At 51.3% G+C, this 57,372-nt stretch overlaps 1 protein-coding gene across 1 annotated transcript; it reads left to right on the forward strand.

The window, feature by feature from the left end:
• Positions 1-4,063: 4,063 nt before the first annotated feature.
• Positions 4,064-57,083, forward strand: SRL (sarcalumenin). Its single transcript, XM_033235913.1, has 7 exons — positions 4,064-4,157; positions 37,936-39,219; positions 42,627-42,728; positions 43,979-44,074; positions 49,282-49,398; positions 50,656-50,889; positions 53,499-57,083. Exons 1-7 carry the CDS (start codon positions 4,097-4,099, stop codon positions 54,308-54,310), a joined length of 2,706 nt encoding a protein of 901 aa, XP_033091804.1. The 5' UTR covers positions 4,064-4,096; the 3' UTR covers positions 54,311-57,083.
• The last annotated feature ends 289 nt before the right edge of the window (positions 57,084-57,372 follow it).

Here is a 57,372-nt window from a genome sequence, read left to right on the forward strand (position 1 = left end):
CAGCCTGGGCAATATAGGTAGACTGTGTTGCTACAAAAAGAAAAAGAAAAAAATGGCCAGGTGTAGTAGTCCCAGCTGTTTGGAGGCTGAGGTAGGAGGTTTGCTTGAGCCCAGGAGGTTGAGTCTGCAGTGAGCTATGATTGTACCACTGCATTCTAGCCTGGGCGACAGAATGAGGCCCTGTCTCAAAAAAGAAAAAGAAAAAGAAAGAAAAAAAAAAGGTTAAGAAACTCCTCACATATTTCTCCCTGGAACATATGCCCCCAGGCTCAAATCCACAGCAGCCTTGTTACACACACGTCATCCCCTGGCCCCAAGATAGTGCACCACCTTCCCCTTTCTAGCTCTTAACTCCCACGTGAAGCAGCCAGATGTAGGAAAACCCAGATTCATAAAGTGCTGATATGGGTGATCCTTTACCGAACGATTTTCTGCTTTACAAAGTAATTCACCAAATAATTTCCCTCGAGTATGGGCAGAGATCTGCAAACTACAGCTTGGAGCCAGCCTGCTGCCTCTCTTTTAGAGTAAAGTTTTATCAGGATCCATCCACATCCATTCATCTCTGTGGTGCGAACTGCTCTAGCGACACAGGCAGAGTGGAGGAGTTGCAGATGGCCAACAAAACCTCAACTGTTTACTGCCTGGCCCCTTACAGAAGCAGCTGGCCGACCCTGGCTCCAGGGCATCAGAAATGGGACCATTGGAATGGAGTAGCTGGGCTACATGGTTTTTCTCCTGCCCCACCTCTTGTTCTCAAACACACTTCCTCCCCAGTCATCTGAGGAATGTCAGTCTGAGACAGTCAGGAGCAGGTGTGCCTAGGGATTCATGGCTTCTGAAAATGGGGCTGGGGACTTTTAGGCTGAGGCCTCTGGCAGCTTCTGTCTGAAGGCTGAGCTGAGCTGAGCTGGGCATGGTGGCTCACGCCTGTAGTTCCGGCTACTCAGGATGCTGAGGTGGGAGAATCACTTGAGGCGGGAGGTTGAGAGGAGCCTGGGCAACAGAGTGAGACCTCATCTTTATTTTAAAACATTTTTTATTTTTATTTTATTTTTTATTTTTAGGAGCAGAGGGTTAATAGGAAAAAGAAAGAGAAAGAGAGAAAAGCAGCTCTCTCCAGTGAGAGAGAGGGGACTTCTTTTTTTTTTTTTTGAGACGGAGTCTCGCTCTGCCGCCCAGGCTGGAGTGCAGTGGCCGGATCTCAGCTCACTGCAAGCTCCGCCTCCCGGGTTCACGCCATTCTCCTGCCTCAGCCTCCCGAGTAGGTGGGACTACAGGCGCCCGCCATGTCGCCCGGCTAGTTTTTTGTATTTTTTTAGTAGAGACGGGGTTTCACCGTGTTAGCCAGGATGGTCTCGATCTCCTGACCTCGTGATCCCCCTGTCTCGGCCTCCCAAAGTGCTGGGATTACAGGCGAGAGGGGACTTCTGAAAGGAAAAGGCCGCCGGCAGCGGATGCACCGCATTTTATAGTCAGGCTTGAGGAGGTGGTGTCTGATTTACACAGGGCTCACAGATTGGTTCAGTCAGGTATGATGTTTACATATCGTGGGGGTGGCAGGGTGGAGGGAAGGCTGACCTCTCCACTCTAATCTTATTATGCAAATGTACTTTCCCCTTGGCCAGGCCATCTTGTCTGCTCCTTACTGTGTCTGTGGCTGGCAGAGAAGGGAAGATGGAGTCGCCATTTTGAATATGATGGGCACAACTGCTTGCATCTGTGTCTGCAGCTCGATTTTTTTTTTTTTTTTTTTTACAGACTACTCTTTGTTAGAAAGGAAAATGATTTGGGGCTGCTTTTCAGTAAAAGGAAAACCTTTCTGAGGACTTCTATACCCTCACTATCTAAGTAATTTCTTCTTAACTCCTGTATCATTCCCCACTCTGGAGTGGTAACCCTAACTGCTCTTAGGGGTTGTTTGACAATGACTCCTTCTGGCTACTTCATGCTTAAAAGGGACGTTGTGTGGGGAACAGAAGCTAGGGCTCCTCCTGGGGTCGAGCTAAGGGTCCTTGGAAAAAAGGCATGTCCATGGGTGGTTCTGTCTGCGGCACCATTTAGAGTTTGATTACTGTCAGCCATTCTGATGGGCTGTAACACTGGTTTGCCTCTACCAGATGTTGAGATAGTTTCCACATTCCAGAGAAACCAGGCAGAGAGAAACAAACATGCCCCAAATTTTCTTCACAGGAATATACCTTATTCAATTATGAAAGGCCGTACATAGTTCACAGTAAGTTTTCTTGACTTATTTTAATGAGTGTTGTACCTTGGGAACCCAGATGAGGTCCCTGACATGAAGCAGCTACATTGTTTGGGGTAAATACCTAGGGTTCATTGTCTCACACCAAGAAAATTTAGGACACAGGCATACATGAGGAGTTTAGGAACAGAGGTTTAATAGGCAAAAGAAAGAGAAAGGAAAACAGCTTCTTCCTTAGTGAGAGAGAGGGGACTTCTGAGAGGAAAAGGCCCAAGACCTCGTCTTTGAAAAAGCAGTAGCTCATGCCTGTAATCCTAGTGCTTTGGGAGGTCGAGACAGGAACATCGCTTGAGCCCAGGAGTTGGAGACCAGCCTGGGTGACATAGGAAGAACCTGTTTCTACAAAACAAAAAAATTAGCCAGATGTGGTACACACCTGTATTGCCAGCCACTCGGAGGTTGAGGTGAGAGGGTGGCTGGAGCCCAGGAGTTCAAGGCTGCAGTGAGCTGTGATTGTGTCACTGTACTCCAGCTGGGGTGACAGAGACCCTGTCTCTTAAAAAAGATTAAAAAAAAAAAAAGTCAAGCACCTACCAGATGCCTAATTGTTTTGTTTGTTTGTTTGTTTTCTTTGAGACCGAATCTCGCCCTGTTGCCCAGGCTAGAGTCATTGGTGCAATCTTGGGATCAAGTGATTCTCCTGCCTCAGCCTCCTGAGGAGCTGCGACTACAGGCACCCGCCACCACACCCAGTAATTTTGTATTTTTAGTAGAGATGGGGTTTCACCATGTTGGCCAGGCTGGTCTCGATCTCCTGACCTCAGGTGATCCAGCTGCCTCGGCCTCCCAAAGTGCTGGATTACAGGTGTGAGCCAGTGTGTCCGGCCCTGATTTAGTTCCTTTCTCCAAGGCTGGCTTCTACCTCTTCCTCACACAGTGACACCATTCCCCCGACCAGACAAGCAAGTGCCTGCTTTCCCTTGGCTTCTTACAACTGGCCCTCTGGGCCATCTACCAAAAATTTTAAAAAGTTAGTAGAGCCTGGTGGCACTATTGTCCTAGCTACTTGGGAGACTGAATTGGGAGGATTGATGGAGCCTGGGAGGTAGAGTGCAGTGAGCGATGACTGTGCCACTGCACTCCAGCCTGGGTGACGGAGTGAGATCCTCTGTCAAACAGACAAAGAGACAGACAAAAAAGCACTTTGCAGAGGTGACTGAATGTTCTGGAACCCCTGGGCCATTGGAAGTGGTATCTGTTGCTCCATCCTCCAATTTACACCGCAGCCTCAGCTTGTGTCTCAGAGTGCCCCTCTCCCTCTGGTCTGTGCTCTCTCTCTTCCAGAGGCTGGGAAGGTTGTTCCAGGGCTGCAGCCTGGACCTCAGAGGTCACATGTTGCCGGTTTGCCATAGCTGACTACTCTCTAGCATGTGGGTCAGTGGCTGTCAAATAGGATTTCTTTTGCGTTGCCATACAACGTCCTCCTTCCAGTGCAGGCGTGTCAAGGTCCTTAACCTGCCCCAACTTCAGGTCAAGTTATTGCAGGTTCTGGGAAGACTCAGATTCCTAGCTCCATGGCCTGAGCCCAAGGGATGCTCCATTTTATGCCTGTCACCTATGCCCTGTGGCCCATGTCATGTGATCCCAGGGCTGCAGGGGTTCGGGGGAAGAGAATCCAGCTGTGACCCTGCCTTCTGGGGCCCAGCAGCTGGGACAGCAGTGGTGCAGCCTCAGCCCCCGCACAGCCTTCCGGGGTCTGGGCTTCTTCCCTTTCACGCCCTCCTAGTTGCCCTAGTGACTGTGTGACCCCTCTCCCCCCTCCACCGCCTGCTGCCACGGCCGGCCGTATAAATAGAGGCGAGGAGCAGCTGGACTCTCTTGGCAGTCACCATGAGGGCGCTGGTCCTGCTCGGCTGCCTCCTGGCCTCGCTCCTGCTCTCAGGACAAGCAGGTAGGGCCCCTCCCAGCATGACCCAGCCCAGACTGCGCCCCCACACTTCCTCCAAGGTTTTCTGTCTACCATGGATGGGGTACAGGGTCGGGGCTGATGGCAAACCCTGCCTGTTGGCTGCTATCTTCTTACCCTTCTCTTTTCCCCAGGCCTGGGGCCTTGGAGAAAGAGTTGGGTGCTGGAGAGAAGGAGCGCAGTTGTGGGGCTCTCAGGGAGGCCAGAGGAAGTGGGAACAGCAAACAGAACTGAGCTGTGAACCGGGTCAGAGAGGAGTCTGGCCAGTAGATGTGGGAAAGACGGCCCTGAAAGGCAAGACAGGGGAGCCCCTGAGATGGACGAAATAGCACAGTCTGGGAGCTGGAGGTCGTTGAGGTGACGCTCCCACCTAGTGGGAGATAAGGCGGAGGCCCTACTCCAGCAAGAGACCTGGGTTTGTGTGATTGAGGACAGAGGGGGATACACTGGGCAAAGGTGGGGACCGTTTTGGGAGCAGTGAGATAGAATTGGAGTTGGTTTGGGATAAGATCGGAAATAGAGCTGGCGGTTGGGCTGGAAAGAGAATTGGATGCAATTCAGAAGAGGAACGGGGCCCGTTCTGGAGTGGAGCCTCTGCTCAGGGTGGGGGCTTCCGTCAGAAAAGGGGCTTGTCTCTGCGTGCTGACGCTTCCCTTTGGCGTCTCAGCACTTCGGGTAGCAGAGGTGGCTTGGGTTGCACCATGGGGGTTTATCTATAGGCTGTGGAGGAGATGCCAGATTGTTTTGCCACCTCTCTTGTTCCTAAGGTTCCTGAGGCCAGGTTCCCCTGGGGAATGCTTTTAGGGAGGTGCTCTGGGGATCCCCCTAGGATCCAGACTTCCCACCATGTCTTTTCATGACTCGGCAGTCTTCCCCCAGCAGGGCTCTGAGCCTAGGTTCGTACCTGGGACTGGAGAGGCCCAGGGTCCAGCCTTTCAGGTCTTTGAGGTTGAATAGGGGGTTGCAGGGGCACAGGCCCAGTAAGGAGAGCAGGCAGTGAGTGGGAACAAAAGCTGTGTCTTGGGGATTCAAGATGTAAGGTGGGGGGCTCTGGCCGCTGCAAGTGCTGCTGGGCCCTGCCCTTGTCTGTCCTTGAGTTAATTTGGGCTTTGCAGGGCTGCAGCGGCTGAGTGCTGAGTATTCCAGGCGGCTGTCAGGCGGCTAAGTATGGAAACAGCCACGTAATTGGATCCGGAGCCCCAAGCCGCTGCCACCCTCTGCCTTCGTGGCCCCTCCTCTGCTGCAGCCCAGCCCCAGCTGCTGGGCTTCTACACACTGGGCCCCAGGAATTTTTGGCCTTTTAGGGACATCCTTTATCTTTCCTCCCACCGAGGGAACTGGCCATCTGGAATGTTCTGCAGGCCTTGCTGGGGGCTCTTGCCGTGGGGAAAGGAGGCAGGCAGGTGCTTGTGCAAAGGTCTCTTCTCTCTGCTGTCTCTCCTTCCTGGGGCCCACAGCGTGCGTCTGCCCCGCCCCAACCTCCTGCGTAAAGCTTCCCTTTGTCCCTGCTCCTGCTCAGTATTGGGCTATGGGTTTCATCCACAGTGGTGGATTTTATCAGGACTCTGCCCCTCTGTGGACTGTGTACCCCAGAAGAGGCTTCCTCCTGTATCCACCAGCAGGTTCTAACCCACAAGGTGGCTTCCTCACACCCCCATCATGACAGCCTTTCCTGGTGGGCGATTCCCCCTCTAGAATTGGGCCACCCCGGTAAATACCACTCCACCCAAAGGTCACATCTTGGCTCCTGACCTCTTTCCGTCATCTCTCTGCTGTGTGCTAACTTCCCTCGCTATTTTGCTCCTCGGCCGGGTGGCGGCAGATATTCTCGCTCACCACTTCCACCTGCTTCTTAGGCCGGGGACCTCGCAGAGCTTCTCCTCTGGCTTTTCGCCCTTGTTGCTCCTGTGCTGCTCTGGACTGGGGTGGTGGGCTCTGCAGCCCTCCTTCTTGCTTCCCTGTGAGGAGACAAGCGCCCCTCCGTCACCGACCACCCATCGCCCATGCCCATGCCAGGACAGGGAAGGAGCAGCCAGGTGGGGCATTCCTGGCTCCACCTCCCGATGTGCTGCACTCAGGCCCTTGTACCCACGGGGCCCTCCTCTTTGGGAGTCCTGGTTTGGGGCTATTCCTCCCTAAAGCAGTGGGAAAGGCCCCTAGCAATGATTTGATCAGTCTCCCCACCGTCCAGGGGAGGGAAGGAACCCAGAGGAACAGGAAGACTTTTCCGAGGCCAGACAGCGAGTCAGGGACAGGCACACCCGGTCCAGGGCCCTCTCCTTTCCTCAGCCTGTCTCTCTGTGACAGACCCTGCCTGTACTCCCAAGCCCCTCTCTCCCTGTAGGGTGAGTGTGAAAGGAGGAGAAAGGGTGCAGTGGATAAGACCATCCTGGGGGAGCTTCCCTCGTTTGCAGGGTGAAGAGCTATACTTTTGGTTTCCCTGGAGAGTGGGATCTGCCGAGAAAGCATTTCTTTGGGTTTAAGCCATTGGTGTTTATTGCTAAAGGCAGAATTTGGGACTTCTTTGCTTCCTGTTGTCCTTCCTGTTGCTTGATACAGAGATTGGGGATCTGGGGATTCCTGTCCATCCCTCATCCTTCCTCCAGCTCCAGCCATAGTTTCAGACTTGCCCATCTGCCCTGGCCCCACTCGGCCACCCCAGTGGCGAAGGGCTGGTGCATGCTGGGGCTGCCCCTCTGTGAGTGCCCACGGCTCAGCGCCCGCCATGTGAGACAAGGGTGCACAGTGACGATCAGGAAGCCGTTTCCCCACCCCTTTCTCTCCCACCCCTCGCTGGTTATTTCTGGAAAGAGGCCAGCACTCCAGTTTCCTCAACAGGGCAGCCCAGATGCTAGGATCCGCCGTGGGAGGGCTGCTGAGAAAATGCAGCAAGCTCAGGGGTCTTGGGCAGAGAACAGACCCCAGAAGCCTTTTCCCCACAGCTGGTTCCCTGACTCCTCATTTGGTGCTGCTGGGCAAGCCTGTAGGGGACATCTGGTCCCACAGTGAGCCTGGAATGCACTAGACTGGGCCGTGGTAATGAACACATCCCTCAAAAAAGTGACACCTTGGTCGGACACAGTGGCTCACACCTGTAATCCCAGCGCTTTGGGAAGCCAAGATGGGAGCATCACTTGAAGCTAAGAATTTGAGACCAGTCTAGACAACATAGTGACACCCTGTCTCTAAAATAAAACACAAAAAATTAGCTGGGTGTAGGGGTGCACACCTGTGGTCCCAGCTACGGGAGAGGCTGAGATGGGAGGATCACATGAACTCAGGAGGTCAAGGCTACAGTGAGTTGTGATTGCACCACTGCACTCAAGCCTGGGCGACAAAGCGAGACCTTGTCTCAAGAAAAAAAAAAAAAAAAAGTGGCACCTGGCATGGTGGCCTGTGGAACTGCTGTTTAGGAACTGCTGGTTTTGTCCCACATCCGGGTATTACGGTGAAGGTCAAACAGTGAATTCATGGCAGGCCAGAGCTGGAATTCAGTCCTTTCCACTCCTTGGCCTGTGCTTTTACCCACTTATCCCCCAGAGGGAGGTCCAGATGAGGCCGGTAGCATCCAGCTGGCTGTTTGGTGCCTACTTGGGTATGGTGGGCTGGGGATAGTCAGCCTATGGACACAGGAGGAGGACAGCTGCTTCCGTTCTCTGACCTGACCTGCAGGGCTAAGGACAGGGCTAGGCCCTGTACATCCTAACTGGAACAAGGCGGCTGGCGGAGTGGGGAGCCGGGAGGGCCATGGCTGTGGGATGGAGCGCCTGGGCTTAGCTCTGTCTCCTGGGCATATGCCCTGCTCCAAACCCAAATCCAGGCCTCATGGCAGCGCAACCCCTTCCCTATAAACATCACTCGTGTGTGCAACCCTCTCATTCAAACACTTCACCAGGCTTCATCATTCGTGAGCCCATCCCGCGTTTACTGCGTCCCTGTTGTCTTTAAGATATAGTGCTACGGGAATTGAGACAGGCATTTTATGTTCAATGTTTATAGTCCAGTAGGGGAGAGGAGGTGTCTTCTGCCTTGCACGTAGCTGAATCTGGTCACATGGGATACACATCAATGTCATTGGGGAGGCATGAGAAAAGCAAGGTGGGTTGAAGGCAGGGAGGAGACCATCTTGAGCTGAGTGGATCAGATCAGAAAAGGTTTTCCGGATGAGGGAATATTTGAGCTGGGCCTTGAGGAAAGCAGGATTCAGAACAGAAAGATGGCAGGAAGGGAATTCTGAGATGAGGGAACAAGAGGAGCAAACTCAGGTGCCAGAGCAACTGGGCTCTGGTGAGACCCAGGAAAGGGGAACGTTGTTCTGTCTTGCATGAAGGTGGGCAGATGGAAGTGGGGTGGTGTGACGTGTTTGGAAGGCAAGGTTGGGGCTGAAGTGTGAAGGGCCTTGTTAGGCCAAGCAGGGCTTTGCTTGGTGGGTAGTGGGTCACCACCAAGGGCTCAGGGAAGATCTATCTGGCAGTTGTCTGTAGGAAGAGTAGGGCGAGGGGAGACTGATTAGTCAGCCACACCAGAGAGGTAGGTGAGGGAGTGTGGACCCGGGCGAGGGGTTGGGAGTGGAGAGAAGGGGTGGACCCAGTTGATAGCTGGTGTAGAATCCCTGGCCTTCCCAGCTTGGGAGCCAGGCCCAGGGAGGGGGCCCTTATAGGTTCTGTCGAGGTCGCTGGGAGAATGATCTTTCCAGAAAAATAGACTGGGAACATGAGAGAGAGGAATAGATTTTAAGAGTTCAGTTTGGGCCTGGGTGAAGTGGCTCACACCTGTAATCCCAGAACTTTGGGAGGCAGAGGCGGGAGGATACCTGAGCCCAGGGGTTTTAGACCAGCTTGGACAACATAGAAAATTTAAAAAAACAAAAAAATAGAAAAAATGAACTGGGCATGGTGGCAGGTGCCTGTAGTCCCAGCTACTTGGGAGGTTGAGGCAGGAGGATTGCTTGAGCTCGGTAGGCTGAGACTGTAGTGAGCTGTGATTGCACCATTGTACTCCAACCTGGGCAACAGAGTGAGACCCTCCCTCAAAAAAAAAAAAAAAAAGTTCAGGGCTGGATGCGGTGGCTTATACCTGTAATCCCAGCACTTTGGGAGGCTGAGGAGGGCAGACCATGAGGTCAGGAGTTTGAGACCAGCCTGACTAATAGGATGAGACCCCATCTCTACTAAAAATACAAAAAAATTAGCCACGCATAGTGGCATGAGCCTGTAATCCCAGCTACTCGGGAGGCTGACGCAGAAGAATCGCTTGAACCTGGGAGGCAGAGGTTGCTGCGAACTGAGATCACACCACTGCACTCCAGCCTGGGTGACAGAGCAAGACTCTGTCTCAAAAAAAAAAAAAAAAGTTCAGTTTGGGTCATTATGAAGATTGGCTACTCGTGGGGCATCTGGATGGAGGTGGCAGGGGCTAGAAAGGCAGGACTGCAGCTCAGGAGGGATGTCAGGTCAGGGCATTTAGGAGTGAGATTCATTTACATAAAGATGAGAGGGAGGCTCTGAGGTCACCCAGGGAGCTCTACCAGGAAGAGACAAAGATTCAAGGACCGATCCTTGATGAACACTGAGTTTGAGGAGTAGGAAGAGAAAGACGATAAATGAATTTATCAGAAAGATAGGTAGATAGGAAGGGACCCAAGAAGAGACAGTGACCTGCAAGTCCAGGTCTTCTAGAAGAAGGCGGGTGGCCAGCAGGATTAAATATCACAGAGATGCTGAGGGAGAGGAGCTGTCGCTTCTGACAACCAGCAGGTCACTGGCCGATGAGGAGGGTTTGAGGGTATTTAGTGAGGATGAGGAGGCAACATCTTTAGACATAGAAACTTTTAAAAATTAAGTTTGGGAGAAATAAAGTCCAGCAACAGTAACTTAAAAGCAGATGGGTTTACAGAGGAAGAGAAAATTTTTTTCTTTCCCTTTTTATTTATTTTTGTGAGACAGGGACTCACTCTGTTGCGCAGGCTGGAGTGCAGCGGTTGATCAAGGCTCACTGCAGTCTCCACCTCCTGGGCTCAAGCAATCCTCCCACCTCAGCCTCTCGAGTAGCTAGGACTACCCTATGTCCGACTAATTTTGTTTTTTATGGGAGAGGCAGGATTCACTGTGTTGCTCAGGATGGTCTCAGATCCCTGGGCTTAAGTGATCCACCTGCCTTGGTTTCCCGTGGGTGTGAACCAGTGCACCTGGCTGAGAAAAGTTTTTTCTTTTTTTTTTAACTTTTATTTATTTGTTTTGAGATGGAGTTTTGCTCTTGTTGCCCAGGCTGGAGTGCAGTGGCACGATCTTGGCTCACCGCAACCTCCGCCTCCCAGGTTCAAGTGATTCTTCAGCCTCAGCCTCCTGAGTAGCTGGGATTACAGGCATGTACCACCAAGCCTGGCTAATTTTGTATTTTTAGTAGAGATGGGGTTTCTCCATGTTGGTCAGGCTGGTCTCGATCTCCTGACCTCATGATCCGCTCACCTCTGCCTCCCGAGTGCTGGGATTACAGGCGTGAGCCACTGCGCCCGGCCCGTTTAGCATTTTTTTTTTTTTTTTAAGAAGGAGTCTCGCTCTGTCACCCAGGCTGGAGTGCAGTGGCGCGATCTTGGCTCACTGCAAGCTCTGCCTCCTGGGTTCACACCATTCTCCTGCCTCAGCCTCCCAAGTAGCTGGTACTACAGGTGCCTGCCACCATGCCCGGCTAATTTTTTCTTTTGTATTTTTAGTGGAGATGGTGTTTCACCATGTCAGCCAGGATGGTCTTGATCTCCTGACCTCGTGATCCGCCGATATCGACCTCCCAAAGTGCTGAGATTACAGGCATGAGCCACCACACCTAGCTGGGTTAGCTTTTTTAAGTGGAAATTGACGCAGTGGACATGTGGCCTGAGTTACCCAGATGATGACCGTAGTCCTCTCTCTCTTTTTTATTTTTATAAGTGAGATAAGGTCTCACTTAGTCTCCCAGGCTGGAGTGCAGTAGTGCAATCATAGCTCACTGCAGCCTCAACTTCCTGGGTTCAAGTGATCTTCCCATTTCAGCCTTCAGAGTAGCTGGGACTACAGGGACGTGTCACCAAGCCCAGCTAGTTTTACTTTTTGTAGATACATTGTCTCACTATGTCACTATGTTGCTCAGACTGGTCTCAAACGCCTGGGCTCAAGTGATTCTCCTGCCTTGGCCTCCCAAAGTGCTGGGGCTACAGGTGTGAGCCACTGCACGCAGCTGACTTTGGTTTTCATTCTTCCTTGTGGACTGGGGATGGGAGTCCAGCTTCAGGTCCCCTTCATGATGTGTTTTTGGCTGTGAGGCCTGTGCCTTCTCGTGGTGCATTGGTGGGACTCACTTTGGCTCAAGGTGGTGGGCTGGCTTCTGTTCTCTGCCGAGTTTGCTCTGGGAGTCCTGGCTCCTCAGGGACCTCACCCCTGACTTCACCTGTCTTCTTAGAGCTAAAAGTTGATCTTCAGACTCTGCCTTCACCCTATTTGGCTCCTCCATTCCCTCCTGGGTCTCCCTTCCCTACCCACACTGGGCCCCTACTCCGACCCCTGTCCCTGCTACCAAGACCCTGGTCAGGGGAGGAGCTGCAGCTCATTGCAATGGAGACCAGTGACTCGCAGCACAGACGGGCACTTTGCTCAAGTCTGTCTGTGTTTCAGAGCGTTCAGAAGATTTTAGCTCAAGGAAGATGTCTCTAAGACTGAATTTCCCATTTGGCAGGCAAGGTCTTACCCAAAGTTCCTAAATCTCAGCACAGAGGTGGTAAGTAGTTCACCGGTTCTGAGTGCAGAGGGGCTGAGCTACATAGCAGGCATTTCTCTTCCAGGTCCTGAATGGGTGAAATAATGAATGAATGAACTGGAGTCCTGATGAGCACGGCTGCGAAGTAGGATCTGCCCAGTGCTCGAGAGGTCCCAGTCCCCTGTGCTCATCCCCGGCTGGGTATCCTCAGCAGGACGTGGCCAGGGTGGGTGCAGTTTAGCAAATGGGATGGATTTAACTGCATTTCTGGAAACTGATCTGTTTCCTCGATGGTGGCAGCCTGTGCTGTCATCCTTCTCTAAGATCAGAGAAGTCCTGTTCCACCTGATATCAGCCTCCCTCATCCCTCTGCAACCCTGAAGGTGGTTTTACTTGGAGTCAAGGTCCCAGCTGCCTCCCTACTTTGGGGACATGCCTGTTGCCTGTCACTTCCTCATCGTCCCTCACAGAGGGACTCCTGGAGCAGCCAATGTAATTTATTACATTTAATTAATAGGCTAGGCACAGTGGCTCACACCTGTAATCCTGGCACTTTGGGAGGCTAAGGCAGCAGGATTGCTTGAGCCCAGAAGTTCCAGACCAGCTTGGGCAACACAGTGAGATCTTGTCTCTACAAAAAAATTTTAAAAATAACTGGATGTACTGGGTATACCTGTGGTCTCAGCTACTCGGGAGGCTAAGGTGGAAGGATGGCTTGAGCCTGGGAGGTTGAGGTTGCAGTGAGCCAAGATTGTACCACTGTACTTTAGCCTGGGCAACAGAGCAAGACCCCATATTTAAAAAAAGAGAGAGAGAGCACAGAATGAGTGCAGGCTGTGGCCAACTCTGGCAGGAGAGGATAGGTTGGGCGCCAAGTCCTGAAGAAGTGAGAGATGCTTCCTAAAGGTTGTCCCCCTTTAGGTTAGAAAAGCAGGATGGACTCGGGTTAGGGATGAGGGCACAAAAGGATCAAATAGAAGCATGAGGGTATGGCACGATCTCAGACTCAGATGCCTCAGGGACTGCAGGGAGCAGAGAGAGTGGGGCATTTGATGAGAGCAGGGAGAGGTAGAAGGCAGCTGTGAGTCCCTCCCTGCGAGGCCCAGCTCTCAGCCCCCTGTCAGCCCTGTGAGGTCCTGGCCAGCTGCACTGTGCAGGCGGGAACGAGTTGTGTCTCTGCCTTCAGGAGCTGACCTTCTATTTGGGGAGATGACACACACTGAAAAAAAAATGTAACTAACACCCCCAGCCGGCAGCCTCTGCTCACTCTGGTTGAAGTTCAGAAGATGGTTGGGAAGGTTGGCTGTGCAGAGGGACAGGGTTTCAGCCCAACTTCCAGGGAGGGGACGATCGCTGGACGGTCAGCTTGGGGAGGGTGGAAGCTGTGCCTTTGTTTAATTTGCCCGTGTTTCATCACTAACAGTGTAGCACGACGCTTGGCTCATTCAAGGCAGTCAACAATGTCTAATGAATGACAGATGATTTGTGCAGGCAGAGACATCTGAAGATGGTGACAAAAGCCAGGAGGTGAGGAAGCTCAGAGCACCGCACTGTCAGGGACAGGATGACACTAACTCTGGCTAGAATGTGGGGCTCATGTTCAGGGGAGATTAGGCCACCGTCATGAGTTGGGGCCAGTTGGGAAGAGCCTTGAATGCTGAGCCAAGTGGTTCTTTCTCTCAGCTCTCTGAAGATTCTAGCCTGTTTTCTTCCAGATAGCCCCTCCCTGTTCCCCTCTCTCTCAGATATTTTTGGATGCCTCTAGAACAGGGACTGTACTCTGAGCTCAAACAGGTGCAGGCAAAGTCTGGCCTGGAGTTCTGGGCCTGTAGGAAGTGGCTTGTGCTAGAAGCTCAGGGGAGAGTCCCCGGGTTTGGGAGCCCCCGCCGCCCCCCACCACTGGATTGCTGCCAAAACTGCAGCCCCCGGTCCTCCTTCAGGTAGTCATTTGGCTAGGACCTAGGCCAGCTCAGTTTTCCCCCATAGAATTTCCTCTAGGCTGGGCATGGTGGCTCTTGCCTGCAATCACAGCACTTTGGGAGGTTGAAGCGGGTAGATCGCTTGACCCCAGGAGTTCGAGAGTAGCTTGGGCAACATGGAGAAACCCCATATCTACAAAAAATACAACAGTTAGCCAGGCGTAATGGCATATGCGTGTGGTCCCAGCTCCTTGGGAGGCTGGAGCAGGTGGCTCTCTTGCGCCCCGGAGGTCATGGCTGTGGTAAACTGTGATTGTGCCACCGCACTCCAGTCTGGGTGTCAGAGCAAAACTCTGTAGCAAAAAAAAAAAAAAAAAAAAAAAATTCCCCTAGATGACAATAGTTAAAGCCTTGACCAAGCCATTCCTTTGGAAGCCATGCCTCTGATGGGCATCCAGTTTACACAGCATTTAGGGCCTGATGTGACCGCCTGTGCCTGTGTCCACCAGAGAGCCTATAGCCGATTTGTTGGTTACTTAGTGTCAAGTCGTAGATGATTACTTGTCTTTCTTGACCTTACCCAAGGAGATCAAGAGATCAGGAGTGCTCTCTAGGACTTGGGAAGAATCTGGAAAAGAACTGGAGAAGTGTCAAGTACTCGCCTTGTCCTGGGGAGACCACCCTGGCCTCGGGCTCCGAAGACACCAGCCCACCTCCTTTCCTGCCTTTGTTTCCTTTCTGAATTGGGAGTTAAGCCGGTGGGTACCCCACCAAGTCCCTCCTCACCTGGGGCTGCCCACACAGAGGCAGAGCAGCTGGCCTGGGGTGAGGCACAGTGGGAGCACCGGAACCTGGGGGCAGAGCAAATGCTGGTTTTATCACAAATCAGCTGCCAAGTCCCTGACTATCTCTGGGTCTGTTTCTTCACCCATAAAGTGGGGATAATGATCCTTGCCCTATATAGGCTGTTTCGTGACTATAATAAGAAAACGATTATCAGATGCTTAAAATATTTTTTGATACCAGATACTTTTTGAGGTTAAAAGGACTATGACAAGAATGGCAGGTTATCACTCTTGTGAGTGTGCGGCAACTTGATATTTGCCTCCAGTTTCCTGAAATATCATGAAACTTGACCAACCAGGGGAATCCATCAACACGCCGCCCCTGCTCAGGACTGTTAATATCCTTGGGATTCTCTGTCCTCAAAGAGCTTACAGACTAGGAGGGGAGACAGCCCCTGCTCATGACATGAATAGAGAACCATATAAGGTAGACGTAATCTGCAGCTAAAAATAAGCAGGCTGAGGGTGCAGAGAAAGGGGGAGCGGTTGTCGGGGAATGCTTCCTGGAAGGGGAGCTCGAGCTGGGTTTCAGAGCATGTGGGCCCCAGGATGGTGACGACAGGGTCTGGGGCCATTGGAATGGTGAAAACGATTGGCTCAGTGTTAAATGGTGTTGGGAAGATTTCACAGCACCAGGCTTAGCTGTTGGTTCCTATGTGATCTTCCTGGGACTACGGTAACAAATTGCCACAAACTCAATGGCTTAAAACCACAGCAATTTTTTTTTTTTTTGAGGCAGGGTCTTACTCTGTTGCCCAGCGTGGAGTACAGTGGTGCGATCTCTGCTCTCTGCCATCTCTGCCTCCCAGGCTCAAGTGATCCTCCCACCACAGCCTCCCAAGTAGCTGAGACTATAGGCATGCACCACCACGCTAGCTAATTTTTGTATTTTTTGCAGAGACAGGGCTCTCATCATGTTGCCTGGGCTGGTCTTGAACTTCTGGGCTCAAGTGATCCTACCTCGGCCTCCCAGAGTTCTGGGATTACAGGTGTGAGCCACTGTGCCTGGCCGAAACCACAGAAATTTATTCTCTCACAATTCTGAAGCCCAAATGTCTGAAATCAAGGTGTTGGCAGGGCCACATTCCCTTTGAATGGTCTGAGGGGGATCCTTCCTTGCCTCTTCCAGCATCCAGTGGTGGCCAGCAATTCCTGGCATTCTTTGAGTGGCAGCTTCATCACTGCACTCTCTGCCTCTGTCATCATGTGGCCTTCTCCCCTGTCTGTGTGTCTCTGTGTCCTCTCCTCATCACCTAAGGACATTGAAGACATTGGGTTTAGGGCCCACCTAATCCAGTATGATCTCATCTTAACCAATTACATTTGCAAAGACCCTATTTCCATAGGAGGTCACATTCTTCCTGGTTGTGATAGCTCACACCTGTAATCCCAGCACTTTGGGAGGCCAAGGTGGGGACGGATCACGAGGTCAGGAGTTCAAGACCAGCCTGACCAACATGGTGAAACCCTGTCCCTACTAAAGATACAAAAATAAATAAATAAATAACCAGGCATGGTGGTGCCTGCCTGTAATCCCATCCACTTGCGGGGCTGAGGCAGGAGAATCACTTGAACCCAGGAGGCGGAGGTTGCAGTGAGCCGAGATTGCACCACCACACACCAGCCTGGGTGACAGAGTGAGACTCTGTCTCAAAAAAAAGAAAAGAAAAAATCACATTCTGAGGTTCTAGGTGGATATGAATTTTAGGGAGACACTAATTTGGGGGAGCTTTCTCCTAGGGTACAGTCTTCCACTGGGTAGAGGGAGTACCTGTTTCCTTGGTCCTCTTTGTTCCACAGCCCATGTGTTGCCCCCCTGGCTGATCTGGAGCTCTGCAGACACATCCAGGCAAGTGTGTTGAATGAACGGATGGACAGCTGGCTCGGGCAGAGATTCTCAGGAGGCAGCCCAGCCTAGCAGTGGTGCTAGGTAGGAGGGTGGCTGCCCAGGTGGGGAGAATTGACCAGAATTGCCCAGCTCCTAGGGGGTGTGCCTCTGACACAGGGTGAGGTAGATAGGGGAAAGGGATGGAGGTCTGGGTCCTGGCTGCCTGTGTGATGAAAAGAGTAAGGGACCAAGAAGCCAAAAGCCCAGGACCAGCTTGCTCTGTGACCTGAGGCCCAGCTCTTCTTCTGCACGAGGCCCCAGCATGCAGACCCCTCAAAGTCTTGGCCCTGGGCGCAGCAGCCAAGCAGGAGATGGTGCAGGATGCGAAAGCACTTCCTCATCTGCAGAAGCTCCTCAGAGGAAGAACTTGTGAGTGAAATTTATTTTAGATTCAGGGGGTACATGGGCAGGTTTTTTACATGGATGTAGTGCGTGATGCTGAGGTTTGGGCTTTTGTTGATCTTATCAGCCAAATAGTGAACATAGTACCCAATAGGTAGTTTGTCAACCCTTGTCCTCTTTCTCACTCTCCTGTCTAGTAGTTCCCAGTGTCTGTTGCACCCCTCTTTATGTCCATGTGTCCAATGTTTAGCTCTCACTTATAAGTGAGAATATGCAGTCTTTGGTTTTTTGTTTCTGCCTTAATTTGCTTGGGATAATGGCCTCCAGCTGCATCCATGTTTCTGCAAACAACATGATATATATATATATATTTTTTGAGACAGAGTCTTGCTCTGTCACCCAGGCTGGAGTGCGGTGGCGCCATCTTAGCTCACTGCAAGCTCCGCCTCCTGGGTTCACGCCATTCTCCTGCCTCATCCTCCCGAGTAGCTGGGGCTACAGGTACCCGCCACCATGCCTTTCTAATTTTTTTGTATTTTTAGTAGAGTCGGGGTTTCACCATGTTAGCCAGGATGGTCTCGATCTCCTGACCTCGTGATCCACCCACCTCAGCCTCCCAAAGTCCTGGAATTACTATTGTGAGCCACTGCACCTGGCCATGATTATTTTTTTTAATGGCTGTGTGGTATTCCATGGTGTAGACGTACCACATCTTCTTGATTCAGTCCACTGTTGATGGGCACCTGGGTTGATTCTGTGTCTTCGCTGTTGTGAGTAATGCTGCAGTGAACATGTGAGCGTGTGTGTGGAACCTTCTTGAGTGTTGCTGAGAAGTTCACTTTCTTATGACTTCTCCCTCTCTAGAAGGCGGGGTCCCCCACTAGAAGGCTGTGTCTTCTCACTGTGGGTGGCAGGGGTCCCAAACCCAGAGGCTGGGGTGTTTGAACAGCCATTGAAGCTGGTGGCTGTGGCTCGGTCCAGTTCTGGAGGGGAACAGGAGTAAGGAGACTAGTCCCCACCTCTACCCAGCCCCAGGGTCTTCAGACCTTTCTTTTTTTTCTTTTTCTTTCTTTCTTTCTTTATTTTTTTTGAGACAGAGTCTCGCTCTGTCACCCAGGCTGGAGTACAGTGGTGTGATCTCGGCTCACTGCAAGCTCCACCTCCCGGGTTCATGCCGTTCTCCTGCCTCAGCCTCCCGAATAGCTAGGATTACAGGCACCCGCCACCACACCCGGCTAATTTTTTTGTATTTTTAGTGGAGATGGGGTTTCACTGTGTTAGCCAGGATGATCTTGATCTCCTTACCTCATGATCCGCCCACCTTGGCCTCCAAAAGTGCTGGGATTATAGGCATGAGCCACTGCGCCCGGCTTTTTTTTTTTTTTTTTTTTTTTTTTTAGACAGAGTCTCGCTCTGTTGCCCAGGCTGGAGTACAGTGGTGTGATCTCAGCTCACTGCAACCTCCACCTCCTGGGATCGAGCAGTTCTCTGCCTCAGTCTCCCGGGTAACTGGGATTATAGGCGCATGCCACCATATCCAGCTAATTTTTATATTTTTAGTAGAAATAGGGTTTCACCATCTTGGCCAGGCTGGTCTTGAACTCCTGACCTTGTGATCCACCTGCCTCAGCCTTCCAAAGTGCTGGGGTTACAAGTGTGAGTCACCGTTCCTGGCCTTCAGCCCTTTTCAGAAGTGGCCACCAATGATCAGGAGGCCTGGTGCCAGGAAGCCCAGACTGCCCTCGTTAGACCAGCATCCCAGGCCCTCCTTAGACCAGTATCCCAGGCCCTCCTTAGACCAGCATCCCAGGCTCTCCTTAGACCAGCATCCCAGGCTCTCCTTTGACTATGTCCCACTATCCTAACCACAGCCACTGTCCCCACACACCTGGCTGGGCTCCTGCAGTGTCCCACCCCAAATGACTTCACTTCGTCGTGGGCTCCTCCACTAAGCCCTTTGGGTTCACATTCCTGCTCAGGAGCTGCCCTGAAGTTAGTTCCATCTTTCTGCCTGCTTACCTTTCCCTCCAATAAGATCTTAAGGTCTTTAAGAGGAGGCCCTGCAACTCAGCAGTTCAGTTCGTGTGGCTGTCACATGTTGAAAGGTGTGGAAAGCAGCTCCTCTGGTGCCTTTTAATAATGAGAAGCAGGCCTGGAGAGGTTAGATGACATGGCCTGAGGACACAGCCTGTTCCTAGGCAAGCACTTCTCTGGTTCTGAATCTGGGTCCTCTCCTGTCTCTTGGAACCCAAGTGGGGTTGAGGGAAGGTCTTCCATTTTGCCAACACCACCATTGATCCATCCATTCATACATCCTTCCATCCCCCCATCTGTCCACCCATCCATCATCTACCCATCATCCATCTACTCATCTACTCACCCATTCATCCCATCCACTCATCCATTCATCCACCCATCATCCATTCACTCATCCACCCACCCACACATCCATCCTTCCATCCATTAGTCTACTCATCCATCCATCTCTCCATTCATCTATCCATCCACCCATTCTTCTTTCCACCCATCTGTCCATCCATCCGTCTACCTATCCATCCATCCATCCATCCATCCATTCATCCATTCATCCACCCACCCTTCCATCCATCCACCCATCCATCCGTCCATCCCCCCATCTATCCATGCATCCACTCATCCATCCATCATCCATCCACCTACCCATCCATCCACCCATCCATTCATCCATCCATCCACCCACCCACCCATCCACCCATATCGGGGGAAACCCCACCCCCGATATTCAACGTGGGTTCTTTTCTATTTCCCTAATCATCAGCTGGTCTGATAAATAAAGGGAAAGAGTACAAAAGAAAGAAATTTTAAAGCTGGTCAAGCCTGTAATCCCAGCACTTTGGGAGGCCGAGACGGGCGGATCACGAGGTCAGGAGATCGAGACCATCCTGGCTAACACGGTGAAACCTCGTCTCTACTAAAAGAATACAAAAAAACTAGCCGGGCGAGGTAGCGGGCGCCTGTAGTCCCAGCTACTCGGGAGGCTGAGGCAGGAGAATGGCGTAAACCCGGGAGGCGGAGCTTGCAGTGAGCTGAGATCCGGCCACTGCACTCCAGCCTGGGTGGCAGAGCGAGACTCCGTCTCAAAAAAAAAAAAGAAAAAGCTGGGTGTCCCGGGGAGACATCACATGTCGACAGTTTCCGTGATGCTCCCTGAGCTATAAAACCAGCAAGTTTTTGTTAGCGATTTTCAAAAGGGGAGGAGTGTATGAATAGGGTGTGGGTCACAGAGATCACATGCTTCACAAGGTAATAAAATATCACAAAGCAAATGGAGGCAGGGCGAGATCACAGGACCACAGGATGGGGCAAAATTAAAATTGCTAATGAAGTTTCAGGCACACTTTGTCATTGATGACATCAGGAGACAGGGTTTGAGAGCAGACAACCTGTTTGATCAAAATTTATTAGGCGGTAATTTCCTTGTCCTAAGAAGCCTGGGAGCGCTACAGGAGACCAAGGCTTATTTCATCCCTTTGCTTTCAACCATGAAAGACAGCCGCCCCCAAAGGGGCCATTTCAGGGGCCTAACCTCAGGGGCCTTTCTCTTTCTCAGGGATGTTCCTTGCTGAGAAAAAGAATTCAGCGATATTTCTTCTATTTGCTTTTGAAAGAAGAGAAATATGGCTCTGTTCCAGCCGGCTCACTGGCAGTGAGAGTTTAAGGTTATCTTCCTTGTTCCCTGAACATTGCTATTATCCTGTTCTTTTTTCAAGGTGCCCAGATTTCATATGGTTCAAACACACATGCTCTACAAACAATTTATGCGGTTAACACAATCATCACAGGGTCCTGAGGCGACATACATCCTCTTCAGCTTATGAAGATGATGGGATTAAGAGATTAAAGTAAAGACAGGCATAGGAAATCACAAGGGTATTGATTGGGGAAGTGATAAACGTCCATGAAATCTTCACAATTTATGTTCTTCTGCCATGGCTTCAGCCGGTCCCTCCGTTTGGGGTACCTGACTTCCCACAACACACCCATCTATCCATCTGTCTGTCCATCCATTCATCTATCCACTCTTCCATTCATTCACCATCCATCCTTCCTTTTATCCATCCTTCCATTCATCAGTCCACCCATTTATCCATCCATCCATTTGTCCGTTCATCCGTCCATCCATCCATCATCCATCCATCCATCCATCAGTCCATTCTTCCATCTATTCATCCACCCATCCATCTATCTATTCATCCATCCACCCATCCATTCATCCTTCCATCCATTCATCCATCCTTCCATTCATCTTTCCATCCATCCATCCATCCTTCCATCCATCCTTCCATCCATCCATTCACCCATCCATCCACCCATCCATTTATCTATTATGCATCCATCCACCCACTCATCCATCCTTCCATTCATCTGTTCATCCATATTTCCTTTCATTCATCCTTCCATTCCTTCATTCACGTGTTAGCCCATCCATCATCCTTCCATTCACCCTTCCTTCCATCCATCCATCCATCCATCCACCCATTTATTCATCCATTCATGTATTTATCCATCCATCTGCCCATTCACCCATTCTTCTGCCCATCCATCTATCCTTCCATATATCTGTCCATCCATTCATCCATCCATCCACCCATCCATCCATCCATCCATCCATCCATCCATCCATATATCTGTCCATCCATCTCTCCCTCCATTCATCCATCCATCCATCCATCCATCCATCCATCCATACTTCCACCCACCCACCTACCCATTCATCCATCTATCTATCCTTCCATCCATCCTTCCATTCATCCAGCCACCCATCCATCCATTCATCCATCCACCCATCCATCCATTCATCTGTTTATCCATCCATCCTTCCATTCATCCATCCACCCATCCATCCATTCATCCATCCACCCATCCATCCATTCATCTGTTTATCCATCCATCCTTCCATTCATCCATCTACCCATCCATCCATTCATCTGTTCATCCATCCATCCTTCCATTCATTCATCCATCTAGCTGTCCATTCATCCATTCATCCATCCATCCAATGGCTGCCCTAGGTGCTGGGGCTACAAAATCCCTGACAGACAGGAAACTGAGTAAGTTATGTAGATTATTAGAAGGTGGTAGATGCAATGGAGAAAAACCAGGGATGGAAAATGGGGAAGACCGACTAGGAGACAATATTCAGTAATTCAGTAGGTGGCCAGGGAAGGCCTTATGGAGCTGGTGACATTGGAGCAGACTTAGAAGAGGAAGGAATGAGTCAGATGGTTGTCTGGGAAGCATGAACATTCTCAGCAGAAAGCAAAGCAAGCACAGGGGGCAGGAGGGGCCCTGAAGAGCAAATCCAGGTTGGTTGGACACAGTGGATGATGGGGAACATGGGAGAGATGGGGTCACAGGCGAAGCAGGGCTAGAGGGCGCGGGCCTCTGAGTCACCATAGGATGTTGGCCTCTTCTTTGCATGAGGTGGGAGCCATTGGAGGGAGTGTGTGGAGTTGGGGTCTCCTGTTGCTCTGCTGCTGTGTGGGAAACACACAGGGGATGGGGGACAGAAGCAGGCAGCTCAGGAAGGGGTGACATCAACAATCCAGGTGGGAGATGATAGTGGCTGGGCCAGAGAGCCAGCGGGGGCAGGGTGTTAAGAAATGGTTGGATTGAGGGTATATTTTGAAGGTCAATGACAGGTTTAATTAAGGTTTTGGAGAAAGAAAAGAATGAGACACATTATTATTATTATTATTATTATTATTATTATTATTACTTTGAGACAGGGTCTCACTTTGTCACCCAGGCTGGAGTGCAGTGGTACAATCAGGGCTCACTGAAGCCTCAACCTGCTGGGCTCAGGCGATCCTCCCACCTTAGGCTCCTGAGCAGCTGGCACTACGGGTGCACACCACCACACCCAGTTCATTTTTTGTATTTTTGGTAGAGGTGAGGTCTCCCTATGTTGCCCAGGCTGATCTTGAACTCCTGGCCTCAAGAGATCCTCTCACGTCAGCCTCACCGAGTGCTGGGATTACAGGGGTGAGTCACCACACCCGGCTCTTTATTATTTTTGAAAACAGGTTTACTGAGATATAATTCATACGTCATGTAATTTTCTCATTTAAAGCGTACAATTCAGTCGTTTTTAATATATTCACAGATACATGCAGCCATCAACACAGTCAATTTTAGAACATTTTTTATCACCTTGAAAGAAGCTCTGGGCCCTTTAGCACTCGCTCCCCAGTTCTCCTCCACCATCCATTCCTCCCTGCTCCCCCAGCAACCACCAGTCTGCTTTCTGTCTCTATGGATTTGCCTATTCTGGACTTTCATATAAATGGAATCACACAATATGTGGTCTTTTGTGTCCGGCTTCTTTCACTTACCACCATGTCTTCCAGTTTCAGCCATGTTGTAGCAGGTGGCAGGCTCCACTCCTTTCCATGGCTGGGAAATATTCCATTGTGTAGATCACTTCCATTGTGTAGATTGGGCTGTTTCCACTTTTCGGCTGTTGTGAATCACACTGCTCATAAATATCAGTGTACAGGTTTTTGTGTGGATATACATTTTGGGGACACTTTATTTCTTTTTTTTTTTTTGAGACAGGATCTTGCTCTGTTGCCCAGGTGAGAGTGCAGTGAGTGCAGTGGCGCAATCTCGGCTCACTGCAACCTCCGTCTCGTGGGCTCAAGCCATCCTCCCACCTCAGCCTCCTGAGTAGCTAGGACCACAGGTGTGAGCCATTACACTTATTTTTTTTAATTTTAAAAATTTTTTATAGAGATGAGGTTTCACCCTGTTGCCCAGGTTGGTCTCGAACTCCTGAGCTCAAGCAGTCCTCCCGTCTAGGCCTCCCAAAGCCCTGGGATTATAGGCATGAACCACCATGCCCGGACTCAGTTTATCTTAATATTAGAAATATCTTGTACATTCTAGTACTCTCCAGCTTTCAGAATTCCTCCCACTGTGTGACAGTACATAGGCAGTCCATCAGTAGGAGTGGAATGAAGGCCCCTCAAGCCTCAGGGGTGGGCAGGGTGGGTGTTTTTCTCTTCTGTTTTATTACTAATGAAACATGCCCAGAAATGTTTAAATACTTGCTTGAGGTCTCACTGCTGATTAGGGGAGAACACTTGGGCTCCTAATGCTGATTTTCCACTCCTCTCTCTCTCCCTCCTCCTCTCCTCTCCCTCCTCCAGAGGCCCGGGGTCCCAGGGCTGTTCCATCACTGTGCTCCTTGGGCAGCTCTGCCTGGCCACCAGAGTTCCATCCATGGTAGTTGCTGTGAGGGCCCCCGACCGCCAGCTGCTCCTCTCTCTGCATTCTCCTCCCAGGAATAGCATCTGGCGGAGAGCAGGGCCAGCTATGCCCCCACCCATGATGGGCCTGGAGCTGATGGGCATCAGCGTTTATTGGCCGCCTGGGGCCGTGGAAATGGATCATAGCTAGGAAGGGGGTCCCAGGGGTAGGACTGGTGCAGCCTCATACAGGCAGGTTCCTCCACGCTTTGTAACCTGTAGGTCTCTGGGAAGATGGGCTTAGACTGACTCCCATAATCAAGGTCCAAGGATGGTGGTTCTCTCTTGTGTGTGAGAATCTTCTAGGAACTTATTTAAGAGGCAGATTCCTTGCTGGATATGGTGGCTCATCTTTCTGTAATCTCAGACCTATGGGAGGCCCAGGTGGGAGGATCACTTGAGCCCATCCTGAATAACAGAGTAAGACCCTGTCTTTACAAAAAACATTTAGAAACATAGCCAGATATGATGGCATGCACCTGTAGTCCCACTACTCGGGAGGCTGAGGTGGGAGGATCATTTAAGCCTTGGAATTTGAGGCTGCAGTGAGCCATGATTGCACCACTGCACTCCAGCTTGAGTGACAGAGCAAGATTCTGTCTCTTAAAAAAAAAAAAAAAGGGTGTATTCCTGAGGCCCCCTGCCCACTGTGAGTTTGTTGCAGAGGCCTTAGAATAGGCCTTTTTTTTTTTGAGACAGAGTCTTGCTCTGTCATCCAGGCTGGAGTACAGTGGCACAGTCTCAGCTCACTGCAAGCTCCGCCTCCTAGGTTCACGCCATTCTCCTGCCTCAGCCTCACGAGTAGCTGGGATTACAGGTGCACAGCACCATGCCTGGCTAATTTTTTTGGTATTTTTAGTAGAGATGGGGTTTTACCATGTTGGCCAGGCTGGTCTTGAACTCCTGACCTCAAGTGATCTGCCCACCTCAGCCTCCCAAAGTGCTGAGATTACAGGCAGGAGCCACCGCACTCAGCCTAATTTTTTTATTTTAAGTAGAGACGGGGTTTCATCATGTTGGCCAGGCTGGTCTCAAACTCCAGACCTCAGGTGATCCATCTGCCTCAGCTTCCCAAAGTGCTGGGATTACAGGCGTGAGTCACCGCCTCCCACCAGGGATTGTACTTTTAACCAAGCTCCTCTGTGGTCCTTTTGCAAACAGCCCCCAAGCCATACCTTGAGAAGTGCTGGCAAGGAGCAAGGCTCATTACTGTCAGGTGCTCTCAGTGCAGCCAGCAGGTACTTATGGTGCGGGGATATCTGCCAAGCCCCAGCTGGACACCTGCAACCATCCTGGGGACAAGCCACAGGCACCAGCCTCCAGAAGCTGCTCATCTATGGAGGGACACAGGTTAAAAGAAAAAAAAAAAAAAGGGCAGGGCGCAGTGGCTCAAGCCTGTAATCTCAGCACTTTGGGAGGCCGAGGTGGGTGGATCACCTGAGGTCAGGAGTCCAAGACCAGCCTGGGCAACATGGCAAAACCCCGTCTCTACCAAAAATACAAATATTAGCCGAGCATGGTGGTGTACACCTGTAGTCCCAGCTACTCGGGAGGCTGAGGCAGGAGAATCACTTGAACCCAGGAGGTGGAGGTTGCAGTGAGCTGAGATCGCGCCATTGCACTCTATCCTGGGTTACAAGAGTGAGACCCTGTTTTTTTAAAAAGCCATCACATAGGGTGATGTCACGTAGGTGACAGGTGCTGCAGGGACGCAGAGCAGAGGAGGGGTTGGGAAGGCCTCCCAAGGGATGGGCCTCAAAGCTGAGATCTGAAATGTGAGCCGGGATTAGTGAGGGGCCAGGCCGGGGGGAAGGGGGTGACAGTGGGTTAGGCAGGTGGTGGTGTGGGCTGTTGGGAGATGGAATGCATCCCCCAAAAGGATGCGTTGAAGTCCTAACCCCAGAACCTCAGAATGTGACCTTATTTGGAAGTAGGGTGGTTGCAGATGTAGTTAGTTAAGATGAGGTCATGCTGGAGTGGGGCTGGCGGTAAATGCAATGTGAAGGTGTCCTTATGGGAAGAGAAAAGAGAAAAGACATACAGAGAAGGCCTTCTGTCGATGGAGGCAGAGGCTGGAGTGACGCAGCCGCAAGCCAAGAGTTGCTGGCAAACACCAGAAGCTAGAGAGGCAACGAAGGAGTCTCTCCTGTGGGTTTCAGAGGAGATGGCCCTCCTGGCACCTTGATTTGAGACTTCTGGCCTTCAGGACTGTGAGTGAACACATTTCCATTGTTTTACACCACTGAGTTTGTAGTGCTTTGTCACAGCAGCCCCATAGAACAAATACAAAACCACATTCAGGCGTCAGTGCAGGGATCTGGGCTTTTTTTGGCTAGGGCTGAGCAGGACCCTTTGGGCAGGCTGGCCCACTGAGCTCCTCAGACATGGGCTGGAGGTGGCCGCATGTGGCTCTCAGTGTTGACCAGGGAGGGTCAGCCCGGGGACAGCGAGTGTGGAATGTACACTTGCTCTAGCCCTGCCATGGCTTCAACCTTCCTGTCTTCGGGGAGTCCCGTGGGAACTAGGGAGTAGGCAGCCAGGCCTGCTGTGTGGCCATGAGGCTGCCGAGGGAAAAGAAAAGAATGGAATAAGCCAGGCACTGTGGCTGTAATTCCAGCATTTTGGGAGGCTGAGGCAGGCAGATGATGAGGTCAGGAGATCGAGACCATCCTGGCTAACATGGAAACCTGCCTCTACTGAAAATACAAAAAATTAGCTGGGCATGGTGGCTCGCACCTGTAGTCCCAGCTACTCGGGAGGCTGAGGCAGGAGAATCGCTTAAACCCAGGAGGTGGATGTTGCAGTGAGCCAAGATCGCACCACTGCACTCCAGCCTGAGCGACAGAGAGAGACTCTGTCTCAAAAAAAAACAAAAAAAAAGCTCTGCTCTGGGCACCAGCCTGACACTGTGGCCTCCCCGACACAGCCCTCAGAGACTCACCAAGGGGCTGTCCTTTGTAGAAACAATAGGGAACAGATGAGCAAGCCAGGGACCCCAGCTCCCAGGGGCAGGGCAGGATGTGGGCATCCAAAGCTTAGAAACGTCGGGGAGAAGGGCAAGTTGTATTTGTCTGGGCCCCCCATGGGAAGACTGCGGCTGCGGGGTCTAGAGGCCTTGTCTTTAGTCCTCGCGTTGTCCCAGTGCACTTGGTGACTTCTGCAAGCTCCTTTTGTCTCTCTGGGCATTGTTTCCTCATCTGTGAAAAGAAAGAATTGGGTTAAAGAGTTGGACTAGTTACTTTCTAAGTTTCTTTCTAGTTCTAGAGCCTTGAATGCAAAAATAACCATAAGGATAAATAAGATGAGACCTGGAGCTGTGAATGTCAGGACCCAGCGGTGGGGGCCCATCTCTCATGGATTCGGTGACACCCTCTGGGAAAGAAAGTGGAAAAATCTGGCCTTTTGATGTCTAGGCAGCAGTTTTTCCAGAAGGGTCTATGAGCTGGGGAACACGGGCAGGACATTTGTATATTCTTGCTGCCCAGCTCTGCCGGAGGCCTGGCCTTCCTCCTCAATCAACTCCGTGTAGACTTGGGAACCGCTAGCTTCTCTGGTCTCCCTGGCAGCTGTAGGAGAGACTGTGTGCCCCATTGTCTGGCACTCTGGGTGTGGCATTTCGTCTCACCTGCTCTGCTAATGGGGACAGAGCTGCTGGTGACAGAGGAGGGGGGCTCTGTGTGGTCCAGCGGGCCCGTTTGCGAGGCTCTTGAAAGCCGTGGAGACATCAGCTGTGATTTCACTTGTGCGGGAGGAGCAAAGTGCCACTGTACTGGAGGCCAGAACTGCTCCTGTCCCGTCTCTGCAGCTCAGCCGTGGCTGCGTTCTCCAGGCCTGAGTGGTTTCTGAAGGGCTGATTGTCTCACTCTCAGTGCTCCCTTACCATGAGGATGAGGAGGCTACACAGCACTGTTAATGGTCTCCCTCCGACTCTGTTGCCGTCTCAGAGAGCTTTGAAGGGCTCTTACCAGCCCTCTGCCTTCAGAAAGGGCCTCCCTCCCATTCTCAGAAAGACATGGCCCTTAGAATGGGTGTTTAAACTTCCTGAGTGCACATTTGCGTTGGGGTGAAGTGCGGGGTCACCTCACTTCAGTGACTGGGCAGAAGAGATGGGACGTGGTGGGGAGAGGGGAGGCCACATGTGGCCTCAGATGTTACTGGTGAATCAGGGCTGACTGAGGCTGGAGTCAGGGACTGCAGTGGTTAACTTTGGGATCAGCAGAACGAGTTCCTGGCCCCTCGGAGTGTTGACAGCTCCGCCTGCTCCGTTCCCAGACCAGCCAGAACTTCACCAAGAGGGCAGGGCTCACCCCCGAGGCACCCTGCAGCTCCTGGCCTAAGCTGCCTCTGGCTGCCAGCCAGGGAGGAGGAGTCGCAGGCAGAAGGACGGCTCTGGGTCCCCTGACTGAGCCCCCAGACCCGGAGGGCTAAAGGAACTGTGTGAAGGGCCAGCTGGCTCAGCTCTTGTCTGAAGGTGGCTCTGCTTTGGCCCACTCAGCGAATTTGGGATTTGGCCTGGTGTCTTTGCTCTTCTAGGAAAGAATGATGTTCAAAGCTGACATTTGTTGCAATGCTTTTGAGCACCACCTGATGTCTAAAACACTCTGACGGGGCTGGCAAAGCAGGTATTATTGTCTGCATTTTATGGGTGAATAAATGGAGGCTCGCTTGAGCCCAGAAGTTTGAGACCAACCTGGGCAACATAGTGAGACCTTGTCTTTACAAAAAATAAAACAATTAGCCAGGCGTGTTGGCGCGTGCCTCTAGTCCCAGCTACTCTGGAGGCTGAAGTATGACAAGCATGACAAGTAGGAAGGCTGCAGTGAGCCTTCATCGCACTGCTGCACTCCAGTCCGGGTGACAGAGCAAGACCCTGTCTCTAAGGGACAGGGTCTGTAAAAAAAGAAAAAGAGTAAGGGGCCGAACCCAGCTCTCCTGACTTCCAGGTGCGTTCAGAGAGACCAGCCACTATCCAGGAGGCCAGAGCCTCAGCCCCAGGAAGAAAGAAAAGACATAGCTGTGGGCCTGGCTCAGGCTAGGGAAGGTGTCACACCCACTTCCCAGGCTCTCACGTTTCTCAAGAAGATTCCCTCCAGCTTCCCTGGATTGGGGATGGGGTGGGCCTAGATTCCTTGACCCCTTCACCTGCCAAGCTGGAGATGGCTCTGACCTTCACCCAGGATAGCTGTTAGGCTGAGACCTGGGGGAGCCAGGCTCCCTTGGCTTCCAGTGAGTCTTTTCCTGTCTGGGGCCCAAAAGTTAGACCAGCACCTCCTCCCCACAGATACCAGGGAGATTCGATTTCTTCGGACTGGGAGGTAGGGGGAAGCCAGCCACCTGCCTCGGTCTGTCTCAGAACCCAGTCTGCATCCCTGTCTCCTTCCTTTCCCTTTCCTCCCCAGCTAGGCCCCTCTGAAGGGAGGCAGCAGGCCCAAGGCCTCCTGCAAGGATTTCTGTTCACTGCAGGCACAGCTGATCTCTGGAAAAATTGAGTGCTCTATAGAGCATCCCTGCTAGTAATTGACTCACACTGAGGGGTTGGGATATCATGTTTTGTTCTTTCTGAGGTATTTGTCTTTTAAAAGTGAATAGTGGCCAGGCATCGTGGCTCATGCCTATAATCCCAGCACTTTGGAAGGTTGAGACGGGTGGATCACTTGAGGTCCGGAGTTTGAGACCAGCCTGGCAAACATGGTGAAACCCCATCTCTACAAAAAATACAAAAATTAGCCGAGTGTGGTTGCATGCACTTGCAGTCCCAGCTACTCAGGAGGCTGAGGCAGGAGAATTGCTTGAATCTGGGAGGCGGAGGTTGCAGTAAGCCGAGATTGCACCACTGTACTACAGCCTGAGCGACAGAGATGCTGTCTCAAAAAATAAATAAACACATAAAATAAAAATAAAATAAAAGTGAATAGTCATTTATACTCATGACTCCTCCAGGCATCAGTGACAAGTATGTATATATATGATGGTTGTGGAATTTCTGGTAATTTCTTCCTACCTCCCAAACCAAGAATTTCCAGGCATTGGAGGTGGTGTGGGGAGTGAAGTTATTCTGTCAATTCTCAGGACTCTATGGACTAAAAACAATTGTGTTGAAGTCTTAATCCTTTTTTTTTTTTTGAGATAGGGTCTCCCTCTGTTGCCTAGGCTGGAGTGTAGTGGTGTGGTCAAAGCTCATTGCAACTTCAAACTCCCAGGCTCAAGGGCCCCATCAACCACAGCCTTGCCAGTAGCTGGGACCACAGGCACATGCCACCATGCCGAGCTAATTTTAAAATTTTTTGTAAAGATGAGGTCTTGCTTTGTTACCCAGGCTGATTTCAAACTCCTGGGCTCTAGGGATCCTCTCACCTCGGTCTCCCAAAGTGCTGGGATTACAGGCGTGAGCCACGGCTCTCCGAGCCACTGCTCCCAGCCTAAAACAATTCTTTTTAAAGAGTGGAAGAGGGTGGGCTAAGAAATCACTGCCCTAGGGTAGACTTAGACATTGGTTGGCCCACTGCTGGGAGTGCGTCCATAGAGAGCTGAGTTCTAGAAGTAGACTGCTGCCAACTACCTTAACTAGCCCCGTGGCCTTGGGACAAGCACTTATCAGGGTTTTAGGGTTTTGTTCGTGAGTGAAATCAAACCAGTTAGTCTACGAGAAGATCTCTCTGGACTCCCAAATCCCAAGGTTCTTTCCGATTGCTGCCTTGGTCATTGTGCCCTGTCATACTTTTGTCGTTGTATCCTATTCCCTGGATGACTCATTTTAAGGGCTAGAGTCCAGCCAGGGACAAGCTGTCCCAGTGGGATTAGCCTTGACTTTAGGAGCATGGCCAGGAAGCCAAAGAAACCTTCCAAGAATGGCTGCCTCAGACCCTGTACTCTGGTCACCCATGTTGGGAGAAGAGGGAAAGGCTGAGAGAATGGCAGAAGATGACCTCAGGGGTCCTGGGAGGATGCAGACAAGCCTTCCTCCAGCCAGAATTTCTCTTCTCGGGTCCTTATGGGTGACGGCCTTCAGCAAAGTTGTCCTAAGACTTCATCTAAGAAGTGGAAGAGGCTGGGTGCGGTGGCTAATGCCTATAATCCGAGCACTTTGGGAGGCCGAGGTGGGTGGATCACCTGAGGTCAAGAGTTCGAGACCAGCCTGGCCAACATGGTGAAACCGCGTCTCTGCTAAAAATACAAAAATTAGCTGGGAGTGATGGTGGGCATCTGTAATCCCAGCTACTCGGGAGGCTGAGGCAGGAGAATCGCTTGAACCCAGGAGGCAGGGGTTGCAGTGAGGCTAGATCGCACCACTGCACTCCACCCTGAGCGACAGAGTGAGACTTTGTCTCAAAAAAAAAAAAAAAGGTGGAAGAGCAAGAGGTCCTGAGCAGTGAATGTTTACCCAGTAGGATAAAGTCAAGGAAAGACAGGACACCAGAAGAGGCTGCTGGCCCACGTTTGCCCGGTCCACGAGTGTTCAGAGACAAGATCTAGAACAAGGAAGGGGGCAGGCTGCCTGCTCTGTGGTGTGAATTTTGTTTTCTGAATCGCTCCCTGCTACAATGAGATACAGCCAATGAGAGCCAAAGCGTGGGGCAGAGGGCGGATGGGGGCAAGACATGGGGCTCATGTATATGCCATAGCTGGTGCTCCTCCCTCTCTGGGACAGATGAACCAGGCAGAGATCTGGAGAGTGATTCCTGCCCCCCCCCCCGCCCCACCTCCGTGGGGATTTTATTACTAATGACTCATTTGCATAACTGTGTATGAGTAATGGCCAGAGGTATTTTACTTACGCGTGACTTTGAACTTGCTAGCTCTAGTTCAAATGGATGAGAAGTCATGTGGAAGAATAACTTTGGCAGGTACTTGTTAGAAACATGTGCTAAGGAGACTTGGATGGGCTGGAATAGAATCAACATTCGATTCCACGAAGGCACTGAATACATTCAACACCCAGAGGTGGGCTCAAAACAGGTCCTGACCTCTATTCTCTCCATCTCTAGTTTCAACTTCAAGACAGAGCTTCCTGGCCCTTTATACTAAGGATATCTAGTGCAGAGGGTCTGAAATGCTGGTGTTCTGTAGAATCCCCTTGTGAAACACACAGATACACGTTGACCCAGCCTCAGAAGCTGGGTATCTGGGCTTCAACAGCTCAGCAGGTCATGGTCACTCCCAGGGAGCTTTGCTCCGTCTCTTGGCCTGAGTTCCAGCCCTTCCCCGGAATGACTTGTGAGGCAAACGACCTGACTTCCGTGTGTCTGTTTCCTCATTTCAAGAGAGGTTAACAACCCTTGCTTTTTCTGCCTCAGAGGGCTGCTAGGAGCATCAGAGAAGAATAAGCACAGGAAACTACCTTGGAAAGATGGAGTCCTACGTGAGGGAAGGAGATGACCCAGCTCAGAGCCTGGCATGTTTGGACTGGCAAAGTGAAAATATGCTGTAGGGGTGGCTCACACCTGTAATCCCAGCACTTTGTAAGGCTGAGGTGGGAGGATCGCTTGAAGCCAGGAGTTCGAGACCAGCCTGGGCAACATAGTGAGACCTCATCTCTACAAAAATGAAAAAAATCAGCTAGATGTGGTGGCACACGCCTGGAGTTCCAGCTATTTGGGGGGCGGAGGTGGGACGATCCCTTGAGCCCAGGAGGTGGAGGCTGCAGTGGACTCTCATTGTGCCACTGAACTCCAGCCTGGGCGACAGCAAGACCTGTCAAAAAAAAAAGGGAAAAAAAAAAAAAAAGATGCTGTAAGCCGGATGTCTTGGGATGTTGGAGAAAATAATGGATAGGAGGCTCGAGACAGATAATAATATTTTGAGGGAAGAAGCAAGGAGAGTAAAGGAGCAGGACTTGCCAGTCTCCCTCCAGTATTTCCCTGTAGACACTGGGGCACACAAATTCAACGAGAGCAGGAAGTACAAAGTGGGTGGCTGTCTCTGCTGTTTGATCTTTCCTCACCCCATGAGTCACTTTTATGGAACCCTAGCACTTCATGGTGAAGTTCACCTCGTGGTGAACTCCGTGAGGGCAGAAAGAACTCCAGACTAAGGGTCATAGACTTGGGCTCTGTCCCACCCCTGCCCCAATCTTGGGCGAGTCTCTGAAGGTCTCTGGCCAGAGCTTCCTCCTTTACAGTTGGACTCACGAGGGCCCTTGGCAACTCCACAGTCCTCTGAGTTCATGTAAGAGTGCTTTGGAGTGAGACAGGGCTGAAGCAACAAAATCAGGGCGTTTGGTTGGTGGTGGAGAGAGGAAAGAGGGACTGAGCCTGGGGCTCCGTGAGGCTGTAGGGCTGGTGGGAGCTGCTGGAAAGCTGGCCCCCCGAGAAAGGCTGGTGGCAGAGGGGCTGGTGGGAGAAGCAGGATTGGTGTGTGTCGTGCTTGGCCTGGGTGTGACTGGGGCTGGGGCCTTCCCATGGTCTCTGGGCAGAGTTGGGGCCTGCTATTCCTGTGCCCTGACGTCAGTCCTGGGCCTGGCCTCGCCGGAGCCAGGGCGGCTACCCTGGCAGCAGCACATACAGTGCGGCACTTCATGTCCCGGGATAGACCAAGACTCATCTTACTGGGGATTCACCTCTCCAGGGTGTCCTGGGTCCTCTGTGGCCTCCCTGCTCCAGGGCCAATAGGGTGCTTCGGCAAGAAGCGAGGGAGGCAGGAAAGACACCAGCCTTGATTTCCCAGGATTGAAGTGAGATGTCCTGGGATGGAAATGAGTGTAATCAGAGGCTCCCACACCTCTGTGTGCGCCTTCAAGAGGAGAACCAGGTCCAGTGGCACGGCTGCTTCCTGGGGACCGAGCTCTGGGGCCTAATGGCACAGCTTGTTTCATTGAGAGACTTTCTGCTGGAGCAGTTATTTTTAGCCTGGGAAGAAAGGTCACAGTGTAAGAAGCCATTATCCTCAGTCCTTTTTACTCCAAATTGTTTAGCTGAAGTTCAGGGGAAGCTCGGCCCTAAGTTGTGAAAACCAGGGAAGAGCTTGAATATAAATGTGCATACACGCATGCACATGCCTCGCTTCCTGCCCAGGGCCCAGGAGTGGAAACACACAGCAGTGTGAAGGTCATGGTCACGGTGAACCCCCAAAGTCTGGAGTCTTCATCCCCCTTGGGACTGTGTGTCCCTCTCACCTTTACCAGGGAAAAGGGCTTTTGAGACTGTCAGAAATGTTATAGGACATCAGACCTAGAGTTCATTCAGCTCAGTATCATTATCACCACTATCATCCTCCTCATCATCATCATGATCATCACCATCGTCATCGTCATCATCATCATCATCACTATCATCATCATCACCATCATCGTCACAACCTTCAACATCAGCATGGTCATTACCATCATCATCATCATCACCATCATCGCCATCACGATCCTCATCATCATCATCACCACCATCATCACGATCCTCATCATCATCATCACCACCATCATCACGATCCTCTTCGTCAGCACAGTCATCACTATCATTGAAGGGCAACAGGAGCCCATGGAAAGGGCTGGATTCCCAGAGGAGAAGCCTTAACCACTGCTGTTCCAAAGGCAAACGCCAGGCCCTAGGAGACCCACCCCAATGTGGGAGCCCACAATGGGGATCCTCAGTGGGGTGGGCCTGCGAGTGGGGAGGTCCTGGAAACTGAAGCCTGGCGGTCAAGATTATTTGATTTGGTAGTTGCAGTGGTTTGCAACTTTGTGTGTTATCTAAGAACTTTTTTTAAAATTTAATCTTGATGCTGGTGCTATACCCTGGATTATTTAAATCAAAACTGTAAAGAAAGGGAAGTATGGGACAAAGAAGCAGGTGATTTCAACATGCAGCCAATGCTGAGAATCGCTGGCTGAGGGGTAGTTTGTGAGGTGGTGTAGCCTAGCACTTCTCAGACTATAATGTGCACAGGACTCACCTGGCCATTTTGTTAAAATGCAGATTCTGATTCAGTGGGTCTGGGCTGGAGCTTAAAAGTCTGCATCTCTAACAGGCTCCCAGGGGATACTGTGGCTCTGAAGTCATATGGCCCAAGCCAGTTATTAGCTGTGTGACATTCAACAAGGGCCTCAGTGTCTCTGGTTCCAGTCTTCTCATCTGTAAAAATAGGGATATGAGACTGGGTGTGGTGGCTCACGCCTGTAATCCCAGCACTTTGAGAGGCTGAGGTGGGTGGATCCCTTGAGGTCAGGAGTTCAAGACCAGCCTGGCCAACATAGTGAAACCCCGTCTCTACTAAAAATACAAAAATTAACCTGGCATGCGCCTGTAATCCCAGCAACTCGGGAGGCTGAGGCAGGAGAATCGCTTGAACCTGGGAGGTGGAGGTTACAGTGAACCGAGATCGTGTCACTGCACTCCAGCCTGGGTGACAGAGTGAGACCTTGTCTCAAAAAAAAAAAAAAAAAAAAAGGAATGTGAGTAATACTCATTTTACCAAAACAAGTAAGATTGAGAAAATTCAGTATGATGAAGATACTGTTTTATATATAAAGTGCTTAAGCATTGCCCGGCAGGGTGTATCTCAGATATGTACATACAGATGTATGTCATATACATTATATGTATCCTGCTGCTCAGAGGACAGTCATTCTCCTCTGATTAAACCAAGTTCCCACCATAGATTTTTCTGCAGGGGTGGAAGGCGGAGAGATAGAGATGTAGGTGAAGGAGTCAGGACTTATAGGTATGTAGGTGGTGATAAAAGATTAAAATGAGCAACGCTCAGCTCCCTGTCCTGTCCCCCACAAAGAGACCAGGAATTCTTATCAGTACCCAAATCTAACTGCGGACCTCTTCCAGCACTTTCTGTGGGTCAGGCAGGGTCCCAGGCCCTGGGAACACAGAATTAAATTGGATTCCTGCAAATCAGGAGCCAGGACCAGTACGGAGCATGAGCCTGGAGAGAAGGCACGTGCAGGCAGGAGCAGAGGTACCGGCAGGAAGGGCTCCCCTGTGCCCCGCTAAGCACAGCATGGCATGGAAGCCTGGACAGGCACTGGGCAGTTCTGGGTTCTGGTCACCCATTAGCTATCTAGTAGTGACGTATCTGGGGCAGGGCAAAGATCTCTGGACTTTTACTAATTCATCTCTAAAATCTTTCTGACAGTCATAAAGCAAGTTAAATGGCCGTGCATATGAAAGTGCTGGGGGAAAAGTTGTATATTTCAATCCACGGGGCTCCTCTGTAATATAAGGCACCAAGCTTCACATCTTTCTGAGTTTGACAGCAGGCTGGCTGTCTATGGGAACGAATGAGAAAATATTTGCTTCTGATCCCTGGAGACCGCCCCAGATTTTGGGTTCAAGGGTGGGCACCCTAAGGTAGAAGGGGTACCCCAAGAAGTGAGTTTTCTTTGTGGGAAGGAGAGATGGGAGTAGCAAGTGGTGGCCTGAGAGGGGGGGTTGTCTGCATACAGCAGATAGGTGGGGTGTTCTTCCTCAGGGAGGGGCCTTGAGAGTCAAGGGAGAACAGAGACCACCTCAGCTGCCCCAAGGCATGAGCCTGTGGTCCCCTCATCTCCATGAATCTGCAATGTCCCCCATAAACAGACCTTAGCCTGGGGACAGGGGGCAGAGGGGTGGCCTAATGGGCCCCATTTTCTTTTTTTTTTTTTTTGAGATGGAGTCTTGCTATGTTGCCCAGTCTGGAGTGTAGTGGCATGATCTCGGCTCACTGCAACCTCCACCTCCCGGGTTCAAGTGATTCTCCAGCCTCAGCCTCCCGAGTAGCTGGGATAACAGGTGTGTGTCACCACACCTGGTTACTTTTTTTGTATTTTTAGTAGAGATGGGGTTTCACCATGTTGGCCAGGCTGGTCTCAAACTCCCAATCTCAGGTGATCTGCCTATCTTGACCTCCCAAAGTGCTGGGATTACAGGCATGAGCCACCACACTTGGCCTTTTCTGACCCCATTTTCCAAACATATTAAACTTGATCCTTGACAGAGGTCTCTGGCACAGACAAGGCCCTTACTCTTCTCTCTTCCTGGGCCCTCCACTGTCTGGGTTAAGCTGCAGTCCCGTACAAGGGGATCCCCTTGGAAGGGGTTGGCCAGAGCCTTTGGGAAGCCAGGCCCGGCCTGTTTTGGATATCTCCTCCTCAGGCCATGTGCCCTCTAATCTAAGGTAGGGAGGCCAGCAAATGCCTGCCCTTCCTGGGACAGGGTTAGATGTGTGACTTAATAAGGTTGAGAGCCACAAGTAATCCCCTAAGCACTGTGCCGTGTAACCTAAGATTATCTGGCCTGCAGACACCTGTTTTCACTCCTTCGCTGAGAGCAGTATTAAAAGCCTGCTGGTTAATGATGGTAGGAACTGCCACGAGGTGGGATGCACAAGCATGTGTCCCATCTTGGAAGCATCTCCAAGGTTGAGCCCAGCTGCACATGCCCGTGAGCAAGGTTGAGGAAGGACTGGAAGGGCTCATCCAAGTTTCCCTCCCTATACAGTCATCAGGACCAAGCTGGGAAGCTTGAAGGTCAGGGCCAGGGTCGTGGGGGGTTCTCGGGTTAGCACAGCTGCTCACTTCTTAGTGATGGACAGCGGGTCTGTCCTTTAACTCCCTGATCCACAGTTTCCACATCTTGGGAGGGAGACAGGATAACACGTATTCTGCTCTCTACGTACGAGGTAGTCCTGAAGACCTAGGTTGATAGGCGTAACACTGCACACCAGGCCAACACCACATCCCGGAAGACGGGAGCTGGGTTGATGTAGACTCTTGTGAGAAACAGAGCCAGTGCCAGCCCTGTGAAACTGACCAATCATGTTCTAATCATTTAGAACTGCAAGTCTCCGCGTCGGGAGGCACAGAAGATGTTGGCAATTTGTTGGAGAATCATTTCTCTGCTGGAGACACAAGTCTAGAGGAGAAAGAAAGGGCGCTTTATGCAGACACAGCCCCTCAAGACAAGAAACTGCTCCTTCACTGCCCAGATGGCAGGGAGGCCAAGAGCCCCGAGAAGACCCCCGTGTCTGCCCCCGGCCCGGGCTCCGATCCTGAAGCCAGCCTTTCCAATGCCTCAGCTACAGAGTCACCTCCACCTGGGGAAAAGGACAACAGGGACTCTGCGGGGCCTGGGGAGGAAAAGAATGGCCCACCAGTGGCAAGCGTCCTCCCTCCAGGAGGGGCCGAGGGGCCTGTGGAAGAGGAGTGGCCGGAGCCCAGTTCTGGAGAGGGAGTAGGAGAGGAGGAGACTGGGCTTGGGCTCCCCACGGAGGGAGCTGCCAGTGGAGAGGCAGAACAGGCGGGGGGCCATGAACTCCCTGAGGAAGTCCAGGAGGTCCCAGGGGACAGCCCGGTGCAGGGAGCAGTGGCAGGGACAGCAGAGCCGGAGGCAGAGGGGGCCTCTCCTCGCTCAGAGGGTGATGGGTTCCACTCACCGAACACAGAGGCCGAGGGCAGCCCTGGGCCTGGCCAGGAGCCTACAGTGCCAGAGGGAGCCCCTGACATCGCGACTGTTGTGGGAGAGTCGGAGCCGGATATTGACACAGAAGCCAGTGAGGGCACCGAGGACCAGGGGGAGCCTGGCCCAGCTGCAGAGGCCAGTGCAGAACCTGGGGGCGCCCAGAGCACCAAGGCAGGGGACACTGAGGAGAACCAGGCCCCAGAGATGACCGAGGAGGACGCAGATGAGGCCTCCTCTGAAGAGGAAAGTGGCGATGGAGGTGAAAGCGAGGAAGAAGGAGGAGTTCCCTCCGAAGAGGAGTCCGAAGAGGACAGCGGCGATGGGGCTAGTTCAGAAGAAGCAGAGGGCACCTCCGAAGAGGCCACACAGGCCCAGGAGGCCGAGGAGCCCCAGGAAGCCAGGGAACCCCAGGAAGGCAGGGATCTCCAGGAAGCCAAGGAGCCCCAGGAAGGTGGAGCACCACAGGAAAGCGGGGAGCCCCAGGAAGGCGGGGAGCTTCAGGAAGCCACAGGAACCACAAGCCACCGGGACAGAGGGGCCCAGCCTGGCTCAGAGGAATTGAATACGGAGTCCGTGGGCAGTGAGACCCTGGACATGAAGGCAGAGGAGCCCGAGGAGGGACATCAGGGGAGGGAGAGTCCCATCATTGCTGCCCAGGGTAGGAATTAATTCCCTAACAGCAACCCCATCCCTTGGGCAGCTGCATTCTCCCTGAAAGTCTTGTGTGTAGGGGACAGGCAGGGACAGAAGAAGGTGGCAGAGGGTGGCAGGCCCTTTTCAGGGTCCCGGCCCAGGGAGGTGCCTTCAGGCTCTGCATTGGCTGCTGGCCTCCAGTTTGAAAGGGGCAGTGAGAGGGGTCAGAGGGGCCCCCAGAACCTCCCCTTAGGGTCCCTGATGCGCCGTAGCCCATGCCATTGCCTCATCCTACAGGAGCAGGGAGTCAATGGCGTGATCGGTGCCCTGTGATCGGCGGGTGGAGGGACGTGCAGGGAGTGGATGGGGGTGGGTCGGGAACTTCCCTGATGATTCCCTTAGTGGGCTAGGACTGGGGCCTCCCCTTGAAGACTTGGCTGTAGGAAGCATTGCAGAACCAGGACCGAGGGGTCAGGATCATGAGATGAGAACTCAGGCTGTGACCACCATTGTCTCTCGAATGCCCACCTAAAGCCGCCAAGGCTGCCCTCAAAGGGCTGGGGGCCAGGAGCAGAGGGGGAAGGGCAGGGCCGAAGCTCTCGGGCAGTGTGAGAATTACAGCCGATACGAGGGTGGGTCAGGCACCTTCATGGCTGCATCTGCTTAGTACATGGACTTAGACCAGGAGTGGGGCTTTCAGGGTAGAGGTCAAGGTCAAGTCTTCACTCTCCAAGGTGGCTTCCCCACAGGCTTTGTTGCAGAATTAATTTACATCCTTTTTTCTTTTTTTTTTTTTTTTTTGACAGGGTCTTGCTCTGTCACTCAGGCTGGGGTGCAGTCATGCAATCATAGCTCACTGCAGCTTCTAACTCCTGGGCTCAAGTGCTCAAGCGATCCTCCCACCTCAGCCTCCTGAGTAGCTGGAACTACAGGCATGCACTGTCACGCTTGGCTATTTTTTTTTTTTGAGACAGAGTCTCGCTCTATCACCCAGGCTGTAGTGCAGTGGCGTGATCTCAACTCACTGCAAGCTCCGCCTCCCAGGTTCACGCCATTCTCCTGCCTCAGCCTCCTGAGTAGCTGACCATGCCCAGCTAATATTTTTTTGTATTTTTAGTAGAGACGGGGTTTCACTGTATTAGCCAGGATGGTTTTGATCTGACCTCATGATCCGCCCGCCTTGGCCTCCCAAAGTGCTGGGATTACAGGCGTGAGCCACCACTCCTAGTCAATTTATATACTATCTACATACTATTTATATACTACCTGTCAGGAATTGTACTCCATAAGGGCGGGTGTGTGCTGTGGTCAGTCAGCTCCCTATTCTGGGTCTGGGGTTGGGGCTGCCTGGGACTGGTTTAAAGAGTCACTGTCATGAGATGCTGCAGGAGGCACATGGACTCTTTTTTGGTTCTCACCCCTAGTGAAGCTGGCCTCCTTCTGCCCCATAAGGCCCAAGTCCACCCCTCTTCTACTCGCCTAAAATCCTCTGTGCAGGCAGCCTGGGAAGAAGCGGCTGTGATATCATAGGCTCAGGAACGGCAGCCTCCCTCTCCCCAGGAGCCTGCAGCAGGCACCCACATCACTTGCTCTCTGGGTGAGAAGCAACAATTGATCCCCTCAACACACACACACACACACACACAGACACAGACACAGATCCACAGACACACGGACACACAGATACACAGATACAGACAACAGAGGGACACAGACAGAAATATACACACATACAGAGATACAGACACACAGAGGCACACACATAGATACAGAGACTCACACAGAGACAGACACAGATACAGACAACAGAGAGACACAGACAGAAATATACACACATACAGAGATACAGACAGAGGCACACACATAGATACAGAGACTCACAGAGTCAGACACATACACAGACACACACAGATACACAGATACAACAGAGAGACACACACACAAATATACACACAGATACAGAGATACAGACACACAGAAACACAGAGAGACACACACACATACATACACGCAGAGATTCACACAGATACAGAGATACAGAAACATACAGACACACAGAAACAGACACATATGCAACACAGACATGCATAGGCATACGCAGACACAGAGACACACAGACACAGAGATATACACAGAGACACACAGACACACAGACACCGAGACAGACACAACACACACACAGACACACACACACCCTGCAGTGGCCCTCCCAGCCGTCCTTCCCACACGGCCAGTGTGATCCTGAGGAAACGCTCATGTGACCGCGGCGGCTGCCTGCCTAGAGCCCCTCACTGGCTCCCATTGCGCTTGGGATGAGACCCAAAGCCCTGTGGAAGGTCCTGCCCGGTCAGCCCTGAGAACCTCAGCAGCTCCCCAGCACTTAGGCCTCCCTGACTGCAGCCGGACTCCCCTTCTCCTGCTTCTTGCTAAACAAGGCTCGTCTGGGGCTTTCGCAGAACGCTTCTCTCCACCCTTCACCTAACTCCCTCCCCCAGCAGAGACCTGGGGAGGCTTTCTCTGACCCTGCTGCTGAGACCACTGGTGCAGGCACACTCCTGAGCCCCACTTCGCTTTCAGAATGTTTCCTTCTGTGGCCACCTCATCATCTGTAATTATTACATTTTATTATTTTTTTTTTATTATTTTTGAGACAGGGTCTCCTTCTTTTGCCCAGGCTGGAGTGCAAGCCAAAAGGCATTCTCCAACACACCCCCAAAGCCTCCAGAGATGTGTGATGTTTTAATTTTTTGAGACAGGGTCTTGTTCTGTGACCTAGGCTGGAGTGCCGTGGGGTGATCATGGCTCACTGCAGCCTTGACCTCCTGAGTTGAGAGAATCCTCCTGTCTCAGCTTCTTGAGCTGAGACTATGGGTGTGCACCACTGCTTGGAAAATTTTTTTCGATAGAGATGGGGTCTTGCTATGTTGCCTAGGCTGGTCTCAAACTTTTGGGCTCAAGTGATCCTTCCATCTCGGCCTCCTAAAGTGCTGGGATTACAGGTGTAAGCCACTGCACTCGGCCCCAACATTACTTTAAAGACTATCATCTCTGACTCCACTGGACTAAGAGCAACTGCCTAAGGGCAGGAGTTGTGCCTGTTTTGGGCACCACCGTATTCCCAGCATGATGCTCAGTGCCTGGCGTGGCGAAGGTGTTCAATGCATATTTGTTGAATGTATGAAAGAAATAGATAAGAAGGTTTCTGCAGGTTGAGATGTGGATCAGCTCCCCGAATGTGAATACATTGCACATGGAGCTTCATAGAGTTTGGATGATCAAATTCCTTCCTAAAGGCAGAACTCAGTCCAGTGTAACTTGGCAAAACCCCGCTGAGCCCCTGCTCGAGGTCCAGCCTTCGTCTGCCTTGCCGGGGCGCAGAGTTCAGCTGGCTGTTCGCTTTGCCCTCACCTGGCTGCCTGCTTCTCTCCACAGAAGAGACGGAGGATGCAAATGAAGAAGCCCCACTGAGAGACCGCTCCCACATCGAGAAGACCCTCATGCTGAATGAGGACAAGCCATCTGATGACTACTCTGGTAACCAGGGGAGGGAGATGTGCCCAGGGCTGGGAGAGCCCAGCCCGCCAGGGCCCAGGCAGACCCCTGGAGGCTCCTGAGAGCCAGGGCACGCTGGGGCTGTATCTTGGAGGCCAGAGGGGACGTTGGGGAAGAGGAGAGCCCTGAAGGTGGGAGGCTTCGTGGAGGAGGCTCAGTGAGCAGGGTCCAAGCCTTGGGGTTCCAGGTGGGCACAGAGGAGGAAGGGCCGTCCAAGCAGACAGCCCAGTGTGGGCAAATCCAGTGTGGCCCCATGCTGTGCGGGGAGGATGCTTAACACACACCCATCTCCTTCGCTGTGATTATTAGTTTATAAAGCCGTTTCGGTGTGGTATTTCTTTTTATCTTTGAAACCGAAGGATTGCAGCATGGCTTGTCTCCTCTTAATCAATGAACTACCTAACTGGAGCTCAGGCTAGCAGCGATTTGCTCCTGGCACACAGCTAGAGGGTGGCGGATCGAGGGATAGAGTCTCGCTAGCCTGACTCACCACCCCATGGGCCTTCCTATTGGTGCCTCCCCGCTACTGTGGGCTCCCAGCAGGGAGCTTCCTCTTAGAAAGAGGCCACCTGGGTTATCTGACCCACCCCCGGGAGTGTCTGGAAGTCTAGTGACAGGCCAAGGCCAGGGCCAGGGTGCCATTGTACAGGACTGCTGGGTGCTGGGCCTCCTTGCCTTCTAAGCCTCAGGGAGCACACACAGAGGTGGGCGACAGAGATGGAATTCTCATCCACCAAAGAAAGGGCTTGCAGTGAGGCTGCAGACCGAGACAAGGTTTCAGACACCTATTGAGGTGAGGAAGGAGGAGAGAGGTTTTAAAAAAAACATCGGCATAGTGGCTTATGTCTGTAATTCCAGCACTTTGGGAGGCTGAGGTGGGTGGATCGCTTGAGCCCAGGAGTTAAAGCCTACAGTCATCTATGACTGCACCACTGCACTCCAGCCTGGGCGACAGAGCAAGATCCTGTCTCTAAAAAAATAAATAAATAAAATAAAATAAAATAATCAAACAGCTCAGGAGGCTTTAGGGGTGGGTGGGAGGTTTCTGTGGGTTGAGATGTGGGCCAGCTCCCCAAATGCAAATACATTGCACAGTCGCTGGGCTGCAAACAGCGCTTGCTCCCCACCAGGCAGGGGTGGAGCTGCCCTGGGTGGTGAGACCCCTCCACGATGGAGGAGCTGCCTGGATCGCACCTGCCTGATGCTCTTCCCCTGGCCCTCTCTGTCTCCAGCGGTGCTTCAGCGGCTTCGGAAGATCTACCACTCATCCATCAAGCCCCTGGAGCAGTCCTACAAGTACAATGAGCTCCGGCAGCATGAGATCACAGGTGGGACATGAGCTCGTACGTAGGGCATGAGATCACAGGTAGGGCACAGGCCTGTTGGCGGGGTCGCACCACTGACCAGCCCATACTCCCCCGGTGCCCACACAGGTTCAGGAGCTCATTCATGACGTGTGCGAGGACTCACGGGTCTGGGTCTGGGTCTGGGTCTGGGCTTCCCCTGGGAGTTGGAAAGGACGACACCTCCATCATGGAACTACCCTTTCACCAGCAGAACGCGATGCTTTCCCAGGGTATTACAGATGCATTTTGGTTTTAAGCCTTTATGCTCCAGTCATGCATATTTGAGTTTTCAAGGGCAGTGATGACAATTCCGATCCCTCCTGTGCCCCACAGCCCACAGATGCCCCCTGTCTACTCACAGGTGGTGCCTGAGTCCTCTGATCACTCCATTCCTTCCCCTCCTCCTTCTTCTCTGCTTCCTTTGGCCCTGGATTCTTTACAAAATTGGTTTTCAAAATAATAAAAACAAGACACACTTGTTGCAAAAAATTCAAATAGTGCAGAATTGTATATGTCAAAAAATGAAAATTCTATTCTTGACCTCCAACTTCTTTAACTCGACTCCCAGAGAAACCCATTGTTATAGTGAAGACTTCCAGGCATTTCCTCTTCATGTGGGAATGCATAGATGGATGTCATTTTTTGTTTTTACAAACATGGGATCCTGTTACATGAGCTGTGTGTGTAGAGACCTACCTCTGACGGCTGTGTGCTCTTCCACTGCGTGACCACGCCATCCTCTGGAAAACCAGCACCTTCCTGGTGGTTCACGCCTGTAATCCCATTGCTTTGGGAGGCAGAGATGGGAGGATGGCTTGGGCCCAGGAGTTTGAGATCAACCTGGGCAACATAGTGAGACCCCGTCTCTACAAAAAATACAAAAATTAGGGGCGGGCATGGTGGCTCACGCCTGTAATCCCCGCACTTTGGGAGGCCGAGGTGGGCAGATCACGAGGTCAGGAGTTCAAGAACAGCCTGACCAATGAAACCAAAAATACAAAAATTAGCCGGGCATGGTGGCGGGCGGCTGTAATCCCAGCTACTTAGGAGGGTGAGGCAGGAGAATTGCTTGAACCCGGGAGGCAGAGGTTGCAGTGAGCCAAGATCGTGCCACTGCACTCCATCCTGGGCAGCAGAGCAAGACTCCATCTCAAAACAAACAAACAAAACACACACACACAAATTGGGGCACAGCGTGATGGCTCATAGCACTTTTAAAAACAATCCTATGGCCAGGCACGGTGGCTCACACCTATAGTCCCAGCACTTTGGGAGGCTGAGGCAAGCAGATCACTTGAGGCCAGGAGTTTGAGACCAGCCTGGCCAACATGGCAAAACCCTGTCTATACTAAAAATACAAAAATTGGCTGGATCTGGTGGTGGGTGCCTATAATCCCAGCTACTGGGGAGACTGAGGCACAAGAATCACTTGAACTGGGGAGGCAGAGGTTGCGGTGAGCTGAGATTGTGCCACTGCACTCCAGCCTGGGTGACAGAGCGAGACTCCGTCTCAAAAAAATAAAAAATAGCTGGACATCGTGGCATGTGCCTGTGGTCCCAGCTACTTGGGAGGCTGAGGCAGGAGGATCGTTTGAGCCTGGGAGGCAGAGATTGCAGATTGCAGTAAGCTGAGATTGCACCAGTGCACTCCAGCCTGGGCGACAGAGTGAGACCCTGTCCCAAAAAAAAAAAAAAAAAATTGGAACACTGCAATTAAACATTTTGCTAGTTGTTACCATATTGTCTCCCATGATACCAATTTGTAATCACAATGACAGTAGATGAGAGTCCTTGTTTCCCAACAGCAATGCCATTTAAAAATGTTACTCATCTTTTGTCCGGGCGCGGTGGCTCACGCCTATAATCCCAGCACTTTGGGAGGCCGAGGCAGGCGGATCACGAGGTCAGGAGTTCAAGACCAGCCTGGCCAACGTGGTGAAACCCCATCTCTACTAAAAATACAGAAATTAGCCAGGCATGGTGGCGCGTGCCTGTGATTCCAGCTACTTGGGAGGCTGAGGCAAGAGAATCGCTTCAACCCAGGAGGTGGAGGTTGCAGTGAGCCAAGACTGCACCACTGCACTCCAGCCTGGTGACAGAGCAAGATTCCGTCTCAAAAAAAAAAAAAAAGTTACTCATCTTTAAAAAATTTAGCAATCGTATCTTATTGTTTTGTGAATGAGATTACAAGTCTTTCCCTGTGTTAATCTGGCTGTTTCTATATGATCTCGTTTGATGCTCCGGATGGCTGTAAGTGGCCAGGGTATAATAGGGTTTGTGTTCTTCCTGTCTACAGAGGGGAACCTGAGGCCCAGAGATGTGCTGGGTTACCCAGGATCACACAGCTGGAAGCAGGGAATACCCCGTTCCACAGCTACCTACACCGTTTTTCATAGTCTAGGAGCCAGTTATCGCCCCCTTTGTAGCAGACGCACAGCCATTGGTGTGAGCTTACAGGGCCTCCCAAAGGCTTTCTCTTTCTCTCTTGGCCCTAAGACCCAGAGGCTTGGCCCTCCCAGGAAACTTGTGTGGACAGCAGCAGGGGCCAGGAGCTCCGGTGTCCCCAGGGCATGGCGCTCTGCAGGGAGGGCCTGCTTCCTGGCCCCTGCGCTCGCCTTCTGGGCTTGGCTCTTAACTCCTAGTCTCTGGCCAGCTTCCTTGTAACCTCTCCCAGGCTCACCTCCCACCTCCTGCGTAGGCCAGCGGTGCCCCCTGCTGTGAGGAGCTGAAACCACAGCACCAGGAAAGGGCCCTGTTTGTGGCTTGTCTCAGAGACCGGGAACATCTAGCGCTCTCCTTGTCGTTGCCTGGGCCCGTGTTAAGAGACTGTGACATCTCTGTGGCTGTAACTGGGGACTCCTGGCACCCTCTCAGCCTCCTTATCCCTTCCTGGCCCTCAGCCAGGGCTTGACTTCCACAGAGATGTAAGTGTCTCCTGTGTATTCACAGGCAGGAAGGGATGGGGCAGGGCCATGGTGTTGCTTTCAGGCAATGTACATGTGTCTGCCCTGTATAAGACACCACCTGGTTAGGACTGAGCTTTAGCCTCGGAGAAGGAAGACCAGAGCATCCGAAAGCAAGATACAGAAGAGGAAGCATATGGCACCACTCTCTGTAAAAAGATAGGGGCCGAGTGTAGGGGCTCACGCCTGTAATCCCAGCACTTTGGGAGGCCAAGGCAGGTGGATCACTTGAGGTCAAGAGTTCGAGACCAGCCTGGCCAACATGGTAAAACCCCATGTCTACTAAAAATACAAAAATTAGCCAGGCATGGTGTCATGCACCTGTAGTTGCAGCTGCTTGGGAGGCTGAGGCAGAAGAATGGCTTAAACCCAGCAGGCGGAGTCTGCAGTGAGCTGAGATTGTGCCACTGCACTCTAGCCTGGGCAACAGAGCAAGACTGTGTCTCAAAAAAAAAAAAAAAAAAAAAAAAAAATGGGGACGTGCTGGGTGCCGGGCTCATGCCTGTAACAGTAGCACTTTGGGAGGCCGAGGTGGGTGGATCTCTTGAGCCCAGGAGTTGGAGACCAGCCTAGGCAACATGGCAAGACCCCATCTCTACTCTAAATACAAAAATGAGCTGGGCTTGGTGGTACATGCCTGTAGTCTCAGCTACTCAGGAGGCTGAGGTGGGGGGATCGCTTGAGCCTGGGAGGTCAAGGCTACATGAGCTATGATCACACCACTGCACTCTGGCCTGGGCAACAGAGTGAGACCCTGTCTCAAAAAAAAAAAAAAAGAAAAGATGGGGAATGTGATAGCTACTAATATTGCTTACATATGCATTGAAATGTCTAAAATAACATGTAAAAAATCAGCAGTGGTTACCTATTCCAGGGGGTGTGAGGGCTGAGGCAGACTGGGACAGAGATGGGAAACTTTTCACTGTTTACCATTTTATATTCCTGATCTTTGACCCAAGAGATTAAATAAATTAAAATCATAACAAATAAATGAAACAAAAGGGGAGTGCCTAGTGTTTTTCGGGCTACCTGCTGGCCTCAGGGAGACAAGTCTGGAGAACTTCAGTGCTGAATTATGCAGGGCTGACCCTCTGGGCTGTAGTCCAGAGAAGAGCTGAAAGAGCTGAGGCCTGAAAATCTGCAGTAAGATTGACCACACCCCACGCTGAAAGCCTCTCCCCTTCCCTCCCTGTTCACTGGATTTGAAAGCACTAGAACATTCTATTTTTCCTCTTAGGGACCCACCTGGAGTGGCCCTTGACTGGGTCATCTCCCCAACATGGCCTTCGGAAGGACATTGGATGTAGGACCCAAGAATTGCCAGTTCATTGGTTGGTTTTGGGCACTGGCAAATTTGTCATGGACTTTAGAGGCTAGTGTTTGAGCGTGTCCCTAGAAGAGGGTGAGTGCAATGGCTCACACCTGTAATCCCAGCACTTTGAGAAGCCAAGGTCGGAGGATTGCTTGAGCCCAGAAGTTTGAGACCAGCCTGAGCAATGCTGCAAGACCTCATCTCTACAAAAAAATGTAAAAAGTAGCTGGGCACAGTGGCACATGCCTGTAGTCCCAGCTACTACTTGGGAGGCTGAAATGGGAGGATTGCTTGAGCCCAGTCATCATAGTGGGGTACAATTGCACCACTGCATTTCAGCCTGGGCAACGGAGACCCTCATTATAAGCAAAAGAGGAGAGAAAGAGAGAGAGACTGGCCCTAGAGCCCAGGATTAGGCTGTATTGGGAGTTTGGGGATCCCCAGGTTGGAGGAGAGGAAAGCTGCAGAGGCTGGAGACAGGTAGGGTCTGAGTCCAGATCACCCAAGATTATACAAGCTGCTCCACATCCATCCTCCATTCTCAACCCAGATTATCTCCATGTGGAAGCTCTGTCCTCCTTTTTCTATAAGCTTTTCTCCTTCAGATTTAACGAGGAGACCTAACCCAGAGTGAGTTCCAAGTCAGGGTTCGTTGAATTCACAGAGATACTTCTTCTGGTGGGGGCAGATGTGCCAAGGATCTGAGCAAGTCCCAAAAGTGACTTCTGTGTCTTTTTACTGGGTGATTGCACTTATGTAGCAAGACAAGTGCCACTGGGGGCTACACACATCTGATTCATGGAGAATTCCACAACTCAATTGGATGGACGGTGAGATGCTTTGGAGTACGGTGCCATACCCCATGTCTGAACTTTTGTTAGATTTATTCCATTTCTACCTCCTGTTGCCCACAGATGGAGAGATTACCTCCAAGCCCATGGTGCTGTTCCTGGGACCGTGGAGTGTTGGTAAATCTACCATGATAAACTATCTCCTTGGGCTGGAAAATACTCGCTATCAGCTCTATACAGGTAATCAATCTTGTTGTGTGATTGTTGGGATTTGAATGCTACATTTTCATGGTGTAAAAGCACCATGAAAAGTTAAATCACTGGCCGGGCATGAAGACTAATGCGTGTGATCCCAGCACTTTGGGAGCCCAAGGCAGTGGATCACTTGAGGCCATCAGTTTGAGACCAGCCTGGCCGACATGGCAAAAACCCCTCCTCTACTAAAAAAATACGAAAATTAGCCAAGTGTGGTGACACATGCCTGTAATCCCAGCTACTCGGGAGGCTGAGACATGAGAATTGCTTGAACCTAGGAGGCAGAGATTGTAGTGAGCTGAGATTGCGCTACTGCACTCCAGCCTGGGTGACAGAGCAAGACTCTATCTCAAAAAAAAAAAAAAAAAAAAAGAGAAAAAAGGAAAGTTATGCCACTACAAAATTTGAGGGTCGGGTGCAGTGGTTCATGCCTGTAATCCCAGCACTTTGGGAGGCCAAGGCAGGTGGATCACGAGGTCAGATGGAGACCATCCTGGTGAACACAGTGAGATCCCATCTGTACTAAAAATACAAAAAAATTAGCTGGGCGTGGTGGTGGTCGCCTGTAGTCCCAGCTACTGGGGAAGCTGAGGCAAGAGAATGACATGAACCTGGGAGGTGGAGCTTGCAGTGAGCCGAGATCACGCCATTGTACTTCAGGCTGGGCGACAAAGCGAGACTCTGTCTCACAAAAAAAAAAAAAAAAAAAAAAAAAGAAAGAAAGAAAAAGAAAAAGGCTGGGCACGGTGGCTTTACGCCTGTAATCCCAGCATGTTGGGAAGCCAAGGCAGGAGGATCACCTGAGGTCAGGAGTTCGAGACCAGCCTGGCCAACATCGTGAAACCCCGTCTCTACTAAAAATACAAAAAATTAGCTGGGTGTAGTGGTCCCCACCTGTAATCTCAGTACTTTGGGAGGCCAAGGTGGGCAGATCATTTGAGGTCAGAAGTTCCAGGCCAGTGGGAGAATCGCTTGAACCCAGGAGATAGAGGCTGCAGTGAGCTGAGATTGCACCACTGCTTTCCAGCCTGGGTGACAGAGCAAGACTCCATCTCAAAAAAAAAAGGTAACTGTTATGTTATATATGTTTTACCACAATTAAAAGAAAGCCCCAATAGCTTAGCAAACATATCCAATTCTGTTGCAAAAGTCTACCTGTGACACCCGGCATATACACATGCTTCTCAGTAGGTCTGTTTCACAGAGATCACCTATTCCTTCACCTCTCATCCCGTGTGCCAGGCGCCGAACCCACCACCTCTGAGTTCACGGTCCTCATGCACGGGCCCAAGCTGAAAACCATCGAGGGCATCGTCATGGCTGCTGACAGCGCCCGCTCCTTCTCACCCCTTGAGAAGTTTGGCCAGAATTTCCTAGAGAAGCTGATTGGCATTGAGGTTCCCCACAAACTTCTGGAGAGGGTCACTTTTGTGGATACACCAGGCATCATCGAGAACCGCAAGCAGCAAGAAAGAGGTAATTTAGCCCTCATTTCTGAACAGTGTAAGCTCTGTTTCAAAAAATTATTTTTGGCCAGGCATGGTGGCTCATGCCTCTGATCCTGGCTCTTTGGGAGGCCAATACAGGAGGATCCCTTGAGGCCAGGGGTTCAAGACCAGCCTAAGCAACACAGTGAGACCCCCCATCTCTATAAGAAAATTTAAAAGATTAGTCAGGCATGGTGGCATGTGCCTATGATCCTAGCTACCCGGGAGGCTGAGATGGGAAGATTGCGTGAGCCAAGGAGGTTGAGGCTGCAGTGAGCCGTAATCGTGTCACTCTACTCCAGCCTGGGCAAGAGTGAGACCCTATCTCATATAAATAAATCAATAAATAGGGCTGGGCACAGTGGCTCACATCTGTAATCCCAGCACTCCGGAAGGCCAAGGCAGGTGGATCACTTGAGCCCAGGTGTTCTAGACCAGCTTGGACAACATGGTAAAACCCTGCCTCTACAAAAAATACAAAAATTAGATTGGCATGGTGGCACATGTCTGTAGTGCCAGCTACTTGGGAGGCTGAGTTGGGAGGATTGTTTGAGCCCAGGAGGTCAAGGCTGCAGTGAGCTGTGGTCATGCCACTGCACTTCAGCCTTGGTGACACAGCAAGACTCTAGCTCAAAAAAAAAAAAAAAAAAAAAGAAGGAAGAAAGAAAAGAAAAGAAAACAACTTTTGACAGGGGGGTAAGCAGGCAGGGAGAGGAAGTGTGCCCAGTGTTGCCCAAAACCAGAAGAGGCATTCTTAACTTCCACCCCTTCTTGTTGTCACTGCGATGCCACTTGGGTTTTGGAGTGCCTGGTCCTCCTACCTCCCCGAGGACTGATTTGGTTTGGAGACGGCAATATTTTCCAAAGTGGGGGCCTAGTCCTCTATGCAAGCAGCTCTGAGAGGTTCAAGCTGGGGTTCAGTTGTCTTTGGGAGGCCCCGTCTGTCCTGTGTAGCCAAGGGCCTGGACTGATTGGATCGCAGTAACAGTATATTTGACTTCTGGCTAAATTGGGTCTGGTGCTCCTGGGCCTGCTGTAGGTTGAACCTGACCTTCAACTCTTCCCATTCCCGGTTTCTGCTTTTCCAGGCTTGCTTCCCCATAAGCATTTAGGAGGCTTCTTCAAAGCCCTACTTGCCCTCAGGTAGCAGGGGAACGCTACTTTGGGCCTGTCTGACTTCACTTACATGAGAGTAGGCAAAATCAGAAAGACAGAAACCAGAGTGGTTTTAACCAGGGGCTCGGGGGAAGGGGAGATGGGCTATTACTGTTAAATGGGTACAGAATTTTCAATTTGGGAAGATGAATAAGTTCCAAAGAGGGATGGTGGTGATGGTTGTACAACAATGTGAATGTATGTAATGAACAAGGCTGACAACCAGGCCACAAGACTAGAAGCCAGATGCTACCAGACATGCGGCTATGGAGTAGACCACTGAGTCCTGCCATGAGGCAAGGCTATCTGCAGAGTCCTGAACAGAGCAGTGTGGGAATATGTGACCAGACGGTGGATCTCAGTTTATGGATACAACTCCCATTGTGGTTATAAATAGATCCTGTAGTAATGATATTAGCAGTAATATTAGAAGCAATTAATAATAGTAGTAATATTAGTAATATTATAGCATATTTAATTGTATTATTATGGTATAACAACATTCGTGGTAGTATTAGTAATATTAATAATGTTAATAATTATAATAGTATATTGTACCCCTACTACACATTGGATAATTTTATACATTATTGTAAAAAAAAAAGATTTCAGTGTTTTTAAGACACTTAGTCCTCATCTCCTCAGTTTTCTTAGTTGCAAAGAAAACTAGGAAATAAGAAGCTAATGGAATTAAAATGTATTCTGCACCAGCTGTATGACTGGAATTTTAGGTGCTCTCCTATATTCACAGCAACATGGTAATCTTTATATCAACTCAGATGTTGATATTGTTCTTGTCATTTTGGAGCTAAAAAAGTAGAGCTTAGAGGCATTTAATATACAGCTGGCCAGGGGCAAAGCTCAAATTCTAGTCCAGGTCTCAATGCTAAGCCCACAATCCTTCCCCCTAAATACTGCATTCATTCTTTCATGTTCTTCTAATTCCTCATTTCTCTCCCTCAGCATCTTTTCCATTGCCCCAGGTCCTTTTAGACAATAGGACAATCTCCATTTTGAACAGGTATTTAGCTTTCTGGGAAACTTGGATTTCACAGTAGATTACAACAATGATCAGGTGGGGTGTGGTGGCTCGTGCCTATAACCCCAGCACTTTAGAAGGCTGAGGTGGGAGGATTCTTAAACCTGGGAGGTTGAGGCTGCAGTGAGCTGTAATCATGCCACTGCACTCCAACCTGGGTGACAGAGTGAGACCCTGTCTCAAAAAAAACAAACCAACAAGAAAAACAAGGATCAGGCTGTTCTTGGTTGAAGGTTGGCAAGGGACAGGTTATGTCATTGATTTTTTAATAGTCTAATAGACACGCAGAAAATCCATAGTGCTGTTCCTTCTTTCAACCCCCAGAATGGTTCAGTCCTGAAAGGAGGTGTGCGGGCTTTGAGGGAGGTCTACTCAGTTTGACTTCTCGCTTCTGTCTCCCAAAGGGTATCCCTTCAATGATGTGTGCCAGTGGTTCATCGACAGAGCTGACCTCATCTTTGTCGTCTTTGACCCAACCAAGCTGGATGTGGGTCTGGAGCTGGAGATGCTCTTCCGCCAGTTGAAGGGGCGTGAATCCCAGATAAGGATCATCCTGAACAAGGCTGACAATCTGGCCACCCAAATGCTCATGCGGGTTTACGGGGCCCTCTTCTGGAGCTTGGCCCCTCTCATCAATGTCACAGAGCCCCCAAGGGTTTACGTCAGCTCCTTCTGGCCACAAGAGTATAAGCCAGACACCCATCAGGAACTGTTCCTGCAAGAAGAGATCTCCCTCCTGGAAGACCTGAATCAGGTGATCGAGAACAGATTGGAGAACAAGATTGCCTTCATCCGCCAGCACGCCATCCGGGTCCGCATCCACGCCCTCCTGGTTGACCGCTACCTGCAGACTTACAAGGACAAAATGACCTTCTTCAGTGATGGAGAACTGGTCTTTAAGGACATTGTGGAAGATCCTGATAAATTCTACATCTTCAAGACCATCCTGGCAAAGACCAATGTCAGCAAATTTGACCTTCCCAACCGTGAGGCCTATAAGGACTTCTTTGGCATCAATCCCATTTCCAGTTTCAAACTGCTCTCCCAGCAGTGCTCCTACATGGGAGGTTGCTTTCTGGAGAAGATTGAGCGGGCCATCACTCAGGAGCTTCCAGGCCTCCTGGGTAGCCTCGGGCTAGGGAAGAATCCAGGTGCTCTCAACTGTGACAAAACAGGGTGTAGTGAAACCCCAAACAATCGCTACAGGAAGCACTAGGTGGTATAGCGGTTCTTGGGTTCCTGTTGGTGAATGAGCTTGTGTCCTAACTGTCTGAGAAGTCCCGGGTTATTAACCCTTTGAGCCACAGTGGCAGGAATTATTACATAGTGGAGATTTGGGAGTTCATTGAGGCCAGGGGTCGGGGCAGGTGCGTGGGTCTAGGGAGGAGAGTGGAAACTGTGAATTCTAACGTGCTTGTCTTGCCGCTTCAATGAGGAGGCCTGACCGAGGCAAGTCAGCCTCCACGTGCTTTTCCTGGGTCCTGTCTTGGAAGGACAGAGAGCAGCTAAATTGTAGTGTATCTTCAATCCGTGAGGGTCAAAAAAGCTAAAAGCAGCTGAAATTCCTTGTCCCCTGGGAGCTGGGAAAACAGCGAAGGCCTGAGTCGTAGAGATTGTCAGGTCCCTTTTGGCTTCTTTCCACACCCACAGTCTCGCGTTTGTTCCCTTGGCTGCCTCTTAACTTTGGGCTGACTTTCAACAGTGAACAATCTCTTGGGTCTGAATATACCTGGGTTTGTTTTTATTTTTTCTGAGACAGAGTCTCACTCTGTCGTCCAAGCTGGAGCGTAGTGGTGCAATCTCAGTTCACTGCAACCTCCGCCTCCTGGGTTCAAGCGATTCTCCTGCCTCGGGCTCCCGAGTAGCTGAGATTATAGGCCTACCACCACGCCCAACTAATTTTTGTATTTTTAGTAGAAATGGGGCTTCACCATGTTGCCCAGGCTGGCCTCAAACTCCTGACCTCAAGTGATCCACATGCCTCGGCCTTCCAAAGTGCTGGGATTACAGGCATGAGCTGCCGCACCGGGCCTCCACCTGGGTTTTGAGCCAATCCCCAGGACTTGCTCCTGTTTTCCTCAAGGGGTGGGGCAGTGGTTTAGGACACTAGACAGGTAAGAACAGGAGTTCCCAGGAAGGACGAGGATCTGCCTCCCCCACTGCCACTTCTCTGATGTGTTCCTCAGAGCCAGCTCGGCTCAGGGGCACGATCCCTTTATCGGACCCAGGAGGAGTGGACTGGTTGGTGTATCCAGGCAATTTACTCTTGGAAGTCACTTTAGTGAAGGTCGTGGAAGGGCTCAGAGGGTTAATTGGTTTGCAGTGTGTCTTTGTCTATTGCATGTCTTGGAAAACTCAGATCCCAAAGGCGCTGGGTTTCAGAGAGGACAGTGGAGACCTTGCTCCTTTTCCTTAGGCCGCCAGTCTCTCTCAAATTTCAGAGCAGGCTGTTTCCACAACTCCCCTGTGGATACACTCAGCAGCGGAGTTGCTCCTTCGCAGTTTCCACATCATGGCTTTTCCTTTCCTTTCTTTTCCATTCCCTGATGCATCAACACTTAAAACTCGGAGCAATTTCCTAAGAGTCAGAACCAGCACCAGCCACTCAGTGTTGGCGGCCACCAAGGCTTAACATTGACCTTGCCGCCTGACCTTGACGCAGATGTCCACTGAACACACCGCAGGAAAACCAGGGCCTTCAATACCGATGAGTGTGAATATGTGTGTATGTTGGCCAAGAGAGATTAGGGAGATCACATAGACTTGAGGGAGTAGAGAGCTTGTAACAGTCTTGCAAGGCTATAGCGTGCACGGCTCTGCAGCAGGTGGTGGGGAGCAGAGGAGCAGCCTTTGGATGGTGAAATGTGCATGGTGCACGGTCTGTGCACGCCCAGGAGACCCAGCCCGGGCTGCCTCGAGGGACTTCTTTGTGCACAGCCAGCCGCTTCTCTTGGGAACAAGCTGTCCTGGGGGCCTTACCCATAAGGCAGGAGTCAGGATGCACCAGCTCAGCACCAGGAAGTCATCCTGGACCAGAAGGACAGTGGAAAGGCAGGCAGAGGGAGAGGCACTCCGAGGTCAGGCAGGGTAAGCCAGTTCGCAGTCAGGTTAGGTCTCCGCAGAGAACCTTGAGTTAGGAATCCCTGGTTCTCAGAATCGTTATCAGTCTGGTGCATGCTGTCACAGGGGCTGTTGCGTTTGGCTTTGTGAAGGGCCTGGAACCTTCCACAAGAACACCCAAGGTTCCAGGGCACTCAGGACAGTGTTTCCAAGGAACAAGTCGACCAGGAAAGAAAAGTGAGTTCTGCAAGGGGCATCCATGGAGCCTGTGATGGGGGCTGATGAGATGGAATCTGTCCCGCGTCTCATTAACCACCCTCCGCAAACCCCAGAACCCCTCACCTCATCTCTGTACCGTCTGCCCTCTTGGGGGATGGGCCCTCCCACTTTCCCCTGCCTGCTCCTCCATGCTGTGAGCTGCTTTGGCAGATCTGTTTTTCTGTGTAGTGAGGGGAAAAACAAAAACAAAAAATCACGCACAACTGTGTGGGCATTGTCATAGCTGTTGATGTCACCACTGCTTTGGGGGAAATGGCTGGGACGAGGCTAATACATTCATGCAATATTTATATTTTCAGGGGGCTACGTTATCAGCGTGCTCTCCCTGCCTCGGGCTTTTCTTTTTGTCAGGTATCTGTTTTCCTTTTCGTGTTCCTTCTCCGACTTCTCTTGTCTCTGCTGCTCACAGGCCTGCCCATCAGTCCCGCACAGATATTCAGTGTCTGCTGTCTGGCCAGCTCCATGGAGGGGGCTTTAAGCAGAATTCTGACTCTTTGGGGTGGGGGATTAGCAACTGGGGGAAACTTAAGGATCCAGAGATTTCCCCAAGAGGAGTGTCTGGAAGGATCTGTGCCTGGACGGTGGCTGAACCTTTCCAGGGTTCTTTTGTTTCTGATTTCATCAGTCTCAATAAAGTTCCGATCTCTCTTTAACACCGCGTGCTTTCTCATGGTCTCCAGCTAGGTTAGTCTCTTCGTCCTCCTTTTATCTGGTAGAGTGAACTCATGTGTAAGTTTCTTGGGGAGAGACTGGAAATTAAGAAACTGCCCACCCGTGTGTTAGCTGGATGCCCCAGGACCTTCTTTGGGGCTGAGGCTGAGTTGCTCTCAGCCACCCAGGAAGCCCAGGCCGGCGTGGTGTCCTCTGAAACTTAAAGAACTGCTCTCTCCTCAGCACCTCAATGCCTCCTTCCCCTGGGCATCCACGTGGCTGCCTCAG

This window comes from Trachypithecus francoisi, unplaced genomic scaffold (assembly GCF_009764315.1).
Source record: "Trachypithecus francoisi isolate TF-2019V2 unplaced genomic scaffold, Tfra_2.0 Lachesis_group15, whole genome shotgun sequence".
Lineage (NCBI taxonomy): Eukaryota > Metazoa > Chordata > Mammalia > Primates > Cercopithecidae > Trachypithecus > Trachypithecus francoisi.

What these genes read in the sequence shown, in the direction of transcription:
- SRL (XM_033235913.1), top strand. Translation starts at nt 4,097, where the DNA reads ATGAGGGCGCTGGTCCTGCTCGGCTGCCTCCTGGCCTCGCTCCTGCTC. An exon ending in CCTGCTCTCAGGACAAGCAG is followed by an intron (nt 4,158 to 37,935) that starts GTAGGGCCCCTC and finishes CTAATCATTTAG; the next exon opens with AACTGCAAGTCTCCGCGTCG. An exon ending in TCGCTATCAGCTCTATACAG is followed by an intron (nt 49,399 to 50,655) that starts GTAATCAATCTT and finishes CCCGTGTGCCAG; the next exon opens with GCGCCGAACCCACCACCTCT.